Source organism: Camellia sinensis, chromosome 5 (genome assembly GCF_055761805.1).
Source record: "Camellia sinensis isolate YWXY chromosome 5, ASM5576180v1, whole genome shotgun sequence".
NCBI lineage: Eukaryota > Viridiplantae > Streptophyta > Magnoliopsida > Ericales > Theaceae > Camellia > Camellia sinensis.
In genome coordinates, this window is record NC_138965.1 from 126,773,188 (window position 1) to 126,845,276 (window position 72,089).

General features: G+C 35.6%; 1 protein-coding gene and 2 long non-coding RNA genes across 3 annotated transcripts; 1 reads left to right on the forward strand and 2 right to left on the reverse strand.

Moving 5' to 3' along the window:
- Window positions 1–2,003: 2,003 nt before the first annotated feature.
- On the reverse strand, window positions 2,004–11,179 carry LOC114294906 (putative recombination initiation defects 3). The gene is made up of 13 exons (XM_082869758.1): window positions 10,907–11,179; window positions 10,615–10,789; window positions 9,246–9,399; window positions 8,911–9,045; window positions 8,468–8,520; window positions 8,172–8,366; window positions 7,964–8,029; window positions 7,810–7,856; window positions 7,203–7,356; window positions 6,938–7,019; window positions 6,183–6,285; window positions 4,093–4,178; window positions 2,004–2,209 (listed from the first exon to the last, which is right to left on the reverse strand). Exons 1-11 carry the CDS (start codon window positions 10,969–10,971, stop codon window positions 6,185–6,187), a joined length of 1,227 nt encoding a protein of 408 aa, XP_082725884.1. The 5' UTR covers window positions 10,972–11,179; the 3' UTR covers window positions 2,004–2,209; window positions 4,093–4,178; window positions 6,183–6,184.
- An 11,594-nt stretch (window positions 11,180–22,773) lies between these two features.
- Window positions 22,774–34,515, forward strand: LOC114294931 (uncharacterized). The gene is made up of 2 exons (XR_003640662.2): window positions 22,774–23,062; window positions 34,166–34,515. It is a non-coding gene; the product is annotated as an uncharacterized LOC114294931 (long non-coding RNA).
- A 3,929-nt stretch (window positions 34,516–38,444) lies between these two features.
- LOC145790200 (uncharacterized) lies at window positions 38,445–40,625 on the reverse strand. Its single transcript, XR_014328864.1, has 3 exons — window positions 40,306–40,625; window positions 38,986–39,650; window positions 38,445–38,874 (listed from the first exon to the last, which is right to left on the reverse strand). It is a non-coding gene; the product is annotated as an uncharacterized LOC145790200 (long non-coding RNA).
- Window positions 40,626–72,089: the final 31,464 nt, after the last annotated feature.

A 72,089-nucleotide genomic window follows, 5' to 3' on the forward strand; every position in this document is an offset into this window, starting at 1 on the left:
TTTATGGTACGTTAAGTTTTGTATAATTTTTTATAAAGTCTTAAATTTTATTTAGATATGAATGTATTCTATAAGATTTTATATAAACGTAACGTGACGTGACACTTACATAAATGTAACGTAACATGACACCTACATAAACATAACGTAACGTGACACTAAACGTATAAAAAATATAAAAATATGTATAAAAAATAAGAAAAATATGTTATTTATATATTTAAATAATAGCTAAATTTATTTATATGTAAATAATAACTAACTATAGATAACACATTTACCAGTAAATATTATTATTTTGGTAAGATATTAATTTTTTTTAGTATGCTTATATGTATTATATATATATGGGTGTTTTGAGAGTTGGTTAAAAGTTGATTTTTTATCTTTTTGTGGATAAAAAATGTGAGAGGTGATATGATCCAAAATGAGTTAAAAGTTAAAAGCTAGTTCATACGCAAGTATGAATTTGTAATTTTTTTGGTTCATTAAAATTCGTAAACAAGTTTGAGCTCAAGTTAAGCCTAAGCTAACTTTTTAATAAATAAATCTAAACATACTAAAACTCAACTCGACTTGGTTCGTTTGTAACTCTAATTACTATATCACATACAAGAGATGGGCAATTTTATCCTCACTAGAGGAGAGAATTGGCATGGCTCATTTAGGGTTCGTTTGTGAAGTGGGTTGACTTTTTAATTTTTTTAGTTATTTTAGCCTAAGGTTAAAAAGCCTAATTTGAGAAGGATTTTTGATTTTTTTGAATTTTTTTTAAAGAAATAATGTAATAATTATAGGTTGGATGTGATATTTTATCTTATTAAATTAAAAAATTTATTATATTTTTTATAATTAAAATAACCAAAAAAAACCTGAGTTTTAACTTTTCAAACGAAGCCTAGTTTCTCTACGTAAAATCAGTCACTCGATGCAACTTTTTAGCGGCTCCCCTTCCCCACTTCTTGTGAGTATGTTAGATATATGCATATATTTGAATCCTCACAAAAATAACAATAAAAAATATACATATATAGTATGTTATATTTAAATACTAATGGAAGAGATATATCATATTGTGGTGGAAATTCGAATCTATCTGGCAATATAAAGTAATCCTATAATATATATATATATATATATGTATAGGTTTAAATTATTATTTTAGGATGTGATGTTTTCTAGGAGATGGTTTAGAATAAATTTAATGTTTTAAATCCTATTCTATATGGAGTTCAAAAAAAAAAAAAAAATCCTATTTTATTTATTATTTTCTATTCATAGTTTTAATTATTATTTTATTGAGTACAATACAAAAATACCCTTCTAGATTTGATGAAATACCCAAATAAATAAATAAATAACTTCTATAATTTCAAAATTTACAAAAATAAATAAATAAAAATTCCATGAGCTGATTTTTATATAATCAATTTTCAATATTTAAGTTCAAAAAATGTTATCATATGTAGTTAAAAGACTAAAATAGCCTTGAAAATACAGACAAAAAGGTTAGAAATCAAAATATAGTTGAACCTTAGCATCCATCCATCCATCCAAAGCTAAGAAATACTATAAACTCAAAAATCTCACTCCAAATTTTATTCAAGAATACAAATTTATGATTCATATTCATTCCATATTTGAACCCTACAGTACACTAATTCAATTTATACCACACAAATACATTATGCATAAAAATCTAGGTCAATTTTTCTAGGCCAATAGAATTTTTTATCCAAAGCTACATTAGCATTTTTAGTGACATTTTCTAAATTTTGACATTGAGTGCTATCGTTAAACTACTTTTATCCTAATTTTAACGAATGTTTAACGATATATGGTTAAATGTGATTTGACATCAAACCTTAGAATTTTTTTTCTTTTTGTATAATTTTTGAAATAAGGAAATTTTGTATTTTCATCAAAACGTGTGTTCTTTTTTTTCTTTTTTCTTTTTAATTTGCTTTATTTTATTCTTGCAAATATATATATGGACTTGAGGATGAAAACAAACTCAACTTTGGTAACTCATATGTGGCAAGTGGCAACTTTAACTTTTTCTTGACAATTAAAGGTGGGTGGGCTAATATCTCTAAGGGAAGGGGCATTGAATATTCCTTCCCACTTTGAACAACTCACTTTAAGCATTGGATGCTCACTCTTTTGGACACTCCATGCCTTGAAAAGACTCCCAAAGCCCACAACCAGCCTATAAGAAAGAAAGTAAAAGCATTGTAAGTTTACATCATACTCATTAAAGTAATGTAAGATTATGTTTGTGCAATCTCTACTTTAATGTATACTTGAATGAATTATTATTATTATGAGTTGGAAAACTTGGGCCAAAGCTTACCCCACAAATTAAAGAGAGATTGTACAAGTATGCTAATACTTGACATTTACTACCCTTTGATGTTTCAATCACAAATAACAAGGTAAATGAAAATGATATTTGGTTTTATTAGCTGTGTAAAGTAAGTTTAGATAATGAATATTATTTGAGTATGTAAGACCCACCACTTTACAAAATAATAGTGGGACTATTTATTTTCTAATTAGTATGGTGAATCGTGTATATATATATACATGATGTTGGGTCGTTGGTCTCTGTATTTTAATTTTTGTGTTATTTTTGTCCCTATAATTTAAATTAGCTCAATTTTGACCTTGAATTTATAATTTTGTCTTAGTTTAGTCCAATTAATAGCAATAGTTGGCATTTTCTAATGAAAAATGCACAAATAAGTGGCATGCATCATCATTTTAAGGGTAAAATTATAAATTTACACAACTAATGAGTTAACTTCATCTAACTCAATGATTATTTTTGTCAAAACTCTAAGTATTATCAATTGAACCAAATTGATACAAAATCTAAAATTAAAAGCCAATATTGAGTCAATTGAAAGTGTAGGAATCAAAATGATATAAGAGACAAAATGTAAGAACTACTAATATAATTTGTCCCATAATGTTTGTTGTATAATCCACACAGTAAGTCCAAAAAATACGACGATTATCTGGTCAATATATCAATCCTCAAAGGTAAAACATCTAGAAAATAGTGAGGACCATTACTGTATGGTTGGTCCTATATACATATACATATACATATAGTTTCTGTTGAGTGAATTTAATAGAAGGTGAAAAAACTGTTTGTATAGGATTCACTTGTACTGTTTTTGAATTTTGAATTTACAAATAGATTTATGTAGGAAAACAAAAAGAAGAAGAAAAATTTATTTCATTCGCTCTTCTTTTTTGCTTTACAAATTTAAGATTCAAAACACGATCTTAAACAGTAAAAAAATTAGAAAAATTCATCTAAGTGATATACAGCAAACTCGAAGGTACAAGAAATCAAATGGGTTCTCAATGATGGTAACAACCCCATGTAATCATTATTCCAGGACAAAGTTTTCTTGGTTTGATCATATAGAAGAAAATTAGATTAAGGAACAAGGCTAGGCATTGCTTGATGCTCACTTGTTTCACCTTTTATTTTCAAGTGAATTCATGTGATAAATGTCATGTATACATATATCTTCTACATTTAAATATAATTAATTCTACATGGAAATACTAATAAAATTTATAAACTTTTTTAACGTATAATAAAATTTTGAAATTTAAAATATGACCTATTAAAATAATTTGATTGGAACAAATCATGCTACAACCGCCAACAAGATTCTGTTTGGTTTTCAAACTCAACAAACTCTAAAATTGTTTTAAGTAATTATTTTTTCATATTTTTTTGTCGAGATTTTTTTTCCTTCATATTTTAGTCAATTTATGTTTTAAAACTTTTTAGATGTATTTATTCTAAATGCACCAAAAAATTAAAATATTTCCAATAACTTACTTCTGAAATGTATCTAAATAGTAAAAATATTTGACTAAAATATGAAAAATTCACTAAAGATGGAAAACACCAGAAAAAAAAATTGTAATGTAGTTATAGCAAAAGTGGGTTGTCCTACATGGTTGCAATCACATGTAATCATGTTGCAAGGCAAATAGATTTCTTGTTTGATCTTGTAATAAAATCAAGATTTAAGGAATAAAACTAGGGAATTGTTTGATGCTCACCTGTTGCAGATACATAATAGAAAAATGAGTTTGCTAATCATTGAAAATTCAGACCTCCCTTGGTGTCTTGATCTTTGATCTCCTTCCTAATAAGACAAGATATAGTTGTGGTTTTAGGGTAATAAACAACAGCACTATTAAATACAAGCAAAGTTCAACCAATGTGATCATTGGTCAGGGATCATATGATTATATTATCTAGCTGAATTTGGATATTGAACACACTTTGAAAAATCAGATTTAAAATTTTTAATGATATGATATTGCCTTGGGAACCAAGAAGGATAATTGTTGCTGGTGGATGGTATTAAAAGTTCAAAACCCTAGTGCAGAGAGGGCCCGAAATATTTAAACCATTCTTTGGATTAGTTTCTAAGATAACAATCATTTATAGAACAAAGTAAAGTATATTAAAGTGGTATGCCACTTCCCAAATTAAGTGCCGTTTGTTTTAATATTGTGTTTAAATTTTAGAATTGTCAATGATAATAAGAGAAATAAAAAAAATTTATACATATTCATTTTTTTATGAGTAACCAAACCAAGAAAATTTGGTTTCTTTTTGTGGTTTATTGGCGAAAAGTTCATTCTTATGGGGCCATAGGTTATTTAATCCAAGGTTTAATCTTTTTTTGGTGATAGGAACAACACGCGTTGAAAGTTGTTAGAAAATTGATAAAAAAAGTTGCCCGCAACGACTGGTGGCAATGAAGTGAACAAATTGATGACATGGAACAGTAGATAAGTGACATGCATATAGATAGATGGATATTTGAACAGATAGTTGGACAGAAAGGTAATACATGTACATATAGGTGACATTTCAACGGATAGACAAATAGTTAAACTTTAAACAGATAGTTGTTCTTTTGGACAAATAATATCCTTTCGGCCCAAAAAATACTTAAGCTTGGGCCTATTGTCCCTGACAATTTTAGAAATGAATGTCTCGATTAAGTACTCTATTTTTTTTTTTTAATAAAAACTATTTATTTTCTTAAGAACTTAGTTTTTTCATTTTATTTTCTTTCCATATCATTTACTTTTTCTTTTTATTTTCTTTTTCGAATTTTCCTTGGTATTTTCTACCAATACATGTACAAAAGTATTCTGTTGGGCCCTTGACCAACAAGTTGTAGTAAAGTGGAGACTTGGACTGAGCCCAACATGAATTATTTTTATTTTTATACATATAATTTTTTAAGAGCCCAACCCTGTCAGTTTCTTCCCAGATCTATTGTCAAGCAATTTGTAAGAGAATATTATACAAATATATAAGTCTCAAGCTTTATTTTATTTTATGCTTTTGTCGAGTAATGACTACATTCACAAAATTAAACACTGAAAAGTTTCAAAATGTACATCTTAGCATAACGAGGCCCACTTGAGATATTCTCATTTGCTAGTCTCAAATTTTTTACTGGAAATATAACTTTTGAGTGCTATTGGAAAATGACTCCAACAATGAATAACAAGTTATTTTAATTTAAGGTAATGATTTCAATACATTCAAAATTTATAGGGATTAATTATATCAAGACCCCTTCAACTATTAACGAATATCACTTTGATCCCTTAAAACCTATGTATTTTGACCCTCTTAACTATAAGCATATATCACTTTCACTTCTTCAGACCAATTTCAAAAGGGGTGTATTTATATGATTTTCATAGTTGAGGGGGTCAATATATAGGGGTTCATAGATGAGGAGGTCAAAGTAATATTTACTAATAGTTGAGGGATCTTGATATAATCAACCCGTCATAACATATACATAAATAAATATGTAAAAGTGAATTTTTTTAATGATAATTATATCTAATAGTTATTCTTTAGTAATTGTTTTGCCTGAATTACTAGTTTTAATTGCAGCTATGCTATCTGCACAGAAGGCATAGACGTGACTGATTCCTCATGTGTACATAGACTTTTTCTGTTGATTGCTATTTGAAACACAATTGAAAGATCTCACTTTAATTGGACATTCAAAAGCACCCAAAAAGTTTTCTTTTGTCACAAACATTAGGCAACAAGAAAACTTGGAGAAGAATTACTTATAGATTATTAAAGCATTAAAGTGGCAACATACCTTCAATCCAAAATTATGATGTTACTGTGTTTTCTCTTTCTCCTCCTTGCTTTCCTCAGAATCCTTTCACTCTCTTCCTTCGCATCCGCCATTGAATAGTTACCTATCTCTCCCAAAAAGAAATACAGGTTTAGACCCGTGATTGTAAACAAATACAAGGTGAATCCATTTCGAGAAATTACATTTCCACATGCAATAGAGTAGGAAAAGAATGAAACAACCCCTTGGAATAATTTTTTCTTTCATTTTCTTTACGTATCTAAAAAAGTTTTGCTAGTTCTCAATATAGCACATGCTTTTGTTTCTTGTACTTCCACGATCTAAAATAGGGAAAAAAATGTTACAGAAATGTTCATGAGTGTCTAAAGCGTGTATGTCACTAGGTGCAGGATTCACCTAATCCCCAAATCTATTCTTTAAAATAAATCAAATACCCCATGTAAATCTTGCCAACTAAACAAAAAAGGAGGGAAAAAGGCAGACATTTAAATATGCAGTTTCATCTCCTGTCCTCCCCCAACACTGGAGTTTGGACTGATCTCTACCTATTTAAAACACAAGCTATAACGATAATCTAACTATACAAATTACTTTCAAACATTAAACTGAGATCTAAATCACTTGATCCACACCGATCACATATCATTGAATACTAGAACAAGGAGAGCACACGACACATTGACACATATCAGGTACAAAAAAATAATAATTTAAGACTGCGATACATATATATATATATTTTAATAATTGGTTACCTGTTTCCTTTTCTTCAAGCAAACAAGAAAACCCGCCATCTATCTCCTCATCAGATTCAATAGGAATTCTCCATTCTCTCTCCTGCATCATCGACAATCTCAGTTTTAACATGGAAAACAAGATATATACTGATTGAAGTATCTATGGAGTTTTCAAAATGAGAAATCAACTAAGTCCATGTTTTTGTAATGTCAAAAAAAAAAAAAAAAAAATAGAAAGAAAGGAAGTAAGAGCAAAAAGAAAGAAAAATGAATTGAGATTTACCACTTCAATGGGAGTTGGTCTCTTCTGTTTATGCTCCTTACTATGGCCCACATATTTAAAAAAAGCTTGTTCTGTTTTGACAGAGGTCCACCTTCCCAATTCTATCTTTGGAAGCAGAGTTGCCTTCCCATAAACCTTTGGATGTACTTCGGGGCTGGAATGAAGAAGAATATTTTTAGCTACTTGAAAGGATTGAGGCAACAATAACTAAACCAGTACTAAAAAATAAATTCGAAAAGTGATGGTACTCACTCTAAAGGACTAAAAAGAAAGCTAGGCATCATTTGATCTTTGCAAAGGCAAATGGTTTGAAGGGTGTCCTATCATTAACTCAAAGGAAAATGACTAGAAGGGTATACTATCATTAACTCAAAGGCAAACAGCTTGAAGGTTATACTATCACTAACTCAAAGGCTATATAAAATTCCACTTGTAAAACATTGTTTCAAATTTACTCTAAATGAAAGAGAATAGTGTAATCTAGCAAATAGCAAATTGCCTTTGAACTTGCGAGGAGATTACCTCATGTAGAGAGTTGTGAGAATTGACAATAGTTCATTTGTTTAATCTAACAGAACAATATAACAAACAAGTGTTATGAACATACTTCTTGAGAGATGGTTTTTGCTGTGGAGTAGCTTGACAGCTTATGCCCTACAAAATTTGAAAATGAAAGGTAGATGAAGAACATTTTTTAAAGGATAGGTCTCTTAACAGGCTGATAAGTAGTTCTTCCAACAAACAAACAAAAAAAAAACCACCTTTGCTGGAAGAACGGTGGGAGTTCGATGGTTTTGGCTAGGAATCTTCAAGCTGCAAACCATTGCCTGCAAGGTGAAAGCTGCAATATTTAGCAGAGAAAAACATAATTCAACACTTTTCTACCTCATCTCAACGAAGGGAAAGGATACTAATCATGATTTCATGTTCACAATTGTTCCAGGGCTATGTATTTAATATGCTACATGCCTGCATTTCTTGGGTGACAGACTTGCAGAGCTCAGATTTCAATTTTTGTAAACACTCGTTAATCTGCTCTGGTAAAGCTGATATCACTGAAGAAATCTCCTGTAGCCTTGCTTGGTATATGTCCTGTCTGACTTGATCAGAGAGAGATTTTAATCCCCCTACTAGGTTAGTTTTGATATCTTCTTGTCCCTTGTTCTGTATATTGTTTCGCAATTGTGTTAGAAAATCTGCATCATCGACATCTAAAACAAAAGGAAGTTCAAAAGAAGTTATGGGGAAGGGTATGGTGCTCTTACTATTAGCTGCGCCAAGTTATCATTAGCAATCAACTTCTGCTGTAAGACTTCCACTGAAACAAAATTGAAAAAAGGATGATAACAGCTAATTGGGCACAATTTTTGAGTTGAATCAAGAAGTAATTTGTCAAATGTGAGTTTTAGACAATTGATTAATATTCACTTGGCAAGCCAAACCAAGGATATTTATTTGTTCATCATAAAAAAGTAAGCCTAAATTTCAGTTCTTAATACTTGAATAAAAAAGACTTGGAGCCACTTTGAAAACACAAAAGTAATCAAGGACTCAAATGTTTTTTAGAGATTTGATGTACCTGGTCACGGCCAACTAACAACTGATTGTAGATAAGTGTATATCAAACAATAATTAGCGAACCAAGTAATTGCCACTCTAACTCCTATATACCAATGTATTTTTGGCAATCGAGATTTGAGATACTTACTCTCCATTAATACTTCCTTCGTTCCCTTGTTTACTTGCATGATATCGCTCTGAACAGAATCCAAGATCATTCCAAACCTGTTCAATGAAGTTTCCATAATTCCAATTCTGCGTTCTAGTTCTTCACTTACCTGACCTGTGAAGGCACACCCATGTACAATGACACAAGATTAATTGGCCCATTAGTTTTGTAAAGACATAGAAAAAGGTAAAATACTTTACAATTTAAAATTTTCAATGTGAAATTAAACATACTGAGCTTCTTTCAGGTCTTGTTTGTGAGAATGAAATTCATAGATTTGAATAAAAAAATAGACTGATTTGGCTGTAACTTACTTCTGTGATCTGGAACAGCAGTAGAGTTCCATTTGCGCATCAGATTGTTGGAAGATCTTGAGATTGGCATTTGACTCTCTTCTCGCGTGTAGCTGATAGCAGGCAAGCAAGACATCTTCTTTGCTGAGTTCTCTCTTTCTTGAGAACCAATCCTCTACAAAAGCAGCATAGGATAAACAAATGTTCAAAGAGGAAAACCATGACCATTAAATGGCAAATACAATTTTCTTTTTCATTTCTTATTCAGCATTGGAAAACCAGGCACTCAACCAAAGACTTTTCTTTCGGCAACCTCTTTCATGAACAAGAACCAAAAACTATTAAAACAGTGAAACTCAATGGTGAGTGAGTTTCTTCTTTTCAGAACTAGAAGTACATAATGCATTTTCTTGAAGATGCTCTATGATGACAGATGCAAAGTTATGCAAAACAACTTCCAAGAATGAAAGCAGAGAAAAGAAATAGCGCAAAATATTTGAGAAATAGAGAACATATAAGAAAAAGGTTCACATAAATGTCATGCAAGTGACAAATGTGACAGCAACTACCATTCGAAGATCACAAAGAACACAAAGATTTTATATAACTCAAAGCAAAACAATGTGAACAGAAAGTAAGGCTGTGTATAATCCAATTTTATTCCCAAGTTTTTCTAACTTGAAGTTGCAAATTTTCCTAATTTGAGTTAATTTTAGTTGTCCTTAGCAGTATAGCATGGCCAGTGGCGGACACAGGGTTGGCTGGCAGGGGCCACAGCCACCCCAAAAACTTTTGGAAAATTGCACTTTTATCAAGCAATTTGAATATCTATAAAAGAACTTTGCATTTTGACCCCTTCAAAATTTATACAATTACTTCAACCCTTCCAAAATCTAAATAATTTTACTTTTGATGTCCTAAATTTTAAAAAATTTCATGATTTTCATGCAATTTTTAGTAATTATAAAATAAATTTGTATTTTAGCCACCCCAAACCTTTGAAAAATCTCATTACTTTCATGTATTTTAAGTATTTATAAATTTGATCCCAAAAATTTATGTAATCTCAGCCAAGCAAAAAATGAAGAGTTTCAGACTTCTAATAACAGTGAAACAGTAAGTCAGGAAACAACAAATTCAGAATAGTAGAAAAATCGAAGAAAACTCATACATAGCCATTTAAAGAAAAAAAAAAAAAAATCATTACAACAAAAACGAAATCAAATATCTTCTGCAATCAGTGTTCAAAATCTACTCCACAGCATCAGAAACGGATGTTTGTTTACTACACAAGCAAGCATGGTTAAAGACTCTTTGAATTGAGATCTTAACTACTAAATCATCACTAGCTTAAAGAGAGAGAGAGAGAGAGAGAGAGAGAGAGAGAGACCTGATCGTTTGTGACGAACTCGTCGAGAGAATTCTGCGAGAGCTGAGAAAACGTTCCATGTTGAGACGAAACTCCCTGCGAAAATGACTGTTGCGATGGCTGCGAACGAAGCTGAGACGCTTGGTTTTTTCCAAACACCAAGGACTCAGGACCACTCTGTACATTGCTCGATCTCCTTTCAAATCAAACGACACAAATTTAACTACAACACTGATATCATAAACATATACATACACACATATATGTGCATTAAAACGTAGTTTTTGAAAAGATTTTTGCGATGGAATTGAACCTTGCGTGAGGAGGAAGAACTGAAATGGAGCTAAGATCGCAGGCTTTGTTGATCTTCAACTTCATTGAATCGAACAACCAGTAGTTGAGATCTTCAAGATTTGATGCGAACCGTGGCTGATTTCGACGAAGAGATTGACAATGGAGATCGAATTGGTCGATTGAATCGTTTGAAGCTTCAAATTCTGACTCGGTTTTTGTATTCCAAGTGTTTGTGTTAAGCTCTGTTCGAGCTCGGCAAAGGACGAAGCGTGGATGGAGTGAGATCAGAGATTCTCGTTACCATATTCATGTACCAACTTCGTGTGAAAAATAAGCGGGAAATGGGCTTTGTGATGGGCTCAGTTCAGCGACTGGATGGCTCAACATCGTGGCCCAGTTGTTTGGCCCAACGGTTCATTTTACAAGTCACTTTGATGTATATCATCTAAAAAAAAAAAATAATAATAATAATAATAATAAATTAATCAATTCTGATTCGTAACTCGAAATTAGCGTGACTCGAATGGCCCGACATTAAAACGACGTCGTTTTGATGTTTTTTTTTTCTGCGTTTTTTTTGCAGATTTTTATGAAGAAGAAGAAAAGGAAGAACATTTTTCTGCAGATTTTTCTGATGATGAAGAAGAAGAAGAAGAAGAAGAAATGCAGAGAAAACAGAGTATCTTCATCAACACATCATCAACAACATCATCATCATCAACAAATTTTTTTTTTTTTTGATCAACTAATTTTCATATCCAAATCAAATCCAGATCAACTTAAAAAAAAAAAAATGTAGAGAAAACAGAGTATCTTCATCAACACATCATCAACAGCATCTTCATCAACATCATCACCATCAACAACATTTCCCCCCCCCCTCATCTTCAGATCCAAATCAACTAGAAAAAAAAAAAAAAAAAAGTAGAGTTTGAAAGAGGCGATACCCATCGGTGCCGCCACCGGTAGAGAGAGAGAGACGCCACCTTCTCTTCATCCTCTCTTCCTTCTCTCCCTCCTCTCTTCTCTCTTCCCTTCGCTCTCTCGCCTCTGTATGTGAAAGCAACTGAAGTAAGAAAATTATCCACCCAAAAAAACTGAAGCAAGAAAAAGAAAAAGAAAGAAAGAAAGAAAAAAAAGCCATTCTAGCCACTATCGAGCCGCATTTCTCGAGCTACAAAGTATTATTGTAAATTAATTACATTTTATCATCTTGTAATTTAATTCAAAAACACATTACCCTCTTAAAGTTCAAAAAAGGTAAATTTTACCTTCTTGTGTTTTGGACTAAAGTGAAAAAGTAACATAATTTGAAAAAATTCTATTTTCACATACCTAGTTAGCTCAGGGCACACACTTAATGAAATATTAATTTAATGACAATTATATCCTAAATAAAAATAATCATAATAGACATTCAGTAACATCTGTAATATTATATAAAAAAATTATCTGCACATATCTTTTAAGAACAATAAAATCTCAATATACACATTTTGAGTTTAAAAAAGTAAACCCTAGTTTTTCCATTATTGTCACATTGTTTGTTACACACTCTATACTCCTCTATTGCTTGCAAAACAATACTCTAAAAATATCTCTTATATTGTTTTAATCTCTAGATTTATACTCTATCATTTATATCGTTTTCGTATTATAATTCCACAATTTTTACTTTATTTTGATATGGAAGAGTTGCAAACTAATGGAAGTTAACACTCAAGCAAAAGATAAACAACTCAACATTTGGATTCAGAAAAATTATGAATGCACCCATTCGGATTTATCCATGTAAAATAAACACTCTAGACAGATTTCACAAAATAGAATAGAAATTCTCAAAGACAAAAAAAAAAAAAAAAAAAAAAGAGACAGAAATAATACTTGAAACTGTTTTGTATTTTTTTTTCTGTCTTTATTAACTAAATCCCTTCATCAATCTGCATTCTTCAAATTTTTTTTTTTTTACTCACTATTCTTTATTTTTTCTTCACCCCTCTATTTCTTTTTCCTTTTCTTTTCTTTTTTCCCTGTACTCTTCTCTTACTTTTTCTTTTCTTCTTTTAATTAAGCTTGAGTGGCCTCCGTTTTTTTTTTCTTTGGAATGCCCACAATGAATGCCTCTTTCCTCTTTTTATCATGCAAAGAAAGTGGGCAAGTGGGTGGTTTAAAATCTCTTTTTCTTGCAAACCATAAAATTATTTTTAGCAGATTTTCTTATTAATTGTGTGTCTTCCTCTCCAACATTTTCTTATTATGGAATGGAGGTCTTCAATAGAGAAGAGGTCTTCACTGTGGGTCTTCACTTTGATTGTGGAATGGAGGTCTTCAATAGAGAAGAGGTCTTCACTGTGGGTCTTCACTTTGATTGTTGTAGCATTGCGAGTCTACAAATTCCAAACCGTAGCAGTAGCAGTGTGTGTGGAAGGAAGGACAAGTGTGTGGAATGATGGTTGAAGGGGTGTGTGTACAATGGTATAAGTGAAGGGTATAATTGATACATTTAGTGTGTAAATTGAGAAAATTAATTAATAATTAAATTATAAAGTGTGTGTACTGAGAAATTATGTGGATTGAGATAATTACGTGTGTAGAAATAGAATTTTCCTAGAATTTGTTGAACTTAACAACATGTGTCATCCACGGCTATAGCGACCCCAGTTTAAATTCGACTCATTGATGTTTTGGATCCGGGTTCATTGCCTTTTATGGTTATTCATGTCTTGCTTCTCCTCTTTGCTTGTTAGGGCTAGTTCTTGAGGTGTCTTGGTTGCATCGAAAGCATATTGGTGGCTTGTTCCTCAAATTGTTGATGCCCAGAAATTTTCTTCGACGCTTGAGCGGAACTTTCTGCGCTCAAGCGGACATTTTGATCTTCCAGCACTTTTGTAGGATGGCAGAGTTCTGAGAGTTTTCAATCCACGTTCAAGCGGCCATTCTTGCGCTCGAGCAGTGCTCGAACAGTGTTCGCTCGAACGGCACTTCTTGTGCTCGAGCGGTAGTCGTCTATTTGTAAAACTTCTGTGAGTTTGCATTCCATGCTCGAGCGGTACTTCTTGCGCTCGAGCGGTAACATTTTTTTGTGTCTGGATGCTCGAGTGTCACTTCTTCCGCTCAAGCGGACCGTGTGTCTTTATAAGGTCGCAGCACGCTGAAAAAGTTACTTTTTGCTTTTCTCTCTCGTCTCTCTCTTTCTTTCCGCCATTGTTAGGGTTTCTTGGACCTAAAAGCTTGGGTTTCATCTAGTTACACCAATTTCCCACCCCTAGTCCTATAGAGCAAAACGTAGAGGGTCGCGAGGGCTTCTTTTTGATCTGAACGGATTGTGTTTTCGTCACCGGTGGATTTTCGACTTTTCTCCTCTTCACTTTAAGAGGTAGGGATTCTTGAGTTTCTCTTCAATACCTCTTTATAGATAGACTTGTGGTATTTTCATTACATTTAAAAGCATAGTTAGTGGTTGATTTTGTTAAAAATCACATGGGTGGATTTGGGTTTAAAATGGTGAGTTTGTGGGTTTGTGTATAATTGGTTGTGGGTTACAAATCTTGTATAGAATGTAAATGGGGAAGGTTTGGTTTATCGTTTATTGGTTTGGAATATCAAACAGAAGTTAATAATGAATAGAAATGGGGTTGTGATGTGGTAGTTTATGACAAGTTGAGTTATTTGGGTTATTGTTGGTGGTTGTCGCCATTGTGGTGTCTTGTTGGGATTTGGGGAAGTAAGGTTTGATTTTTAAAATAAAATGGAACAAATTATTTTTATAAACCTTGAGAGTTTATGATGAACAGGATAGTGGGATTTCCTATGGGTTTAATTATTGTTTCAGATTATGTGATTGACGTGTAGAGTTTGTCATTGGTCATCGGTGGAGGGTGGTATTGATTGTTGTTAGATATATTCTATGTGCACTATTGTAGGATGGACTTTGTGATTCGAGTTGATGTGCTTGTTGATTGTAAATGAACATTGCGAATGGATAATTCCATTGTTAAGTCATGGACTTGTGGTAAAGAGGTAGTTGCATCATTGTAATTGTTGTCTCTGTTAAGAGACTATTGTTGAATAGTTGTGGTCTTGATGTATAGTACCCCATGATGTGTTTTTGAGATGTCTGAAAGAAAGGAAAACCCGTTGGAACGGTAGTTCACGAAGTACTTTTAATATAGAAATGAGTTAATGTAATTAACTGAAAATGATTGTTATAACGATCATCGGACTAGGTGTATGTATTACGCCTCGTATTATTGATGTTGGTTAGCATGATTATATTTGATTGTGATGATGTTTAGGGGTCTGTTACCCGCCGTATCATACTCGGCAAAGCATGACGCCTTGACAGAGGTTTCCTTGTCCCTTTCGATTTGCGCCCGGTAAAGTGTGAAAAGGGGGTCCATTTCCCGTCGAATTATAGCTAGAAAAGCGTGGGACGTTATGATAGGTTCTTCGTTCCCTTCCTATTCGCACCCGGTAAAGTATTACCTGAGGAACACCTCTTTTTGGGTAAGGCTGGTAAAGTGTTATGTGTTACAAGTATTGTTGAATCTGCCAATTGTATATATATATGTATATGAGTGTTGTCGGTTTACCTATTGTGGATATGAGGTTGGTAGTATGTATTACATTAATTATCTCTTTTGAAGGTGTATATGTGTTAATGGTTTCATACAGGTCTTTTATCCTTGGGCCTATGGTCAGAGAAGGTTGTAGATATCTGTGTTAAGATGTAAAAAGGAGGTAAATGATTATGGAGTATTGAGAGATGGGATGAGAATCATGAATTGCATGTGGAATTATATTTTCAGAACGGTTGTTTAAGTGAGATTCCTTTTCTGTTAAAATGGGAAGTTTTATTAAAGAAAGAATGAGGTTTCAAAATATTTTCTTTTAGAAATAATGATGGGAATGTGAAATAAAATAATTGGTTTTCATGCTGAAATGTGTCAAGAGGAACGTTTTGAGAAACACACAGCTATATGTGTATACTTTTATATTAAATGTCACATTATGTATATGATATGTCTTAATGCATTATATCTATATGTTGTGATTGGTTAGGATCTTCGGGATCACTACTGGGCTTATTGCTTATCCCATATGTTGATAAACTTTTTCAGGTATAAGGTCAGAGGAATCGTTTATGACTTGAAGTCACTTATTTATTGGCCACGGGGCCCTTTATTTGTAGGTCGAGTGCCATGTATTGTATAAAGGTAAACCCCTTTTTGTTGTATTTATTACTATTCAATGTAAGCCTAAGGGCATTGTACCATGTCTTAATTGTATCATCATTGTTGTCTTGAGAGAATGATTTTATTTATTCTTGTTTATCCTCAACTAAATGGAATTATTATAATGGATTTGGTAATGATATTCGAGTAATAAAATGTAGGGCCTGACAGGTGCCTATATTTACACACCACCTTTTATCTCAAGGCACACCACCACTCAAGGCACACCTTTAGTAATTTGATAAATAAGAAATTTGCCTAATACACATCACGATCTTCCATCTTTACCCTTACTCACACACCCCACCCATGATCTTCCATCTTTACCTTTATACACTCACACACCCTACCCACAGTCTTCCATATTTCCTGTAGTACACACCTTCACTTCAAAAACACACACATTGTGAACGTCCCCCCTCCATTCTCTGTTTCATTGTCATCCTAGAGGTTTGGGAAGTAGTCTAAACCAGTCTAAATTGGTCTTCATTCGTGCTGAAGACGACTTCACTCCATTCTCCTCTGGTTCACGACCCTATCTATTATCTGTTTCATCAAAGACGCCGGTAGTGATCGTTGTTATCATCACAGTTGGAAACAACTCCAAAAAAAAAAAAATTGTTATAAGTGTTCGGAAATACAGAGTCGAGCTAAATTCAAAAGTTCGCCTATTGAAAACTGGACAAATGCTATAAGTTCGAAACTTATTAACCGAACATGTGGACTATGTTTGACACTAGAAAATTGAACAATTAGAACTTGTTCGGTTGTAGATAGTTGAACATGAGTACATTTTTCGAATCTAGGTATCCAAACGAATACAAACGGTTTGCCATTTAGCAAGTACACGAAAACGAAAAATAAAAAAATAAAAAACTCTTTTTCCTTGCTCCATTGTTCCAAACCAATATTGCCAGATGCATCCATCATTCAGTCCAATCAAAATCTTCAATAACACGTATATTTGTGGTTGTTTCTTTAAGGGATTTTGGGTTCTTGAGAGAGAAGATACATAAGTAACGTTTGAGAAGAGAAGTGTGTATTGTATGCATTATTGCCCTTTATGGTAATTTTACGTAAGGTGTATATCATAGCCCTTTGTCCTTTGTGGTCATTTTATATTAGGTTAATATTGTAATAAAAATTAAACTAATTAATAGTGTGCCTTGAGATGAAAAATGGTGTGTAAATAAAGGCACCCGTCATCCATGCATTGAATTGTGTGTGAGTAACATATAGAGAAACTAGGAAAAAGACACTTTTGCCCTCACTTATTTCCTTTCTTTTGTTTTCTTTCTTCTTCCTTACTCTCTCTCATCTCTCTCCTAGTGTAAATGGGTTTGGTTTTGGAAAGGGTTTGTCATGAGGAGGTGATGCTCAACTAATTCAATGTATTTGTAGACAAATTGATCCTACTGAGACGCCCTCTCTCTATCCTTATTCTCAGTTGCTGCAAAATTTTAAAAATTCATAGTAAGTAAAGTGAAATTATAGCAAAATTGGCCATGAATTTGAATGAAGAAAGTGAATGTTTAGGTTTATTGGTAGTTCAGGCATCGAGGTCGTCAGTGATGGAGAGGTTGAAACGAAAGGCAAACCATGAACCATATGCCCTTGATGAAGATGGGTTCGATATAATCTGGTTCAGATTTGTTAGTCTTCATTTGGGAAGAGCTAAAATAGCCTGGTTTTTTTGCTATTTTAGCCTGGCTTTTTTAGTCTCGTTTGGTTTTTGTTTTTGGCTTTCGTGAGAGAAAAAGTGTAATGATTATAGTTTGGATGTGACATTTTGTCTTATTGGCTTATATAACCAATTTTGTCTTTTGTGCTTTTTTAGCCAAAAAGCCAAAACTAAACATAGCTTTAGACTTGAAGTTTGAGGCACGTGTTTGATTACGTCCATGAATAAGGACGGTTTGTGTATACACTAGATATATACTTGTTTGGCAATGGTAACTGGTAATTAGGATGAGTTTGGCATTGGAAACTACTAATGGACTTGGATTTGGGTTTGAGAAAGTTTCTAATTTTTAGAGAAAGGATGGTGTGGTAGTGGCATGAAAAAGAAAATTAAAAAAATAAATAAGGATAATATAGACATTTTACAATTATGTTTAATAGAGTTACAAGTAACACTTGACTCCATATTGCAAGGAGGTTAAGTGCACATTTTTATGCTTCAAGGAGGTAATGCGTTTTTCCTTTAAACTACAGGAAGGTAAAGTGTAACTAACCCTAAAAAAAGATTAAATCTATTCAATAATCATAACATTATCATTTTATTACGTTTATAAAAAATGAAAATGTTACAGACTTAATTTTTTTGTGGATGACATAAATAGAGGGGTCTTACAAAATAATGATTTAGATCATCAAAATGGGATTTGTGATAGGCGCTACAAGCCTCTCAAGTTGTCTCAAATTCAAATTTAAATTTAAATTTAAGATAAAGACAAATTCTTTTCAAATAAAGTGATCGTGTAGCTTTATTATTTGGTAGATATTAAAAAGTTATAAAACCCATCAAATATTTGAGTTTGAGTTGTGTTCAATTTGCTAAAAAAATTTGTGGGGATGTATTTTCTGAATACCAACACGTGGCAAGGTGACGCCGACGTGTCAGCCGAGGTTCCATGTGTCCTGGTTGTGACGCCGAGGTTATCTCGGCAAGGCCGAGGTTATCTACGAAGATATCGGAATCTGAGATAAATGGATAAGGGGCAAGAGTCCTAGAGTAAAGAGGGAACTTTGCTAAGATAAGGATAAAGCTCTTAGGGAGTTTATCTTTATCTCTTGTGAAATTCAAAGTAAGCACTGAATGGGAGTCCATAGAAGTCAGGCTTCTAGTGTGATTAGGTTTATGTTGGCTATAAAAGAGACGCACCCCCATGGGTCAAAGGTATGCTTTTTATGCTTAAGCTTGTGAGTTTAGCACTTGATTATCTTTGAGAGATATACTGACTTGATCGTCGGAGTGCCCCTGGGTGGAAGAGCCACCGCCGGAGCCTTTTCTTTCTGTTACAGGTTAGCTGAAGCCATCTATTCTGCCAGTGCTTTTCCAGCTGATTATTAGGCGGGCAGTGTGGTCAGAAAATCACCCACACAAAATTAATTAATATTGACTTATTTAAAATTTAATTACGAACACATCATTTTCTATTACCATTTTTTTTTAATCTTTTAGGCACACTTCTAATCTTTCTCATTTATTATTAAGGAAACAATGATCTTAAATATTTTCACTTGTTTTTTAAGGTTTGATTGATAAGTTTACCCGTCTGTAGGCCTAATATACCTTTCCTAATAGGTCATATTTATTTGGACTGGATAAGAAAATACTGTAATTAATTGGATTATTAATCTTGGATGTATAGTCCATAAATTATTTGGTTAGAAATGATATACTCATGTTTGTTTTCTCGTGAGATTAGATATTTAGAAATGACTATTCTATTAAATCCAATGTTTGATTGAAATATTACAAAGAAGAATAAATACTTAATAGATTATTTTACTATTTTCAATTGTTTATTAAGTAATAATAATAATCTATCTTTAATATTTTAATTTTTTTTGACTAGATTAAATAAAAAATAATAAAATTTTAGGAAAAATTGCTCATAAATCCTATTTGGGAAAATGTTAGTCCATTTAGTCCTCTATGTTTTTTTATAAACCAAATAGTCCTTTTTATTTGTAGTATGTATTATTGATTTGATTTAGTAATATTTGAGTTTACTTGTTTACCCCTTATTGTGATTATGTTTTTGATGTTTTTTTGGGATTGAGTGTATGTGGATAAAGTATGGTTTAACATTTCTATTTTTTTTTTGGGGATTTCGTGGAGTGATTGTAGGGATTATTAATGTTACCTACTTGGTGTTACATTATTGATGTTAAATCATTTGCGTTTTCCTAGGGAGGTGTGGGTTGTAACGTTCACATTTACCTCCATAATATCAGCCTAGAGCCACATTGCCATACCATTAAGCCTCCCACTAACAACCTATAACATTAACACCAAACACCAATCACATAACATAACATTGACCCAGTCCGACAATCCCCGACAATTAACAGCCACTATCGCCTACTACCACCAAACCCCACCAACACTTTCAGATGTACATCCTCCCAGTAGCCCCCAACATTACAAAATACGCACCCAATCATACAAACATTAGTTACAACACCATACGTTTGTTACATTACATACATGCACAACATCACATTTGCAATCATTGGTAACCTCCAAACCCGTGAAAATATTATAACATTAACCAACAAAACCATGTGTCTGTCACGTTACAAACATACACAACATCACATTTGCAATCAATGGTGAACCTCGAACTTGCGACGCGAACAAGATAACTTAAAACCCCACATGATGCATCAATTAAACAAAAACCCATTTCGAGCATCGACCTTGATGTTGTATTGTTCCATAAACAACCAAATTAACATTAAAGACACCCATATTTGTTGTCATCGCACTAACACACGATCAACGATGCTGTCGATGGATTAATTTTAAATCGCCAACGTTACGTTCTCAATGTTAATCGCACTCCAAGATGTCCCAGTGCCCACACCACCTTGCATTTGTAAATTTGATAGAAGGGGTTTCCATGATTTTCTAGGTTTTTTTTTAGGGGTTTTGTAATGTTATTTGGGGAAGACGAATTCTGGGTGTAACGTTCCCAAATCCAGCGTTCAACTCACACAAACTGAGGATCAACACTGCAACATCGTCAATGATCGCAATGGAGGAAAAATGAAAAAAATGTTATAGTATACTTTTGAGCTTTTTGGTAACTACAACCTCACCTAAACACCCAATATATCCCTCCAAAGAGCCAACCCATGCGTTATATTCGCGGGCTTAAGTGTAATTAATATTGACATGGGACCAATCAATCTACAAAATAAATTGCAGGACTAAATGGTTCAAACAATCTAAGCTTGGGATTTATTGGTGTTTTTCCCAAAAATTTATGTTATTTTTAAAATAAAATTTTAAATAAATTTATTTTAAAAAATAATAAATATTAAATAATGTAATCAAATAAAAAATCTATAAAAATTAAGAATAATGACTTGGACCCCCTTTTTTTCCCACCCCTTGACCCCCTCTTCACTTGATTGGCTACTTTTTTTTTTTTTTTATTCCTTCTCCTCTAATCACCACCCGCCACGTGTCTGTTGGGGTCGTGGGGGTGGTGATTGGAGGGGGTCTCAATCATCACCCAAAAATTAAATAATGATTAAATAATGAAATTGAATAAAATATCAATCAAATAAAATATAAACAAATATTTAAAATAAAACATCAATAAAACATCTATAAAAAAATATTTAAATGATTAAATAAATAAACACAAATAAAAATTATTTTATTTTATTTTTTAATTGAGATTTTTATATTTTATTTTATTTTACTAAATACAATACAGTACAATCAAATATTTAGAGGGCAAATGTGTCATTTTATAACTCAATCTCATAGAATTTCAATCTCACCACTTTCTATCCCACATCCCCAAGGGCAAACTAGTCCAACATATATAAAATTTAGGGTAAATTACAAATATGCTCTCTAAGGTTTGCTTAAAATACAGATTATTTCCTGTGATTTGAAAAATTATAAATACCCCCTTATTAGAATTTTTTATTTAATAGAATTAATTAAAAAAATAAAATTCATAATTGTTATCCTATATAATAATAAAATTACCTAAATTATTAATTGAAACATATTTTTAATATCATTAAAAACTGTTAATTGACTTGATGATTTATTAATAAAAGTGGCGATTTGTTATGAAATTAAAAATTTCAAAAGGTGGAATGTAGTTTTGAAAACCACAAAGAGCGATTCGTATTTTAATCAAATATCAAGAAGTGCATTTATAATTTATCCTAAAATTCATAATTCGGTGAAACTTTCAATCCGATTTATAAACTTTTTAACCAAACAACAAACTCCATAATAAATTAAATATAGAGTTCAATCCCCCCTCCAATCTTTTCAAACAAAAACTCCCATATAGTGTGTGTGTTGATGGTGTGTTTTGCACCTTTTCTCTAAACTTGACATGTGTCTCATAACATGAACAGAAAAAATGGAGATGCCCATTCTAATAATTTGGACTTCAAGCTCAAGACGACTTTGTGAGCCACTTAAAAAAAAAAAAAAAAAAAAAAAAGAAAAAAAAAGGAAGAAGAAGAAGAAGAATGGTCCCTTTCATACTCTATCTTTTATACCACTTCATATTTTATTTTATAGATCTCATTTTAAATTCATAATAATAATTTTAGTCATTTATTTTGTAAAAGCGTCTCCAAGGAAGAGGCATATTAGTCCTGTTAGCTATTTTAACTAATATCACCTTAAATTCTCGAGAGCTTCTATTTGCACATCTCCATTATCTTCTTTGCACACACTTAATAATAATTATTTTTATTATAATTTTATTTTCAAGTGAAATTATTATTATAGACATTATACACAATTTTAATAAACACATTCGGTAATTGAATGTCGAAAAAATAAAAAAAATTTAAAATTCTGCTTCTACACAAGTTATTTGTTTTCGAAATACTCCTTCTGAACCAATTATTTATTTTCAAAAGGTTACTTTCAAACCCATTATTTACTAAAAAAAAATGTGTATGAAGTGTAATAAGTGCTTGCAAATAGAAGCTCCTAAAATTCTCATGAGCTGGTGAGCTGCTAAAGGGCTTCCTATTTTCCCTCGTCTCTTGTCCGCTGGCTTCAATTGGAGAGTGATTGAAGGCTATCCAAACTCGTCTCTCCCGCGAAACTGCCCCTTCCCCAAACACGTCTCTCCCGCGAAATCGATCTGCTCCTTCAGCGCGAAATCGATTTTCTCCTTCAACGTTGTCTGCAACTCCCTCCATCTGACCTCTTTCTCAAGGTATGGATCCTTCTATCTCTCTGTCTTCCCCTTCTATGCAACTCATAAACCTTCTCTCTCCGAGAAAAGCAATCTGCAACCCTAGAGGCATCCAATCTGATTAAAAATTCCATATTTAATCTCATATTTATGCCGTATGGAGTATAGACAACTTGAATGCAATGCACATCTTCCTCCATATAATGTAAAACATCAAAGTCCAGACCAAAATTATGCATCCGAATTTAAAACAGTGTCAATAGACTGTTTACACTCGTCTCAAAGACCAACTTATCAAAGGCATCTGATTTAATGAAAGTAAAAAAACTCCTCACAATGGTGACTGAATGCCTTTCCTTGATTATAGATGATGTTTAGTTTATGAATTTCAGTTTCAATGATCAGCAATCAGGACATAGGGATAAAATTAGTTTATGAATCAGGACCTGCAAATCATTGGTTGGTTTGGACTTTGGAAAGGCTTGATGAGAGAAGATATCTTTACAGCTATTGATTTGAAAGCAAAATGGAATGCTCTCAACAAATACAAATAGATTGAATGATTGATTGATATAAGGAAGGAAGGAGGGGAGGGGAGGGAGAGTGAGTGAGAAAACGAAAACAGTTATTATTGTTGTAAGGGATGGGTGTTTGGTGATAAACAAACATGGAAAGGTATGAGATCCTGAGAGACATAGGATCAGGTAACTTTAGTGTAGCCAAGCTTGTTAGAGACAAGAGGAAGAGAAAGATCATGGTCAACAGCCGGACTAAGCGAGTAATCACAGTGGGATAGTCAAATTAATTGAGTACTTATGGTGGGGTTAGATGTTAGGATGCAGTCACTATTGAACTTAGATAAAGACCCGCAGAGCTACAATTCACTGAAATTTCATGTCAAATGAACATGTTGGTTAGGTAGGTTTGTCTCTCCTATGAGAGAGAGAGAGAGAGAGAGAGAGAGAGAGAGAGAGAGAGTCTAATTGTATAGCTCAATGAGTTAGGAAAATGATTTTCTGCAAGGAATATTGATTTGGCTGTGATATTGCCTTGAAAATTAGACTCTAGTAATAATTGCAAGGAAACAATATGGACAATGCTTCACTCTCCCTCCCTATGTATCTACAAAATAGGTTTCTCTCTATAAAAATTGTATGCTCCATTTAATTTTTTTTCCCCATGCTTATGCCTTTCACATTTTCATTTTATTTTAGCTTAGCTAGTCCATTGGAGTTTTTCATGGAGCTGTTACATGGCCAACATTTTAACAAGAGTCCCATTTTAATTTTTGTGTATACTTTAACATATTTATTTTTTAACTTAGTACATAGATGGTCTTATGAAGTTTGAGGCCTCAGTTTTTAATGTACAAGCTTGGTGATACTATGAAATGGTGAGTTTAGTCAACATAATGGCAACATAGTTAATATATTAAGGTAAGTATGATTCTGGTTCATCATCAATGAATGGTATGTTTGCAGCTACAGCATTCATACAAATTTTATTTTTTATTATATTATTCATTTTTTTTTTCACTTTTAGAGGTAGTTATGGAATACTCTCAGAGCACTCATGTGGTATTAACAATTATACACCTTATAGATAGTCAAACATTAAAATGCACTAACAATTATATTTGTGGATCATTTTTATTTTGCTTTCTATTGGAAGCAAAAGGACATATTTTTTTTTGTTGCCATTCATACAAATTATTAATATAAAATGAAAGAGTTCGGGAAGAAATGAAAAGGGGAGAAACAAGGAAGGACGTGTGTTTTTGTTGGCATTCATACAAATTATAAATATAAAGTGAAAAAAGAGTTTGGGAATGGGAATGAAAGAGGGCGAGTAACATGGATAGTTCTTTAAAAACTCTACATGTTCTCATGGACCCACCTTGAAGAATATATATGACCCATGATTATTAGAACCAAGCTTTAAATACCCAGTAACTTGAGAACATTACCTCCTGTTTCATTTTTATCTATTATCAGTTTAGTTCAATAATATATTTCACTTCTTGATTTGGACACCTATATGTATATTAGTCACATAGATAGGGTGAGTAATCTTAACTTTGTAGATGAAGGCCTAGGTGCTTCAAGAATATAGTATACTTGGCTTTGAATAGTCTGGATCTTCAAAAATCTAAATTCTCCAAAGGCTTTGTTTAGTTTGAATCATTTGTGTTTTCTCTCTAATTGATATTTTTGTTCTTTTACAGCAGCACAATTGTTTATGAAAGTTGAAAAGGGATATTTTTGTTCTTTTACAGCAGCACAAGTATGACTGTTGAAAACGCTTTTTAATTTTATTCTAAATCATAGAGACACACATGGGTGTGGCTGTTGTGTTTAGAAATTAGATAAAATTTGGCTCATAGCTCAATTGTTTATAAAAGTTGAAACCATGAAGCATGTCTGTGTATCTGTCAGATTCAATTGAAAACTGATGCTTCACTTAACTCCAAAATAATATTTATTGTTTACATAATAATATTATCTGGAACCTTTCCTAACTGATATTGAACACAACTACCAATCTGACTTGCCCCCTATAAACATTAGTAGTAAAATAAAATAGAAGTTTGATTTTATTTATTTATTTGGAAAACAACTAGTGTTTTAATTTACATGATCAGCATTTATTAATTAATTTGCTTCCAACTGGGAGGCTTAGTCATTTCTCCAACCCAATATATGTTGCCATAATTTTCTTTACCTTGTCTATGGATGAATCATCAACAAAATGGTGCATATTACACCAACCTGATAAATGATGAGACTGACTATGAATTGATGGATGAACCTTTTGACCAAGGGGATCAATCTTCCCCAATTTCTCCTCAAATAGAAACCACCAAGAAATCACAATGAGGTGGCAACTTCACTACAGAAGAAGACAGTATGCTCATATCGGCATGGTTTAATTAGCTTAGATCCAGTGCAAGGGAATGAACAAAATCAAAGGCATATTGGCTAAGAGTGTGGGAGTATTTCCACCAGTTCAAAACCCTTTCATCAAATCGTAGTCAAACTTCTTTAATGAATCGTTGGTCAGCAATTCAACTTGCCATGAATAAGTTCAGTGGGTGCTTCGCCCAAATCCAAAGGTTGAATCAAAGTGGAAAGACTGAAAAAGACAAGGTATTAATGCCATCGAGAATTTTACACTTACTTTTGTTGGAATAGTCTGATCTCATGATAATTAGTGTTCTTTTATCTATTATTTAGATTCATGATGCAAATAAATTATACAAAGAGTTGTACAAATCGTCATTTCCATTTGAACATTATTGGCATGAGTTAAGAGATCAATCAAAATGGCGAGAGGAATATCGCATGAAAAAATAAAAACCAAAAAAAGTGGCAACTCCCGGCGTTTTTTCTCCTTGTACACCGGATTCAATCAATTTAGAGGACAATGATGGTTCACATAATGACAATGTAGACTTGGAAAGACCACCGGGTAGAAAGACTGAAAATGAACGTTTGAATAAAAGAAAGAATAAAGATCGTGGAAATGAAGGAGGGTTGCCTATTTTAATAATATTAGAGGATTTAAAGGAAGATAGAAAGAAAACGAATGACAAGAAAATAGAGATGTATGAAAGGTCGTATCTTCAAGAGCAAGAAAGGATTGATAATGAGAAAAAGAGGACACAAATGGAACAAGAAAAGGTTGATAATGAGAAAGAGAATGCGAATGGAACAATTGAATGAGGAAGAACGAATAATGTCAATAGATGCGAGTGGTCTGCCTTCATTGCAAGCAGAATACGTTCATCGCTGCCAAATGAAAATTCTCCAAAAAAAGATTTAGTTGTTGGAACTACCCAAAAAAGATTTAGTTATTGGAACTATGTTTTTAACTTTATTTATTGTTGGATTTGATTTTCCATTGTAGGCAGAACTATGTTTTTTATGTAGTTTGTGTTGGAACTACTTATTATATGTTAAAACTATTTTGGAACTATCTATTGTTGAATGGTTGAACTAGTAGTAATTTAATTACTGAGTGGAATTCCTGTTGAATGCTTGCTAAAGTACTCCATGGCTAAATATAATTGCTTGTTGTATGTTGGATTGAAGTGCTATTTATTTACAGGACATTTCTATTAGTTGATGAATTAAATACAGATTGTGTAAGTTGGTGGTGTTTTGATTTTGGAAGTTGTCTGATATGTTTTATAAATTTTATTTTGCAGAAAATTGAAGTTGTTAGGCAGGAACTTGCAAAGCTTAAGAAGCATAACACAACCTCATAGTTATTTTTAGTAGTTTATCTCTCACCTTTATTCCTCTTTTAATTTCCATGGCTCGCAATAGTGTAATGAATATGATTATTGATGACTCTGATTCTGATTCATTATCAGAATTAGAATCATTATCAGAATTAGAGTCATTATCAGAATCCATGGTTATTGCAAATATCTCCGATTCATTATCAGAATCAGAGTCATCAATAATCATATTCATTACCCTATTGTGAGCCATGAAAATTAAAAGAGGAATGAAGGTGAGAGATAAACTACTAAAAATAACTATGAGGTTGTGTTATGCTTCTTAAGCTTTGCAAGTTCCTGCCTAACAACTTCAACTTTCTGCAAAATAAATTTATAAAACATATCAGACAACTTCCAAAATCAAAGCACCAGCAACTTACACAATCTGTATTTAATTCATCAACTAATAGAAATGTCCTGTAAATAAGTAGCACTTCAATCCAACATACAAAAAGCAATTATATTTAGCCATGGAGTACTTTAGCAAGCATTCAACAAGAATTCCACTCAGTAATTAAATTACTACTAGTTCAATCATTCAACAATAGATAGTTCCAAAATAGTTTTAACATATAATAACTAGTTCCAATACAAACTACATAAAAAACATAGTTCTGCCTACAATGGAGAATCAAATCCAACAATAAATGAAGTCAAAAACATAGTTCCAATAACTAAATCTTTTTTGGGCAGTTCCAACAACTAAATCTTTTTTTGGGGAATTTCCATTTGGCGGCGATGAACGTATTCTGCTTGCAATGAAGGCAGAACACTCGTATTTATTGACATTATTCGTTCTTCCTCCTTCAATTGTTCCATTCACATTCTCTTTCTCATTATCAACCTTTTCTTGTTCCGTTTGCGTCCTCTTTTTCTCATTATCAATCTTTTCTTACTCTTGAAGATAAGACCTTTCATACATCTCTATTTTCTTGTCATTCATTTTCTTTCTATCTTCCGTTAAATCCTCTAATAATATTAAAATAGGCGACCCTCCTTCATTTCCACAGTTTTTATTCTTTCTTTTATTCAAACGTTCCTTTTCAGCCTTCCTACCCGGTGGTCTTTCCGAGTCTACATTGTCATTATGTGAAACATCATTGTCCTCTAAATTTATTGAATCCGGTGTACTAGGAGAACAAATGCTAGGAGTAGCCACTTTTTTTGGTTTTTGTTTCTTCACGCTATATTCCTCTCGCCATTTTGGTTGATCTCTTAACTCATGCCAACAATGTTCAAATGGAAGTGACGATTTGTACAACTCTTCGTATAATTTCTTCACATCATGAATCTGAATAATAGATAAAAGAACACTAATTATCATGAGATCAAACAATTCCAACGATAATAAGTATAAAAATCTCAATGGCATTAATACTTTGTCTTTTTCAGTCTTTCCACTTTGATTCAACCTTTAGATTTAGGCAAAGAACCCACTGAACGTATTCGTGGCAAGTTGAATCGCTGACCAACGATTCATTAAAGAAGTTTGCCTATGATTAGATGAAAACGTTTTGCACCGGTGTAAATACTCCCACACTCTTAGCCAATATGCCTTTGATTTTGTTCATTCCCTTGCACTGGATCTAAGGTAATGTTAAGCCATGCCGATATGAGTCAACTGTCTTCTTCTGTAGTGAAGTTGCCACCTCGTTGTGATTTCTTGGTGGTTTCTATTTGAGGAGAAATTGGGGAAGACTGATCCCCTTGGTCAAGAGGTTCATCCATAAATTCATGGTCAGTCCCATCATTTATCAAGTTGGTGAAATATTCACCATTTTGTTGCTGATTCATCTATAGACAAGGTAAAGAAAATTATGGCAACATATATTGGGTTGGAGAAATGACTAAGATTTCCAGTTGGAAGCAAATTAATTAATAAATAGAGATCATGTAAATTAAAATACAAGTTGTTTTGTTAAAAATGATTCAATGATAATTTTAGATAAACAAATGGAGATCATGTAAAAACTGAGTAAAAGGATTCAATGATAGTTGCACCAACTCTCTAATGATATATAACAAGAGCTAACATTTTGCTTCCAATGAAGAATTTTGCTACAATTAAAGCTAGAATCCCAAGTCTGCAACCAACTCTCTAATGATATATAACAAGAGCTCTAATTCTGCTAACATTCTATCAAGCCATATATTATAAAACTAATATACACTCCATGCTTATTCCCACATTGTTTGGGATCTTCAATGTAGATCAGTTGAATGTTATCATCACAAGAAAACTAAACCTTAGCTTAATTTTTGATTGATGAAATTCCAAAGGCTAATGTATTTGATCAGTTTTTTCTTGAGGACACCTTACAATGACTGTTCTTCTCATACTTGATTTTGTGAATGTGTTTTGTTTTTAATCGACCATGCAATGAATTTGTCAAACTCTATTTGATTTTTGGGTTTTTTTTCAGCGTATGTTAGCAAAGCTAAGAGGTTTTGCTAAAGAGAGAAAACACTTCAGAAAAAAGTTTTATGTTTCTCTACACACAGAAATATTAATTTATTAGCAAAGCCTGCAACAACAAATGCAAACTTCCAAAGAGAACCAAATCTAATCTTGGTAATGACAAAAATTGGTTCAACAGAATTTGGCATGGGGGGACCTTAGGCCTATCACAAACAAAATTCACTTGGCTGACAGCCTCATCATCATCATCATTCACCCCATTTCAACTTTGTTCACAGAGACATGATTTGTGGTATTCCTGAAGGGAGTATCTTCTCCATCCATATTCAATATAACCTTTTGTCAGGTTGAACCTCCCATTACAGTTCCCAGCATGGGTCATATATATTATTCAAGGTGGGTCCATGAGAACATGGGGTGTGTTTTTAGAGAACTATCCATGTTTCTCCCCCACTTTCATTCCCATTCCCAAACTCTTTTTTCACTTTATATTTATAATTTGTATGAATGCCAACAAAAACACGTCCTTCCATCTTTCTCCCCTGTTCATTTCATTCCCAAACTATTTCACTTTATATTAATAATTTGTATGAATGGCAACCAAAAAAACAATATGTCCTTTTGCTTCTGTTAAAATTCAATGTATAAAGAGAATTGTATAGAGAATGAATGATGTATTATTGATTGATGTATAGATATGCTACAATGATTCCTATATATAGAAGAGTAGGTGGTAGTAGGTGGTAGGTGGAGTAGGTGAAGTGGAGGTAGTAGTGGTGTAGTGGGTTAGGTTTAGTGGAGTAGGTGAAGTGGAGGTGATAGTGGTGTAGTGGGTTAGGTTTAGTGGAATAGGTGAGGTGGTAGTGGTGTAGTGGGTGGATTTTAATAGCCCCCCGCAAACGCAAGGGGGATAGGAACTAACCAACTTGAGTTTGGAGAGAGTAACAAAACAAGAAAATACATAAAAATAAAAGAGGATAGGAGACACTGTATGGTCGTGTCAGACCATTGGTGAAGACACTGGATGGTGGTGTCATAACGTTGTAGAGGACACTGTATGGTGGTGTCATAACGGTGTAGAGGACACTGGATGGCGGTGTCAGACCGATGTAGAAGACAGTTTATGGGGTCATGTCGGACCGTTGTAGCAGACAATGTTGTGACAGTTTACGGAGTCTTGCTGGACCCTTGTAGAAACTAACCGGAATCAATGTCGGGACAGTTTACAGAGTCTTGTCGGACCCATGAAGGAGCTAACCGGAATCAATGTCGGGACAGTTTACTGAGTCTTGTCGGACCCATGAAGGAGCTAACCGGAATCAATGTCGGGACAGTTTACAGAGTCTTGTCGGACCCTTGAAGGAGCTAACCGGAATCAATGTCGGGACAGTTTATAGAGTCTTGTCGGACCCCTAAAAAGTCGCACCCTCAAAAGGTGTGCCCAATCTTTCAAAAGGCGTGCCATCAAAAAGCGTGCTCAATCCATAAAAAGACGTGCTATCAAAATGCGTGCCCAATCCATAAAAAGGCGTGCCATCAAAAGTTGCGCCGTCAAAAGGCGCACCCACTTCATCAAAAGTCGTGCCCGACAGAAAGCGTCGAGCCATCAAAAGGTGAGCCGGAGACGCGGCGAGGCACGTGAGCGACAGAGCGGCGTGTCGGCCGCGTCGTCAGTGTCAATATAAACCAATGCGGAGGCGGAGGAAACCAAACCAGACTGAAACCTCTGAACTTGTTATTCTGAAACAATCTGTAAATACTCTGTATCCAACCCTTCTCGGAAACACTCAGCAACCCAAAAAACATGGCCTCTTCTTCCCGTTCAGCTACCCAGAATATGGCCTCTTCATCCCGTGGTCTACTCACTCTCTTTCCCGACCTCAATGAGTCAACAAGAGAGAGAACTGGTGCGGTGGCCAGTGAACCTCAACCAAACACCTCTGTGTTTGCTCCGTTGAACTTTCCGATGCGGTCGGTGGAGCAAAAAATGGCGGTGCAAACTGATATTGAGGCCAATCAGTATACTCTGAAGTCATGTGTGGAAACCATGACTGCGGTCACAAACTTGTCGCACCGGCTGCAGAGCAGGACAAATGAGGTGTAACAGTTAAACTCCCAGCTGGCTCTGCTCCAACGCATGTATAAGGATGCGCGAGCAGAGATAAGTGTGCTAAAGGCAGAAAACAAGGAGCTGAAGCGGAAGGCCACCGTGATGTTCCGATTCGGAGGTCCGCCATATGCTGCAGTGGAGGAGCAGGGAATAGTGATCGTGCCCAGTGGAGTGGGAAACACGGAGGCAACACCGTCAAGGGCCGCCCAAGACGGAGGCAAGAAGAAAAGACCGGCGGAATAGGCGAAGAGAAGAAAAATCCCGCCTGTGGATGTGGTTGTTTGCAGAAAAGAAAACAAAGCCGTTGTTTTTTTTTTTTTTTTTTTTTTTGGGTGTAAAATGGTGATCGGGGTGAGCCCCGACATGAATAAAATGAGTTTGTGGAATGATGAATGTTTTTTTTTTTTTTTTTGAAAAAGTAAGGGAATCGAATAATAAAAAAATATGGAGATAGTGATGAAATGATAAGCATGGTGATGATGAATATATAATAAGGAATAAAAATAGACCACCAATTAAGTTTTATAATAAAAAAATAAAATTTGGGCGGTGGAAAATGTGATAATGATTTTGGGTGGAGAATATTTTAGAATGAAAAAATGTATATATAATAATAAGAAAAGTGAATTGGGTGGCCCGAGGAGGGTTCAATTCATTTGCTTATTTATTTAGTTATTTTATTTGTTTGTGGAAAAAGAGTGGATCACATCAGTTTATTTATTATAATAACAAGAAAGTGGGGTGGTGTGTCAAGCAGGGGCTATGAGGAATTTTATTTTATTTGTTTGTGGTAGTGTGTTGAGTGTGTGCCCATGTGCATAGGTCTGCCGAGAGGGAGAGAGTAAATGCATGGGTTGGTATGTCAAAAAGTAGAATAAAAAGAAAAGTGCACATGGGAAAGAGAGATAGACAACCCTAAGCTTGCATTCTTGTATTGTCCTTCCACTGTCTTTATTAAAGGTATCTTGTGGAAGCTCATCGACATCAGCATCTGAAGCCACAATTGTGTTTTGTAGGAGAAATTTATCTTTGCATTGCATATCTGGAGGGTATTCTGTTTGAGCTTGAAGGGTGACAGTTCCTGCTGCAGTTGCCGTGTTTGTCGCATAGCTGTATCCCTTTCATCCTTCAGATGTTGCAAACCCGGAATATCATCATAGCTTGAGGAGCTGCGCATAGAGTTGTTATTAAAACTTCGATCATCTGGGTTTCCAAGGGCTGCTTGAGGAGACATATTTCCTTCTGGGCCAAATTTAAACGGCAGTGCCATTTCTGTATGATATGTGGAAAGGGATTCAAGAGAGAGCAGCAAGAAATTTGACAGCGGAGTGAAGGTATGTGTAGAGGTCCGGCGGACGGCCAAGGCGAGGCTGCCGCCCGCCGGTGAAGCGGAATCACTAAGTTCTTAACCTTGCTCTGATACCATGTTAAAATTCAATGTATAAAGAGAATTGTATAGAGAATGAATGATGTATTATTGATTGATGTATAGATATGTTACAATGATTCCTATATATAGAAGAGTAGGTGGTAGTAGGTGGTAGGTGGAGTAGGTGAAGTGGAGGTGGTAGTGGTGTAGTGGGTTAGGTTTAGTGGAGTAGGTGAAGTGGAGGTGATAGTGGTGTAGTGGGTTAGGTTTAGTGGAGTAGGTGAGCTGGTAGTGGGGTAGTGGGTGGATTTTAACAGCTTCTTATAGAAAGAAAAATAAAAATGATGCACAAATATAATTGTTAGTGCATTTTAATGTTTGACGGCCTATAAGGTGTATAATTGTTAATACCACATGAGTGCTATGAGAGCTATGAGAGTATTCTATAACTACCTCCAAAAGTGGAAAAAAAAAAGAAAAAGAAAAACAGTCTCTGAATTTTTCTTAATTTATATAATAATAAATTGTGTAGGAGAACCCAACATTACATGGGAAAGGATAACAACATGGTATATGCATAGAAATAATAATAAATTGTGCTTGAGACAGCTTTACAGTCACATTGCCATTAAAGGGACTAAGAAGTTCACCAATGGATAAATTATTAAAGAAAAGAAAAGAAAAAAAGAGAGGATAAATCAGTTTAGAGATAGTGCTTCTGTGTCTCACTTACAGATTGCATTTGATACATTACTTTTCTTGTCTGACGATGAGGATAAAATTCATTATGTGCTTTCAATTCATAGAGTATTTGAGTTAGTTTTGGAGTTTCAAGTGAACATGAATAAAAGTAATTTGGTGGGGATAAAAGTAATTTGGTATGAATAATGAGCATCTGTGTTTCTGCTGCTGCTGATAATGATATTGTTATCTGGGCACAGGATCTAGATCTGCAGCAAACATAAGATGAACATACATGTGGCGTTCATGAAGCTGTTTGCTATTTTGATGTTAATAACCTTTTCCCCTCAGTGACACTCCAGTTTGGCTCACTGATTTTGCTCAGTTTTGGGGTTAGGTGGTACTTTTGTAGTGTTATGCGGGATGCATGAGCCATGAATGTAATCTCTTGGGACAAACTAAGATGGGTGTGGGAATGTATGTATAAGCACCCTCTTTATTTTTATTTTTTTCCTTTTGCAGGTATTATTGTGTTTTGAGGAGGGTGTCCCTCTTGAAACCTATATTATTAAAAATGTTCCTAGTAGGCCTTTGGAGTTGAAAGCTTCAATCGGTTTCTCTTAGATATTTTTATTTTGTTCCAGATTTTTTGAATTTATTTCCCTTGATTGGAACACAGGCTTGATTTGTCATAAGAATACACGTGTACGAGTCTGATTGTTTCTACCTTGCACACCTGAATATTATTTACGTTTTTTTTCTTTTGGTTTGTTTGAACTGTGAGGCGTTTTAACATGATCCGAAATGTTCTATCTAAAAAAAATCAAAAAACATGATTCGAAATGTTTAAAAAAAGGAAAGAGGGAAGAGTATTGTATCTATTTTGTCTATGTTAGTGTGGTACCAACAAATACACAAAAAACACACAAACACCAAAGCTGACAAAACCAGCAGCAGAGGAACAGCAGCAGCAGCAGTTGTCCTTGCAACAACAGATACAAAGACAGCAGGGAAACCTTATGCTAATAAGACCCATTCACCAGTGTAACCCATTCACCACCAATGTACCAGATCATCCCAGGTCACCTAAAATTCACCCAAAACACCAAAACAGCAGCCACTGCAAACCAGAACACATCAGACACAGACCAAAAATAGCCCTCAGATTATAGCAGACCCAAAAACAGCCCTCAGATTAAAGCAGGCCATACACACCAGATGAAACAGTCCAGGAACCACACCAACAGGCAGCCTTCAACTACATGGAACAAGACTTTTCCCAAAGAGAGAAAAATCTTATTTTTGGCCAACTTTCAGAGCTCCAACAGCAAGTAAAAAGATGTGGAACAAGGCATATGAAGATTGGAATGAAAATTAGACCATAAGGTGAATCTAACTACGCAAAAATGAGGCAAAACAGAGTTACGACGAGGGAGATATAAGTGTTTAAACATGTGAGTTTGAATCTGAAAATTTTGTCAAAATAAAGAAAAATCTTATTTTTTGCCAATTTTCAAAACTTTGACGGCAAGTAAAAAGATGTGGAACAAGGTTTATGAAGAGTGGAATGAAAATTAGGTCATGAGGCGAATTCAACGACTCAAAAATTATGCGAAACGAAGTTACGACGAGGGAGATACAAGTGTTTGAACATGTGAGTTTGAATTTGAAATTCTACCTAGATTTTCGTTAGTTTAATATGACGGAGATGGATAGAGGGGCCAGATTGAAACACGGATGAAACTCTAGGGTTTAAATTGAAAAATACACAAAACCTTAGGTTTTTTTTTTTGTAATTAACCCAAAAATTAAATATAAATTAATATTAAGGCTTCAATAAAATAGAAAAAAAAATATAAAACATAAAAGAAAATTAAATTGATCCGTGCGATACACATAATTAAATAAATTCTGTCATATTTATTTATTTAGTTATTTGTATATTGAGATTATTATTTTTTCAAATATTATAATAATTAAATTAAAATATCAACCATACAAAAGAATCTCAGAGACAAAAATAAATACAAGATGAAAAATATATGAAAAATAACTATTTATACATATAAAATTAATTATTATAATTAAAATTGAGTATGCCTATAACACTTATATAATGGAAAAAGTATATTGATGTGGCTTTAATATGCCACATAAAAATAAATAATTAAATAAATAACTACTTTTAAATATATATATTTAAATATATATGTATATATATAAATATGTATGTATATATATATATATATGATAATGTAAGCCTGCACTATATGCTTGCACCTGATGGTTTAAACAACGGTTACTCGTTTTTTTTCTTTTTTTTTTTTTCTTTTGGGTAAATTACAATCACCTCCCTTAAGGTTCCTAACAATTACACTAGATTCCCCTCATTTTTCTAAAATTACACTGATTTCCCTTGTGATTAACTGTGTTAATGGAAGGGTTAGTTTCATAATTTTAACATTAGAGATATTTCTGTTGATAACCATTAAATGTGCAATTATTATTTTGATTATAACTCATTTTTTTTTAGTTATGGTTGAAAAAAATTAGTTATGATATGTGTGGTAATCAACACCACAAATGTTATAACTTGTATATGGTACACATAAAACGGTGTGTATTCTAGACTAACTTGTTATGACAAAAGTGATGATGAAACAAATTAAAAAATTAATTACATAAATATAAGAGAAGTTATTTAGTGGTTTTTAATTAATACTTGACATCATACAGTTCAATTGTCTAAAACAAAAAGATGATAAAATTGATGAGTCTCACTGTCTAAATTAATAAAAATCAAATTGGGACACTGCATGTATTTATTTGAATAGTATCAAACAATATTTCTAAATACTCACATGGTTTGACTATATATACATGTATATATAAAATTTATTGCATTACATATATACAAGTTCTTGTATTGCTCATTTGGCTTCAATAATTGATACTAATTTGTTTACCTAAAAAATGATTAATTGTTTTTATTTTTATTTTTAATTTTCAGATAATAACTTCAAATTTTATACAAATCAAACTAAAATTCCCCCATGTGCTAAAACTAATCACTGATTTTCGCAGAAAAAAAAAAAGAAGCCTAAATACTTCGAAATTTCAATACTTCGCAAAAAAGCCTAATTTTAGAAAAATGAGGAAGGCCAGTGTAATTGTTAGAAATTTCAAGAGGCATGAGTGTAATTTATCCCTTTTTTAAATTATATAAATGGATTATTTATTCATTTTTTAAATCACAAAATACAAGATAACAAGTCTAAATACTTCGAAAAAGTGTCAAATTTTGCCAAAGCTTTCGTTTGGGATGTGGGTTAGTTTTTTGACTATTTTAACCTGGAATTAAAAAGTCTCGTTTGAGATAATTTTTTTGATTTTTTTGACTTTTATGAGATAAAAAAAGAAATAATTAGGGTTTAAATGTGACATTTTGTCTTATTAACTTTTTAACCTATTTTATCTTTTTGTGACTATTTTAACCCAAAACCAACATGCCAAACATAGCCTTAAAAATGCATAAAATAAATTTTGACCATTGATTGATAATTCTGAATAAAAAATATGAGTTTGTAATCTTACTAAAGGGAAAATTCCGTAATGTGCAATACATGTCGAATTTAATTTAATTATAAAATTATACAAGTCTTTATAAATTTGTATAAGTGATTTTATAAAAATATGGAAATTAAACACAAATTAACATTAGCTTTAAATTTTTACAAACTTACAAAATTTATATTTAACTTATATAATTTTATAATCGAATTATATACCATAGATATTATACACCGGAATATTTTCCTTAAGAAAAATGGTTGGAAGTATTAAAATAGGAACACTAATGATGTGGCAATGGGCGGCCCACTGCCTGCACTTTTTTTTTTTGATATTTCCAATACATTAATACTATTAGTGATGTTTTTTTTTAATGGTATGAATCAGGGCCACGCTGTCACAGCAAAGTGCCGTAACAAGCCACAACACTGTTTAGCTTCTTTTTTTTCCCTTAAAGTTTTTGCAATATGGTTTCATTTTCCTTTTTTTAATTTTCAAAATTCATTTTCAAATCAAGATGAGCCCCTCCTTAAAAATTAAGCTTTTGTTACAAAAATAAAAAATCATGTCTACTCAAAAATTAAAGGGTAAATTATATTGAATTTGCCTAAGATTTGGAAAAAAATATAAAATAAGTTTGATATAATAATACTTTACGTTCTTAATTTTAATTCATATATTGATCTATTTTTCATCATAAATTTGTAAATTGTACAAATAAAAAAATGATATTGGCATCTTTTTTATATTGAAATGTTTATTTTATTTTGTATTTTTATATCATATGTATTAATTTTTTTTTTAACTTTATTAAAAGATATGTTAACGTAATAAAATATGGAACATATATATATGAACCTATAGTAACCAAATTATGCCACCAAAAAATATAAATAAATAAATAAAGGGGTATTTTTTTTAAGGTCCTTGATATTATGATTTTATAGTATAAAGGACATCAACTATTTTCATGATGTCTAAGGTCCCTCAACATCAATCCAGAGAAATTTCAGTCCAGAGAAAATTCGATCCAGAGAAAATTCAACCAGAGAAAATTCAATCCAGAGAAAATTCAACCAGAGAAAATTCAATCCAGAGAAATTCTCTTCCTCTCTTCAGTGCAATATTTTCATCTTAGACACCATCAAACCTGTGAAAACTCAATGAAACCTGTGAACTCAACGTTCTGACCTTTATGTTTTGTGTACTGCAACAAGAAAGGATAGTTATATTTATAGATTGGCGGCGTCGGTAGCATTTACAACTATTAATTCACGGATGAATGAAGAAGAAATTAAAAAACAAAACCAGCCAAGAAAATCAAGCCCAAACAATTGAAAAGAAGATCAATTAATTCAAAAAACACTGGGACACCAACTCAAAGAAGCTTCAACATCACCTGAAAAACCAAAAATTTCATGTTAGATATACCAAGCAACAGCATAAGAGAGAGAGTAATCAGAAAAATTGCCACTCTAGCCTAATTTTTATATGTATAATAGACAACAACCTTGCAGCTTCGGTAGAGTTGGATCAACAAGAGGCAATTTAGAGTTGTCAAAATGAACCCAGAGAAATTTGAATTTTCTCTGGGTTGAATCCAAAGAAAATTCAAATTTCTCTAGGTTGAATCCAGAGAAATTTGAGCAATTCTTGGGGCGTGAGCTCCAAAACAGACCACAACCTTGCAGCTTCGATACAGTTGGATCCCAATTTGGATGTTGAAGCTTCGTTGCAGTCTGCCAAGTACTTTCCAGAAACGTTTTCAAGCCTCAGTTGACCTTCCCTAAACCTCCCACTGTAAATTTCTCTGCCCTCCTGGACTCAACACTCTAGAGAAATTTGCAAATTTCTCTGACTTCACTGGCCTTCCCACAAAATTACCTCTCCAGAGAAATTTAAAATTTCTCTGGCCTCCTTGGCCTTTCATGGACTCTCCAGAGAAATTTCAAATTTCTCTCCCTTCCATATGCTTCCACCGACACATTTTCTGCAACAATATCATAGCTCATAACATTCAATATGAAATTTCATGAAACACATTAATACACACCAGTGGAAAAACCATTTTGCCACCCTAAACATTTCCAAGCAATGTAAGGCATGGAACCTTCCCAGAACCCCATCAAGCTTTGAAAGTTGAGCATAGACCACAACACTAGCACTCACACTTGCCTATAGCAAATATACATGACATTAGTACATAGAAAACCAGAAAAAACAACAGCAAGCCACCAATTCAATAGACAAAAAGTGTTTTAAATTATGTAATTTTTTAAAAGCTTCATACCACCAGAGAACTTTGGTAAGTGGCAAATATGACCAGAGAATTTTCTGTCCAGAGAAACCTCCCAGAGAATTTCTCAGAGAAAATTTACACAGTGGCCAAAATCTCAGAGAATTTCTCTGGACAGAAATTCTCTACAAAGAAAATGGGTTGGCTCTCTCTCTCTCATGATTTAATGAGAGATTGTTCAGGCCAAGTTCTATGTAATAGATTGAGTAGATGTAGGAGTTGATTCAATACACTGCACTTTTCGTTGCTTTTTATCTGAAATTTCCTAATCATGAATATATATTTCAGTCAACCTTTTTAATTCATAAATATATATTTCAGATAAACATCATGAATATAAAGCCTTTGCAAGCATTTGCTGGTAAAGTTCTTCAAAATGGGAAATATAGTAATTGAGCTTGATGAAGAACTATACAAGATATGGAATGAACCAGTTAATAGAGGAAGATGGAGATTGAGGATGAAGATATATATATATATATATATATATATATAGAAAGAGAGAGAGAGAGAGATTGCAATCTTCCCCAAAACCTGCGTAGCATCTGTGTGTAGCTGAACATTCAATTCCTTGCAAATTTTCCCAATCTCGGTTGTAGATGGATTGAGAACTTTGTCCGTCGGTGACTGTGATTGTGCCGTGGAGCTTCTCTCCGTCGATCAAGCTCCGCGAGAACCTCCCTAAGCCTCTCCACCGACACATCTTCTGGCGACATGGCTCTCTCTCTCTCTCTCTCTGTGCGTGTTTGATCGTGGTGACGAGTGAGAGTAGACAAAAGGAAGGGGACTGAATTTCTCTGTGATAGATGGGAGGACCTTAGACATCAAAAAATAATTTTGTGGATCTCTTCCCTTACGAAAAGTGGGAGAGGGACCTTAGACCAATTTTTCCATAAATAAATTGAAGCCAAACTGTAATTGTATAATTGGCCGGTTTACAATTTAGCTTCAAATTTTTATTTTTGGTATAATTTGGTTGCTAAAATTTTATATATATATATATATATATATTTGATAATTAGTTGTATTTTTTTAGTATTATACGATTGCTAAATGTTGTATAATTAAATTTTCATTTATTTCAAGTATTTTAATTTGAACATTGGTTTACTTTTAAATTTTGTTTTTAGCGATTTTGAGACATACAAATCTTGTAGAATTCAATTTCATACAAATTTTTATTTTTATTTTTCCCTACTAATAATCAAATTCATTCAATTTTTGAGTAGATATGAATTTTTTCAAACAAAATTAATTTTTGAAAGAGGCTCACCATCTTGATTTAAAAATAAATTTTGAATTTGAAAAAAGGGAAATGAAACCATATTGCACAAACTTTTTTTTTTTAAAAAAAAAAAAAAACCAATAAAAGGGCTAAACGTTGTTGTTGCTTGTCATAGCACGGCAATCGTGATTCAATGATAATATTTTATTTTAAAATAAAATATTCATAAAAATGTATTTTATTTATAAAATGATATTGTAATTTTTTTGCAAATTTTTTTTATAAAAATAGACTTTTCTTGAATATAATACATGCATTACATTTGTATTTATTGGTAAAAAAAATCTAGTAAAATATAACATTACTCTATTTTTATGTTTTAATTTTTCGTTTTCATAAACAAAATAATTAAAACTGTGTTAAGAATGAGCTGGCATAGGCAATGACTTGACGTTGTTTAAGGGAAGGAACCATCGGAGTGTCACGTATCCCTCCAGAGAATCTTTTAGAATTATTCGAGCTTGGCTTTCAACTTGTCTTTGAGCATTAAATGAAATGTGAATAACCTGACTCTCTCTTTCAGATAAGAACCTCTTCTCATTTTGTCGGCAGCGGTGCTAAAGGCCTCGAATTTGCCACGACAATATTATTATTATTTTTTTTATATCTTTTTTAGGAGTGGTTTATGTGTACGAATGCGTTAAAAAATTACACGTTTCACATTAATTCATCGCATAAAATTAACAAAATTTAACTAACAGTCTAACTGATCAGTCAATTTTATCACTCAATCAGTTCAACCTAATTGACTGATCAGTTAAGCAGTTGGTTAAATTTTATTAATTTCATATAATTTTGTACGATGAGTTGGTGCAGAATGTTTAGTTTTTTGGCACACCCCTATACATAACCACATTTTAAAAAAAAAAAATACCAAACCAACATAACCTAACAAATAAAATAAAATTAAAAAAACCAACATAGTCCAACAAATAGAAGAAAAAAAAAAAAAACTCTACCTATGTAGTTTGATAAGGTGAGTGAGCTGGATTAGACTTTATCAAACTATACAGACTAAGTTAATACGAGATGTATTATACACATAACCACCCTTGTAAAAAAAATTAAAAAAAAAAATCCGAACACACAGCAAAAAAAAAAAAAAAAAAAAAAATTGGAGGCAATTCCAGGCCTCAAGCATTAATCTTTTGCAGGTGTTTGAAATAATTTTGTCTTTTTCCACTCATTATTTTATTTGTGTGCAAAAATAATTTGCTAGGGAGAGATTAGGGGCGTAACTTTCTTACGAGCTAATGGCCTTGTTTGCGAAGATATATTTTTTTATTTTTTAATTAAAATATGATATAAAAAAATTAATATATTTAGAATAGTTTTTTAATTTTTTACAAAAAGATGTATAAAAAATAGAGAAAAAATAAAATTTTTGACTTTTTAATTTTTTTAATAACTTTTTAACTTGGTTAAAAAAGTCACTTGTTGAACGAGACCTTTACTACTAACAATTGATAAATTTGAAAATAATTAATTAAATAAATTATTTTAAGCTTGTAACTCCAAGAATCAGAGAAAGAACATGAGAAAATTATAAATACATTTCAGTTTTCTAAAAGTTTTTCGTTTTTCGTATTTTTTTATTTTTAGTGAGTATTTTTTAAATTTTAAGTAATTTTTTTTTTATTTTTTTAGATACATCTTACTTAAATGTATCTAACTAGTAAAATATTTGTAAAAAATATTTTTAAAATCTAATAAATACACAAAAATATAAAAAATATATTGAATTTTCGTATTTTTTGTTATTTTGGGTATTTTTTAAAGATTTTTTTTTCACAAATACTATACTTTTTAAATGTATTTATATTAGCTGTGTCTAAAAATTAAAAACAATTGCTTAAAATATTTAAAAAATTTATTGAAAGCATTAAAATATGAAAAATAAAAAAATAAAATTTTCTAAAAATTATTTTTTGAAAACTAGAACCAAATACGGAAAGAGTTGCACTAAGCACAAAAATGAATTTGAATTATATATACAGAAGAGTTGTACCATCATGAAAATAGATATTTTTTTTTCCACTGTTTTACTGAAATGTAATTTGCCCAAAGAACATTCTTCTTGATTTGGAAGATGACTTGAGTTTTGAATATATTTATAAAGAAAATGCTATTTGGTTCATAAGAATAAGATGGAATGAAATAAAATTGTCATTTTTTAATATTTCCAACAAATGATTGAGAAGTGAATAAAATTTTCATTTGTAATGTATTTTTATTACTCTGTTTTGGTCAACCAAATAATAGAATAAAAGTTTTGAAGATTATTTTGTTCTTTTTAATTGCACTCTTCAATTTTCACTAATTAAAATATAAAAATATATCAAACACAAATAAGAGTAACTCTAATCACACTCTTCAATTTTCACTAATTAAAATATAAAAATATATATTTTTTATTTTACCTAATTTCTTTTTTATTTACTCCAACACTTTATTTTACCTATCTTTATACAAACTTTTTAAAGACTCTTTAAATGTGGTTAGTCTTGAATAATTTTGTTAAAATAGTTCATAACTAGCCTGTTATAGCAACTTCAACCCAACTGGACAAAATGTCTAGTAAGGTCAAGTTTGACAAGTTGAAAAAAAATTAAAAAGTTAAAAAGTTAAAAAATTACTCAAAAAGTTAAAAAGTTATAATTATTTATCAAAATTCAAAAATTACGGCTGCACAACTCCCAATCATAATTTTTCCCTACACACTAATTTATACAATTTTTTAATACACATTTTTTCATAAAAAGTCAAAAAGTTAACCCAAACAACCATATTTTTTTCCTCAACTTTTTATTCTAAAAAGTCAAAAAGTGCACTTATTTAGGACATCCCAAACAACCCCTAAATGCATACATAAAAGTATTTTTTTTTTATTTTGCCTGACTAGTTTAGCTAGCATGTATTCAAACAATACTATATTATTTTATAGGGGTGAGAACGGCCTGGATTGATTCAATAGACTCGGTTTGAGATAAAATTGACATCAATCTATTGCCTACGGTTCCAAAAAAATTAGAACCAAACCAATCCATTTAGATTATGGAACCAATCTGAACCAAACAATTTAAACACAGTTTGGCTCGGTTTGGAATCATGATTTCACATAATGTATATGTTTGATTGGATGGACTGATAAGAGGGATTAGAATCCATCGGACTTAAATCCTAGAACTGTAAATCCCCCGGACTATTTAGTTAGATTGAATGTGTATCCCGTATTTGTTTTCTCATGAGATTTAGATGTCTGGAAATGACTATTTTTAGTGAATCCAATGTTTGGTTGGACGGACTGGATAAAGATAAATGAGCAAAAAACTATTTTACCATTTTTCAATTGTTTACTAAGTAATAGCAATATTAACATATCTTTAATATTTTAATTATTTTTAACTAGATCAATAAAAATTTATTTTACTTTTTTTTACACAATTAAATAAATTTATTTTTAATAAATAAATAAATAAAATATCAATAAAAATATATGTTATTTTTTTAATTAAAATTTTAAATAAATTTATTTTAAAAAATAATAATAATTAAATAAAACATCTATTAAAATTTAAATAATGAAATTAAATAAAATATAAACAAAATTTTTATAAAAAATATCAATAAAATATCTATAAAAAATTATTAAAAAAAATTAAATAAATAAAACATCAATAAAAAGTCAAATAAAATTATTTTATTTTTAAATTGAGACATTCAAATTTTATTGAATTTTACTAAATATAATACATAATTAAATAGTAGAGGGTCAAAATGGTCATTTCACAACCTAATCCCAACAGTAAATAATCCCATGAAAATTGTCTCACACCCCCACAGACGGTGTAATCCCACGTATGGGGGATAAGGTGTCTGGCCAGACTCCATGTCTGCAGGACTAAAAAAAAACAAACGTTAGACTATTTGGTTCTAATGGATTACAATTCAAATAGTAAATAATCCCCCCTAATCCCCCCAATCAAACGCACCATGTTCACAAGAAAAATCATATAACATTTTCAAAAAAATTTAACCTATCGTAAATTGTATTTTCATATCACATGTATTAGTTTTGCTTTTTTTTAACCTTATTAAAAGAGATGTTATTGTAATAAAATATATAACTACCAAACATATATATATGAACCTATAGTAACCAAATTATACAACCACAAAAAAAAATTAAAAAAAAATAAAAATAAAATAATAATAATAATAATAATAATAATAATAATAATAATAATAATAATAATAATGAAGTCAAACTGTGATTGTGTAATTGGTCGGTTTACAATCTAGCTTCAAATTTTATTTTTGGTATGATTTGGTTGCTAAAATCTCATATATATATTTGATAGTTACCTGTATTTTATAGGATTGCTAGATGTTGTATAACTAAATTTTCATTTATTTCAAGTATTTTAATTTGAACATTTGTTTCCTTTTAAAATTTGTTTTTAATGATTTTGAGACATAGAAATATTGTGGAATTAAATTTTGGAAAAGTTACCCATAAATCCTAATTGTTGAACTTGTGTTCCATTTAGTCCCAAAATTTTTCTTCTGATCCATTTGGTCCTTTGTGTTGGAAAAAGACGGAATTGCCGCTGGTTTTTGTTAATTAGTATTACAGCTGTGATTTATGTGATATTTCAGCCCCAGGTTTGATGAGAATGTGTAGCGGTATGCGCGTGGGTTTGTGACACACAGTGTGAAAGTACACTAAGGGCTTTTATGCTTTTTTATTGTTTTTGTTTTAGTGGGCTAGTGAAAAGCGCGTGATACATAGAGCAATGAACCACGTTTTACTCGGATTCGACCCGTAACACACGCAAAAAAACGGGTACGCGTATATGAGCCGTTCTCACTTTGAATGTGTGTTGTTGTTTGAAACCCTATTTTGTTGGGATTTACGTTATCGAATCCCCCCAAATCTGCGAAAAATACCAAATTGAGCTTGGTTGTCATCTTCGACTGGAGGTTTATATGTGAGTCAGTGACAGGAGGATCGTGTGACTACCATACGGTGGGGCATTTTGATTTTGGTTTTCGGAGAAGGTGCTGCAAGGGGACCACACCGTAAGAGGGATTTGTTGCGTGTCGTTAGTAGTGGTCATTGCTGGAACGATGAAGACGACAGGTTCTGTATCACCCATCCCTGTATATTGTTCATATGTTTTTGTGTGTTAGGGTAAAAGATTTGGCGGTTTTTACGATTAGGATGTGTGTATATGATCGTCGTGACACATTTATTTGTTTTACCATGTTTGGTCATGTTATGCGTCATGTATGTTCATCGTGATTAGGGTTTGTGTGTTGGTTGTTTGCTTGTGGTTGTGTGACAGTCATTTGTTTGTTGTATTGTGAGGAATCGTGGGTGTAAGCCATAATGTTCTAATTTGATTTTTGTTTTCTTGTGTTGGGGTGCAGTAGTTGTTTTTGGACTGTACATTGGGGGAAAATGGAAATTGTGGTCCTTGTTTTGGTGTGTGTGTCCTTGGTGGGTGTGTGTTTTGTTGTGTGTGTGTTGACCAATTTGGTTTGTAATGTGTGTGAAGAACTGTTCTGTGATTGGCTGTTATGCGCCTTGTTTGTTTGTCATGATTAGGGTTTGTCTGTAGGTTCGTATCTGTGGTTGTGTGACAGTCATTGGGTTGTTGGATTGCGCGCAATTGTGGGTGTAAGCCTTAATTTTTTTAATTTGATGTTGTTTTCTTGCGTTGGGGTGCAGTAGTTGTTGTTGGACCGCGTAGTGTGGTAATGTGTGTGTTTTACGTTTGGGTGACGTGTGCTGTGTTTTGTTGAGTAGGTTTTTAATTTTTGTTTGTTTGTGTTACAGGTAGTGACATTCAACAAAGCCCGTGGACACGTTCATGTGAGCGAAAAAGAATTGATGGGGCAGGGGAGCGAAGATGAACAACATGGGGGTGAACAAGATGCAGGGTCGCATATTGCTTAAGCAGACGAAGGTCATTAATAATGCAGGCAGCGAAGGGAATGGTAAAGCTGCAGTTGTTGTGCCATGCACTGCGACAACACGGATTAATTTTTGTTCGAATATTGCGGGGATTGTGAAGATTGTGACAATGTCCCCGTTGAGGGCGGGTCATTTCGAACAGTTGAGAAGAACCCCTTTTTGGATAATGATCGAGGAAATCCGTATTAACAAGCTCAATCACAATGGTTTTAGAAAGTACGATGAGCTTGTATCGAAGATTATTTAGACATATGATGAAGAGTGTAACGCATTCAAGGTTGGTGGGAAGCATGTGAAAATTGGTAGAGGTGACATAAGGCTGTTATTTGGAATACAATGCGGGATTAAGCGCCTTGATTTGTCTCCTTGGCAAAGGCCGGTATCGGATTTTGTACAACGTAGATGCCACAACGCCGTTCGTATATCCTTGAAGTTGGTTAAAACGTTGTTTGAAGAAGCTGTGTGTGGTCGGAGTCAGGTGGACGAAGAGGACACGGTGAAATTGCTGGTGTTGTATGTGTGTGGGAAATTATTTTTTTCCAATTCAGGTGAGACGATAAGTTGGGCCTTTGCGCGATACATTGATGACTTGCATCATATACGGACATATGATTGGACCGGGGCAATATTGCAAACACTGATGGGTTCGATCAAAGATTTCTACCGTACACCAGAGAAGGTGACCGGATGTGTGGTCGCATTGTTGGTATGTCAGTCATCCCTATATGTATGCATAAATTATTTTATCATGTTGTGGGTTGTTGTATGTAGGTAACTGTTCTGTTAAATTGGTTGTTTGCCATGCAGTATTGGTTTTGTGAACATTCGACAATATGTAAACCCGAAACGAAGAATATGTTCCCTCGGTTCCTGAAATGGGATATAGGGAATTTGCTATCCAGGTCACGGGGTTTTGATTTTGCTGCACCAGGCAAATTCGAGGTATGTAATACGTAGTTGAAACGTCGATTGGTTATTAGTGGGGTGTTGGGGGGCATATGTATGGATGAGAGCATTTGCAGTTGTTGCTTGTTGATTGTGTATCTGTACATGTATTGGGTTGTATATTTTTATTTTTGGTTGTAAGTTATATTAATGTGTGGTATGATCTGGTCAGGTACGTGTCGACCGGTTGAGGTCGTTGGAGTTTGAGCGTGACATGTTGGCAACAGACATTGAAGTACAGTCTGAGGATGAAGAAGAAATAGATGACGCTACTTTAAACAATGGTCCTGTTTGTGGTGAAGCTGAAGCAGTGAAAAGTGGGAAAAATGAGGGCTTGAGGGAGGGAAATATAGGGTTGTCGGAGGATATTGTTTGTGGTAGTAGTGGGGTTGGCTTGAGGTGTGCAGTAGGGACTGTAATGTGGGGGCAGGATGGTGATACGCATGGCGAATTACATTCGTTGAAGGGAGGTGTTGGTTGTGCAACAACGTTGGAGGAAGCGTTGAATGCAAATGCAGCACTTGAAATGCAAAATAAAAACAAAAACAAAGGCGTTGCAATAGCAAAACTGGAGGAGGAAGTTGAAAATTTGAGGAAAAAATTGGAGATACAAGCTGTCAACATTGTTGGTGAGTTCGGGTGTGTGTTGAAGGTGAATGATGATGAAATACATAAGTTGACAACTGAAAATAAAGAATTGAGAGAGACAATATCAGTACTTGAAGATCAGTTGGCTGATCAATAGGTTCACTGTGTTACCCAAGCGTACCGTAACGTTAACGCTGGTGATGATTATGGGGTTACCTTTTTTGGTGGAGGTGGGGTTGATGGGACGGTGGTTCACGATGTCACGCCGATTGCAGCTGCTACAACTAAAAAGAATCTGTTTTCGTGCACACGTTGTCAGATTCTAGCCCGGTAAATGTTTATGGACCAACTGCTGTAGATGTGTCAGATACTGAAATGAAAGTTGTACCGTACATGGTGGAAGGCATCCGAGGTATGTGTATACATAATTCGTTCGTTCGCAACATCAAGAACAAAGTTAGAAAAGAATGAAAATTGTCAAATTATGACAATCCTTTGGCTTGTGGGCGTGAGAGAAAGTCTGGTTCACACGTGGATGCTGTTGGGGTCAGTGACAAATGCAGTGTGAATGATGTCGTCGTTGATATGGAAATCGTTGTCCTTCCTGAGAAGAAGTGGTCTGGTTTTGACATGAACAACCGGTTTGGGGCTTGGAAAATGATGACGGCAGGCGAAAAAACAAAAAAAACCAAAGCGTACGAACAGGATAGTGACGGGTATGCATTTGTGTGTAGCCATGTTTTTGTGTTTAATTTTTTTTAATGTCATTATGTTGATTTGTTGTGTGGTTTGTGTGTAGGGCTGTAATGTGGGCTGGCAAGGCGAGTGGTGTTGTTGTTTACTTTATTGATGTTAAAGATCTTGAACGGGGGGGACAGCCTACGTGGCAATGTAAGTTGGGTTCGATGTTTTGTTTTGTTTTTTTTATTTATTTTACTTATTGTTGTTGTATGAATATAACCTATAGTTGTGGTATTAAAATCCCGTGATATTGTGGTCAATGTGTATTGAACATGGTGAGATGTTATGGCAGGTGATTGATGCGTATGCAGAAATGTTGTTTATGAACCAGTCAAAGGTTGATGGGGGGGAAGATGTGGTTGACAAATCGTATTTTTTTTCAGCAGTGTGTGCATGGTTAGTTATTTTGTCTTGTTGGTAAACAGCGTAGTATTGTACGAAGTCGTAAATGCATATGCATTGGCTGTGTTGCAGGATATGTTGAGGAACAGCAACATGAAGTCAGTTGAGAAGTATGTGCTGAAAAATTTTTCAGTATCGAAGGAGTGTCGGTACATACATTTCCCTGTGTACCATAACACGCACTGGACTCTTGTGGTGTATGACACGGAGGATGGAAGTTGGCAACATTTTAATCCAATGAGACAACATTCATCTGGTCGAACAGATGTGCATTACAATGAATCACTTGTTTTGGTAATGTCAACGTTGCATTTGATTGTGAATTTTGTTGGTTGGGAATGAGTGATGAAGAAAAATAATTATGTATGTAATTTGTTTGGTTAATTTGTTGTGTGATAGAAAGAGCGTGTGTCAAATGTCATGTAGAGATTGTTACGTAAGGACGAGATGAGCATTGCGGAAACTTTCAACCACCCTTTGGAGGCTGTTGCAAACTGTCCCCAATAGAAAGCGGACTCGTACATATATTTAAATTTGTTACAGTAACCAGACAGTTTGTTTTTTTTTTTTTTGGGGGGGGGAAGATTGATGGTTGTCACACTGACATTATATTATTTGCTTTCCCCCTCCACCCACCCCCTGCACAAGCTAGATTGTGCAGTCATTGTTTGTGCTATTATGAGGCAGTACGTGTACCATGCGGATGTGGGCCGTTCTCTGCAAGGTAATAATGATTGTGTTTTACGAGCGGATATGGTTAAGGGGTTCGTCAATGATCCGGTCATGGGGCTAAAATATTGAAGATGTGAAGCTACTATAACGATGTCTTTTTGAAAATAGGAAGTTAGTATTAATATCGAAAAATTTATTTTTAGTTTTAGAAGTTTGATTATGCATTTTGTTTTTGTTATGTGCACAAGATGTGCCAACTTATAGTTTAGTGTTATTTATGACGTTGATACGCGGTTGGCATGCTTAGTTATTTTTGGGTTAATGTGTGGCTGCTGTGTGTCAGTAAATGTGGCTTTGGGGAAGTCTAATAAGAATTATTTTTTTGGATGCACATTATGTTTGTTGTGTGTTTCGGTGTGGGTTACGGGTGTGTTTATGTTGGTGTGCGTAATGTTGTTTTATTTGTGGATGACTTATGTGAATATGCGAACATGGTTTTTGTGGTTGTGTGATGTGTTAACAATCAATGTATTGGCCATTGATGTGGCTTCCTGGCAGGATTTGGGTGTAGTTGTTGTGGAGACTGTTATTGTTTGTTAATGGCCCAATAATATGGGCATATATGCTTTTCATTGTTGTGTAATTAAACATGTCGTAATGACGAAGTAGTGGAGGGACGTTTGCATTTTATGACAAACAATTAGCGAGGCGAAGTACGTTTGGAAATGAAATGGGAAGCATTAAAAAACACACAGACACGAAGCGTAATGCAGTTAAAGTAAGCATTGCGATTGGAAAGAGCTACAATCAGCGTTTTGGATGTAATTGTTACGTTAACAAATGAGAGTTGGTTGTAATTTACAACGAGGAATTATTGAGAAGAACAATACATTAGTGTTGATAGGTAAATGGACGGGTATGATATGTGTTACACAGTGTTGTTTGCAAAATTCGCACAAAAATTAAACATGTAAACGGACAAACAAACACATGTTGATATGGTTTTCATTGTTGTGTAAGAAAACGTTTGGCAATGACGAAGTACTCTACAAAATTTTGCCTTGTATGCCATAAAAGTGACGAGGTAAAATGCGTTCTTAAATAAAGTAGGAAACATAAAAAAACGCACAACAACAAAATGAAATGACCTGTAATAAGCATTTGGATTGAAAGGATCTGAAATAAGCATTTTGATGTAAAAATGTTATGTGAAAATTGGGAAATGATTGTAATATAGAACAAGACATTATTGCAAGTGACAGGAGAAGAAGGCTGTGTGATGCACACAGTATTTGGAAAATGTTCGTAAAGTAGAGGACAGGTAGGTATGTGTGACATACCTTTATTTGCAAATGTTCATAAAAATCAAACATGTAAACGGGAAAACAAACACATAACGATATGGTAGGTGTTGTGAAGGTGGCACAACATTATTAATGGTGCAAAAGTTTAGACCACGATAAGTATTTATAACTTCCAAAACTTAGAAGATGCGTCAATATTCGGTATGCTAAATTGGTTCTTTGCATGTCTTCCTGTTGTGGTTCCTCATGCGTTGACAACGTCCGCAATGAATTAACTACATTTTTCCCCCCTGGAAAGCATACATTTTTTCTTTGGCCTCCCTAGCGGTCGTTTTATAACTGGTGGATGTATGACAAAGTCGTCCAGTTGGAATGATGGTTTTTCAACAGTAGGAATAGGGGTTATGTTTGAAGCGTATGACAGTCGGTATGTAGCTGCATGGTAAAATGGCTCAACCAAATCATATAAATCTCTACCGTTGTTACGTATTACAACCATTACGTGTGCACATGGTAACTGATTAATTTGCCACTGAAAACACGAGCACGTACGCTTGTCAACATCAACCAACACTGATGGATACGAATGGACCTCGTACACATTATCATTTGATTGACTTACAATTCATGCCTTTCCTTTGTTGTATGCTTTCACCAATCGAGCCTCCATCTTGGGACATAGAACTCCAGGCTATGCTGCTGACTTGCATCTGCCCTTCGACATTTGGTTCATGATTTTTGTCCGAATACTATCAACCATTTGGGTGATAGGAAGATGTCGTGCTTCGCGGATCCATGAGTTGAATGACTCAGCAGCGTTAGAACACATCTCACCGTAACATGCACCCCTGTTACATAGTTCAAATAATGTTACTTACCAATACATATGTTGTTTGTTAGAATGTAAAACCGTTATGTTGTAACAGCTTTGCTGTGTGTAACTGTTTATGTATAAAGAGAGTGTGCGTACATGAAATAAGCATTTGCCCAATACTGTGGGGGTATAGTTTTCAGAAAAGATGTTGCCACATTCCTTCCAGACTTGATGAATGTCTCGATGTTGGCATTGAATCCTGTTACAGCACGTGCATATGCGCATGCCCGAAATTTACTTAGCAATCCCGCTCGGTATGAACTGTTTACGTACCTTATCTTGTCCTGCAGATTTCGTTGCAAATATTGTAAGCAAAACGTGTGGTGTGTTGTAGACACCCCATTTTTGACCAGCCTTAAGACTCAGACGTCACCGGTTGAGCGCTCGGTGATGATGCATATTGTGCTCGTTCTGAGGTTGCGGAATCTCGGTTGAAAGCCTTGCTTCCGGACTTCGGGGCTCTTTTGTGCTTTGCCTCGATTTGCGAACCAGGTCCTGTTTTCACTTTCTGAAGGGAGAGAGAGGTCTTGTAGACCATCTCTCTGTGGCCGTAGGCTACATTTCGTGGTCGTAGGCCATTTTTCCCGTTTGGAGACTAGTTTCCGGTTTTCGGAGCCGTCGGCCGTGTGCCTCGATTCGGGACCGCTTAACTACATCCGTTTGCTCCAATTTTTGGCACACACCTTGTTTCCTCTCTTTTGAGGGACACTGTGGCCCGAGAGACCACCTTCGTGGTCGCACACCACTTCCGATACCTAACAGCTTGTTTTCGGGGCCCTAGGCTGCGTGTTTTGGCCCCCGAACCCTCGTTTTGCATCGGTTAGGATTCATTTTTGGTATGGACCCTATTTTCATTGTTTGGAAGGTGGTAGGATGGTGGGAGACCAGCAATTCTTTTGAAAACCATTTTCTCTCTCCTCCAGCCGGTTTTCTTAACAGAAAGCTGGTTTTTCTCACTTTTGGACCTTAATTTCTGGTCTCCCATACCACCATTGTGTTATACTCATCTGGGAGGCCACCAATATGGGTAGGCCGACCAATTTTTCTTCCTGGCCCTTTTGAACCTTGCTAGAAAACTGGTTTTTCTCTCTCTTGGGTCACATTTTCTGGTTTCCCACCATACAGCTGTATTCTACTCATCTGGGAGGCCACCTTTCTGGTATGGCCGACCAGCATTTCAGCTTGACCCTTTTGAACCCTGGTCGGCCGACCAGGGTAAGTGGTCGGCCGACCACTTGAGCTGGTCGGCCTACCTTCTACTTTTTGGCCTTCCGGAGTGCAACACAGCTGTGCCAGCTGTGAAGCATTTGACCCTCTCTCGGAGATTTCACCCTCTTGTTTGCCTTCTTAAGGAAGCTTTGGTCCATTTGCTTAGCTTCTAGGAGAAGCTTGACCCTTTTGGTTAAGCTTCTTTGAGAAGCTTTGACCCTCTCTTGAGGCTTCTCCAAGAAGTCTTGGCTCTTCTCCTCTATAAAACCAACACTTCCCCTCCATTTGCAAAGGTTAGAAAAACCAGCCAAGGCATATACACTCCAACCTCCATATCTCTCTCATCCAAGCTCAAATACCCAATTGTTCTTGGCCATTACACCACACCTCATAGCCTACCACCTACACCATCCATTCAATCATCTTGGAGCTATTTTTCAAAGGTTGAAGACTCACCTTCTTGGTCCAGAACTTGCTGCATTGCTGTGCTACAAGGGTAAGTCCTCATTTTTCCCATTTTTTGCATTATTTTGCTTCATAACTTAGCCCTATTTGCAAGCATTTCTAGGTTTTGGTATAAACTAAAAAGTGTCTTATTTTGAGCTCTTCTTGAAGTTTAATTAAGGACACTTTTCTGTTTGAGGTTATATACCTCCTTGTATGCTCTATCCCTCTTTGTAGGCTTATCTTGCTTCATATCTTAGCCCTACTTATGAGCATTTTTGAGATTTGTCATAAACTGAAAAAAGTCTTATTTCGAGCCCCTCTTGATGTTTGATTAAGGGTATTTTTCTGTTTGAGATCATTTACTTCCTTGTATGCTTGTTTGCCTCTTGTTTTGAGCTTTGCATCTAGGCCTTTGTTGCATGCTTTGTTTGGCCTTCTAGCCACTGAAGTCCAGTGGATTTTCAGTGGCTAACACACTATTTTGAGAGCCAAAATCAGAGGGGGGTGACCCCCTCTCTCCTTGTCTTATTTGTTGGCCCTTTTGGCCTTCCAGAGGGGCTCCATCTTGCATGCTTTGAAGTCTTCTTTCAGGCCCTATTATGTGAGTTTTGAGGTCTGCCTTAGCTCTGTTCGGAGCCCTTTTGGCCATATTTTGTGTCCCTCATGCATGTGTGGAGCAATCCTCCTCGAGGCCTTTCAAGGGGACCTTTCATTGCATGTTTCATTGACCTATTTTAGGACCTTTTTGGTGAGTTTTAGGGCTGTCATAACTGATTTCCAGAGTTAGTTTTGCCATTCTACATGTCTATCTTGTATGTGTTGAGTGATCCACCTCATGGCCCTCCAAAGGAGCCCATCATTTTTGCATGCATTGGATACATTTCAATGGTTATTTGGGCATATCTTAGCATACCATGTTCCTATTTGTGGTTGGTTTGGCGACCTCTCTTGTGCTTCACATACATGCCATGTAAACCATGCTTACTAGCCTATGTCGCATGTTGTTTTAGCCCTTCATGTTAGCACCTTTTGGCCATGCTTAGAACTGATTTGGTGCATGTTTAGGACTGCCTTGGCTCTGTTTTCATGCCTCATGGTCAAATAATGCTTGCTTTTCATACTTGTGGTTCAATGCATTTGTCTAGTTTTGAGTTTCGGGGCTTATTCCGTGCATTGGGTGACATGTTTCCATGATTTGGGACCATTGAGCATCTTATTTCAGAGTTGGAAATTGCATGTTTGTATGTCATCTTTCATCCCTTGCCATGCTTTGGTAGAGTGGCATTTGATGCCTTAGGATCGGTCCTTTGCATCGTGCATGTTTGCATGTGTTTCGGTTGTCTCATTTCCATCATATGGCCACTGATGTGGGTGTGGCTGAGGTCCACTCATATTGGTGTAAGTCCATCTTGCATTGAGCATGCCAGTTAGTTCATGTTATTGCATGTTTGGCCTTTGCATTGCGTATGCTAGGTTGTTAGGTGCATTGTGCATGCCATGTCATTCCTCGCATCGTGTATGCTAGGTTGTTAGTTGCATTGAGTATGCCTTAGTTCATGAGTGTTGTGCATGTCATGTAGTTCATAGCATTTGTGCATGCTAGTCGCGTTTGCATCACTTAGTCGCATCGCATTAGGGTTGCATGATAGTTTTGCATTGGTGCATGCCATCTCATTGCATTGTGTTTGGGATAAGAGTTAGCCCAAACACGGGAAACGAGGGACGTTTCGTACTCAAAGTGACGAAACGTGTCTCAATTTTCGGTCGTCGACACTCCGGATTAACCATGATGAAGTCTAAGCCTTGTTGTGTTTATACTTGCATTCATTCTATTGAGTCGTGCAATTCGACTTCTCGGCCATCATGCATTGAGATACGTGATTGGTGGCACGAGGATCGAGGCTACACTCCCTTGAGCTTGTGCAAGGACGGGGAGAGTGGTCTTGCACACATATGATTGAAAATACCTTGCTTTCTCTCCCTCTTGCCTTTGTTGCAGAAAAGCCAGGATCCAGGGGAAAAAAGTGGTCGGCCGACCAGGTTTTCGGGCAAGCCGACCACCTTTTTTGGTTTCCACCACAAAAGGTGGTCGGCAGGTGTCTCCCAAGCCAATACCTGGTCGGCAGCCTTGCCAAGGTGGAGTTTCAGCCTTCCGGAGCTTTGTGTAAGTTTCTAAAATCAGTTGCAAATAAAGGTGAGGCGAGGCATCGCGATGGAATTTTGCCGACGAGGCGACTCAAGCATGCATGCATCCATTGTCATCCAAAACAGAGCCGAGGCAGTCCATTCTACATAGTTTGTATGCTAGTTTATTGCTTACTTAGTTGATTTGTTAATTAGCTAGAATTGTGTAATAATTAGCTGTGAGTTATTATCCATCTTGGTTGTGTAATATTTATTCGGACCCCTCGAGGGGGGGCAATGTTGTAATAAGTGTGCGTGTATGTGATGTATGTCTTCCAACCCCACGTCGTTCTCCCTTTTATTTATCAGCTTATGATGGTTAGATTAAGGCATGTTTTAATTAGCATACTTATGCTCGCATGTTTGCATTCATTCATCTGTCTTGCATGCACCGGGCTCGGCGCATCATACTAACTGCATTGTATTTCAATTCTGAGTTGAATACGTGTTAGTTGTAGCATTTCACATGCCATTGTAGAATAGCCGAGCCTATTTTAGTTGCATTTTGCATGTGTTGCATTAGATATTCCAGCATAGTTAGGATTCATGCATGATTTCTAATCAGCTTCTGTTTTGGCTTGGAGTACTCGGTAAGTTTTATGCTTTAGCATCCTTGCATACGTGTGAGTGACTGCCATGATAGCATGCTTACCATGAGGCTATACACGCTTCTGCGGAACAGCCTCTGCACCATCATTGTCATCTGAATCAGGGCTGTCATCCTCAGAACCCTCCTCGACCTCATCTCCACTACCGAAGCCGGAACCAGAGCCACCCTCTCTGTCAGCGGATGTCTCTGATTGGGGATATGCAGGCTCTTCCTCCTCGCTGGACTCCTCCTCCACAACAAGTGCTCTGCGTCTGCCTCGACCGCGAGTCGAACCCCCTCTCCCAACTCCCCGGGAAGGCCTAGATGGCCCGGCCTGCGACTCAGTATATAGCGGAGGCATCTGAAAAGAAAGAGTGCAATTCGAATACATCAGCCAAAATATGTATATCAGATGCACAGACAAGAAATCTACATAGAGTGGATGTATGCAGATATAGTACATGAATATAGTGTGTGTCAAATGTGCTTTACGCATACAGTCAATCAATGCAGTGAAATGTTCAAGTTCAACATGTCATCAGAAGTATGATAAATGCAAGAAAACGAAAGAGTACCGGGACACCGAGGATGGACAACTGTGCCTCCCTCCGCAAGACCATGCCCTCAAGAGAGGCCACCAATCCGAGCATCCCCTCCATGTACTCTCTGGGTGGCTGCAGATACAAGCTCAAAATCATCAATAAATAAACGAGTGCCTAAGTATCCGAGTGATAAATGAAAAGCAGTGGAGCATACCGGTGGTGAGTCAGGATCACTGACGTATCGGTGATCAGGCATAGGAGGCTCTATCAGAATCGGATAAGAAGTCCCGTATCGCCATCCTGTCAACTCGGTCGGGATATCTGGCCATCCGGCATGATGATAAGTCGGGGGAATCAGGGAAACCAGTCCAGTCCCACCTCTTGATGTGCCGGCCCTACTGGTCGAAGGAATATCTGCAACCCGGGGTCGCCTCGATGATGGCATGCCAGTAGGCCTCCTCGTAAGAGTACGAACACCTGTAAACGGGGGCATCAAGTATGTATGACGGTAGGTCGCATAGTCCCCCTCCTCTAAATGTAGCAATACGTCTGTATCTAACATGGCACTAACGACATCCTGGGGAGTGAGCCCCTCAGTAGACCGCATATCAACCGGAGGTGCTGAGGGGATATCCTGATGAGGGTAGCCCATCGCCTGGTGCATGAAGCATTCCCTCAGGAACCAGGCCCTACCAGCTGGCCCCTCAAATAAGATCCTGTACCGGGAAGCGGCCTATCCCCCGGCATACTGAAATCGGGTGTTTCCACCCAAGGGCACCCAGGGCTGCCATGTGATCTGCGGAGAACCAATGCATAAGCTGATTAGAAATCGTAAGTGTGCAAGATGAATCAAAGATGAAAACATAGAGGACTGAGAGTTCTGAATTACCTCTGTCAGCTGCACTGTGTTGAAAAACTGCCGTAGGTAGGGCAGAGTCTCCCGAGCTCTCGGACGATACTGGCCCTCAAACACGAGCGAGTAAGGGATCATAAGAGGCACCTCCACCTCAAGTTTCGGGGCTAGTGTGGGAAAGTATGCGAAAACCCATAGCTGTGGAAAACAGGGCAATAGCCATCAGAATACAGAATGCTAAGTGCAGAATGTACAGAGAATGCAGAATGCTGAAAGCAGAATGCAAAGTACAGAATGTGAAGTATGTCGTGTGTGCAATGTACAGATAATGAAAAGTAGAAATGTAAATCAAGAGGGCAAAAAATACCTCCCAGGCTCTCCAGTAGCCACCGACTATGTTCCCCCCTCCGTGGGAGGTCGCGCTCATGTAGTAATAAAGGGTAGCTAAGTCGGCGCCACCCCAATCATACTGACTGACCCGTGCGAGGTTTACCAGAGCACTCAGCAGATAAAGCCCGACAGTGTTCCCCCTATCGGAGAACAGAGTGGTCCCGAAGAGGAATATCAAAAAACCTCGAGTGTACTGCGCTGTCTCCTCGGGAGTCTCGGGCTCAGTCCCCCTGAAATGTGTGGAGAACCAAGTGTACCGGACCCTGCCCGATGCTCTATCAACCGGTGGGCGAGCTCCCAATAGATAGATCCAGGCGGCCTCCCACTCGCCCATATCCTCACTATAAGGGATCGCCCAGCCTCCCACGTCAAGACCTGTTAATACAGCAAAGTCGAATGGGGTCATAGTCATGACCCCAGTGGCCGAGAAATGGAAGGAGTTGGTGGTGTCCCACTATCTCTCTACAAGAGCCCCCATCAATGTCCTGCTAGCAGGATAGCGAGATATCCCCGTGCAAAAGGGTCCGAACCCTGCCTGGTCAACCCAATCGCAGACGGCCTCCGAGAGCTCTGTGTACCACTCCCTCGCAATGATGGAGCCATATCCTCGTGTAACACGGGAGGACACCTGTATTCATAATGAACACATGTATTTAGTTTCAGAATGAAAGGAATAAGCTACGTGCAAATGAAATGTATGAGCTGTGTGCAAACCAAATCAGATACAATGCTATGAACTGTGTACAAATACAAGTGTGTGCTGTGCGTTCACCTCAAATTTGGGCTGCGTGTTCAGAAACTCAGAGTTTGGGCTGTGTGTTCGACTTTCAACAAGTGTAGGTGTGTGTTCATCTAAAAGAATAGGCTGTGTGTTCAGATTTCAAGGTTCGAGCCATGTGTTCAACGTCAAGTATTTGAGCTGTGTGTTCAGATTTCAAAATCAGTGGACTGTGTGTTCATCTCAAAGTTTAAGTCGTGTGTTCAACGTCAAGTATTTGAGCTGTGTGTTCAGATTTCAAAATCAGTGGGCTGTGTGTTCATCTCAAGGTTCGAGCCGTGTGTTCAACGTCAAGTATTTGAGCTGTGTGTTCAAATTTCAAAATCAGTGAGCTGTGTGTTCATCTCAAAGTTCGAGCTGTGTGTTCAACGTCAAGTGTTTGAGTTATGTGTTCAGATTTCAAAATTGGGCTGTGTGTTCATGTCAAAGTTTGAGCTGTGTGTTCAACATCAAGTGTTTGGGCTGTGTGTTCAGACTTCAGAAATTCAAAGTTTGGGTTGTGTGTTCAACTCTCAACAAGTGTGTGCTGTGTGTTCACAATCAATATGTGGGCTGCACGTTCAGAAATTCAAGTGATTAGGCTGTGTGTTCAACATGCAAACGGAATACTGTGTTATAGACTAAGTGTTCAGAACAAGCTGTGTGCTAGAATGAGCAGATAAACATAGCGAAAGCATGAAATGAATAGAAAATGCATAATACATTGCGGAAAACGTAAAAGTGAGGTGCATACCTCTCGTGCCTGATGAGAGAGGTGGGACTCCAGCTCCCGCAATAGCAGATCCACGGGTGCTCGATCATCAAAATCGGTAAAATGGTAAAAAAATAGCCTGGGGAAGGATATGCTCCCGAGGGTGATACCTCTCGGGATCGAAGGGCCGAATCCTCGGGGGTAAGGACATGATGTCTGGATCACCTCCGGCACCGGGAGGACCTCCGCCATAGGGGAAATGACCCGCAATCTCAAGAAATCTGCAAAAAGGAGCAAAATGAGCCAAAATTGAAAAAAGTCAACAAAAGTCAACTCCCGGGAAATGAAAAGGTCAACAAAAGTCAACTCCTGAGAAAATCTTCCAAATATTGAGACAAACTTACCTCAAGTGGTGAAAATGGAGAAAGAAGCACCGAAATCAAAATTTAATCAGTTCAAAGTGAAGAGAACTGAAAGTTTTTCGCGAAACAACTTTGCGTGGGGCATTGGAAAACGCATATAGGGCGCAGATCTGAGGGAGAAAATGGTCTAGGGAGGAGGAGAAGATGATTTCGGACTTGAAGTTGTGAAGAAAAGAGCTTTGGCCGAGTATACTTAAAGATCCGAGTGTGAAAGTACCAAACTGCCCTGGATTTTGGCTAGGTGGTCGGCCGACCACCTTTTCTGGTAGGCCGACTACCCCTCTTCACCAAACCTTGTCGGTGACCTCCAATAGCCTCCAAACCTGGTCGGTGGTGTTCCCAAGGGGGTCTCCAAGGTCTCTTTGAACTCTCTGCAAATTTTGGTAGTGATCGGAGCCTCCAGCATTCAAGAAAGTATAAGGAAAGTGCACTTTTCGTCACGAAATCCCTCCGCGGGAACTTCAACTCCAACTTTCGATGCGTGTTTCATCGTTACTCGTCAAGAGCGAGATATATCCTTTTTGAATATGTTGTGACCCTTCTGGGAGGTAAACCGGAGACCGTGATTGAGTCGCCCTCGTCGAAACTTGCATTTCTTTGCCCGTTGTTTTGTGTCAAATGTGCATTCGAAGTTGTACTTATCCTGCATTGTTATGCATGTCACTTGCATTCTCATGCACACCACTTGCATTGTTGTGCACGTTTCATTGGTATTGTCATGCCTCCATGCTTAACTTGCGTTGTCACGCACATTTCATCTTGCATTGCGATGCACTCTCTCATCGGCAACATGTTCATTTGCGTTCGACATAGTGTTGAACATATGTTGCTAACTATGTTGTGCTTGTTAAGTTTCTCTCTTTTATAGGCACGATATTGTATGTACGGATCATTTGAGGCTGGTGCGACCAGATGAGCCACGCAGGTATTGTATCTTCTCCGTGTGAGACGTAGTGAGAATTGAATAATTCTTCGCATTCTTAAACTGCATGAAATGTAGTTGTTGCTTTGCATTCTTGCTTAAAACTGTTGCATCTATTGTGAATACTTGCCTCATTACAGCTTGCTGCTTTGCATGATCATGAGTTGCGTCCGGCTTGGTGCATTTCATTCTGCATCTTGCCCCCTACCTGCGGGCACATCTTTGTTTATCTCGTCTGTTTGTCTAAGTCTTCGACCTTGTCAAAAATGGGTCGTCTCTGGGCTTTAACATTCACTCCCGTCACTTATGACTTCCGAGTTCTGTCAAAGAGGAGCAACTGTAGACACCTCATTTTTTACTGGCCTTAAGACTCAGACGTCATCGGTTGAGTGCTCGGTGATGATGCATATTGTGCTCGTTCTGAGGTTGCGGAGTCTTGGCTGAGAGCCTTGCCTCCAGACTTCGGGGCTCTTTTGTGCTTTGTCTCGATTTGCGAACCAGGTCCTGTTTTCTCTGTTCTCTTCCTAAAGGGAGGGAGAGGTCTCGTAGACCATCTCTCAGTGCCCGTAGGCTACGTTTCGTGGTCGTAGGCCATTTTTCCCGTTCGGAGACCAGTTTTCGATTTTCGGAGCTGTCAGCCATGTGCCTCGATTCGGGACCGCTTAACTACATCCGTTTACTCCGGTTTTTGGCACACACCTTGTTTCCTCTCTTTTGAGGGACACTGTGGCCCGAGAGACCACCTTTGTGGTCGCAAACCACTTCCGGTACCTAACAGCCTGTTTTCGGGACCCTAGGCCGCGTGTTTTGGCCCCCGAACCCTCGTTTTGCATCGGTTAGGATTCATTTTTGGTATGGACCCTATTTTCATTGTTTGGAAGGTGGTATGATGGTAGGAGACCAACAATTCTTTTGAAAACCATTTTCTCTCTCCTCCAGTCAATTTTCTTGACAGAAAGCTGGTTTTTCTCACTTTTGGACCTTAATTTCTGGTCTCCCATACCACTATTGTGTTGTATTCATCTGGGAGGCCACCAATATGGGTAGGCTGACCAGCTTTTCTTCCTGACCCTTTTGAACCTTGCTAGAAAGCTGGTTTTTCTCTCTCCTGGGTCACAGTTTCTGGTCTCCTACCATACAGCTGTATTCTACTCATCTGGGAGGCCACCTTTCTGGTATGGCCGACCAGCATTTCAGCTTGACCCTTTTGAACCCTGGTCGGCCGACCAAGGTAAGTGGTTGGCCAACCACTTGAACTGGTCGACCTACCTTCTGCTTTTTGGCCTTCCTGAGTGCAACACAACTGTGCCAGTTATGAAGCATTTGACCCTCTCTCCGAGATTTCACCATCTTGTTTGTCTTCTTAAGGAAGCTTTGGTCCATTTGCTTAGCTTCTAGGAGAAGCTTGACCTTTTTGGTTAAGCTTCTTTGAGAAGCTTTGACCCTCTCTTGAGGCTTCTCCAAGAAGTCTTGGCTCTTCTCCTCTATAAAACCAAAACTCTCCCTCCATTTGCAAGAGTTAGAAAAACCAGCCAAGGCATATACACTCCAACCTCCATATCTCTCTCATCCAAGCTCAAATACCCCATTGTTCTTGGCCATTACACCACACCTCATAGCCTACCACCTCCACCATCCATTCAATCATTTTGGAACTGTTTTTTAGAGGTTGAAGACTTACCTTCTTGGTCCAGAACTTGCTGCATTGCTGTGCTACAAGGGTAAGTCCTCATTTCCCCTTTTTTTTTGCATTATTTTGCTTCATAAATTATCCCTATTTGCAAGCATTTCTGGGTTTTGGTATAAACTAAAAAGTGTCTTATTTTGAGCTCCTCTTGAAGTTTGATTAAGGACACTTTTCTGTTTGAGGTCATATGCCTCCTTGTATGCTCTATCCCTCTTTGTAGGCTTATCTTGCTTCATATCTTAGCCCTACTTATGAGCATTTTCGAGATTTGTCATAAACTGAAAAGAGTCTTATTTTGAGCCCCTCTTGATGTTTGATTAAGGACATTTTTCTGTTTGAGGTCATTTACTTCCTTGTATGCTTGTTTGCCTCTTATTTTGAGCCTTGCACCTTGGCCTTTGTTGCATGCTTTGCTTGGCCTTCTAGCCACTGAAGTCTAGTGGATTTTCAGTGGCTAACACACTGTTTTGAGAGCCAAAATCAGAGGGGGATGACCCCCTCTCTCCTTGTCTTGTTTGTTGGCCCTTTTGGCCTTCCAAAGGGGCTCCATCTTGCATGCTTTGAAGTCTTGTTTCAGGCCCTATTATGTGAGTTTTGAGGTCTTCCTTAGCTCTGTCCAGAACCCTTTTGGCCATATTTTGTGTCCCTCATGCATGTGTGGAGCAATCCTCCTCGAGGCCTTTCAAGGGGACCTTTCATTGCATGTTTCATTGACCCATTTCAGGGCCTTTTGGTTAGTTTTAGGGCTGTCATAATTGATTTCTAGAGTTGGTTTTGCCATTTTACATGTCTATCTTGTATGTGTTGAGTAATCCACCTCATGGCCCTCTAAAGGAGCCCATCATTTTTGCATGCATTGGATGCATTTCAGTGGTTATTTGGGCATATCTTAGCATACCATGTTCCTATTTGTGGCTGGTTTGGTGACCTCTCTTGTGCTTCACATACATGCCATGTAAACCATGCTTACTAGCCTATGTCGCATGTTGTTTTAGCCCTTCATGTTAGCACCTTTTGGCCATACTTAGAACTGATTTGGTGCATGTTTAGGACTGTCTTGGCTCTATTTTCATGCCTCATGGTCAAATAATGCTTGCTTTGCATACTTATGGTTCAATGCATTTGCCTAGTTTTGAGTTTCGGGGCTTATTCTGTGCATTGGGTGACATGTTTCCATGATTTTGGACCATTGAGCATCTTATTTCAGAGTTGGAAATTGCATGTTTGTATGTCATCTTTCATCCCTTGCCATGCTTTGGTAGAGTGGCATTTGATGCCTTAGGATCGGTCCTTTGCATCGTGCATGTTTGCATGTGTTTCAGTTTTCTCATTTCCATCATATGGCCACTGATGTGGGTGTGGCTGAGGTCCACTCATATTGGTGTAAGTCCATCTTGCATTGAGCATGCCAGTTAGTTCATGTTGTTGCATGTTTGGCCTTTGCATTGCGTATGCTAGGTTGTTAGGTGCATTGTGCATGCCATGTCATTCCTCGCATCGTGTATGCTAGGTTGTTAGTTGCATTGAGTATGCCTTAGTTCATGAGCGTTGTGCATGTCATGTAGTTCATAGCATTTGTGCATGCTAGTCGCGTTTGCATCACTTAGTCGCATCGCATTAGGGTTGCATGATAGTTTTGCATTGGTGCATGCCATCTCATTGCATTATGTTTGGGATAAGAGTTAGCCCAAACACGGGAAACGAGGGACGTTTCATACTCAAAGTGACGAAACGTGTCTCAATTTCCGGTCGCTGACACTTCGGATTAACCATGATGGAGTCTAAGCCTTGTTGTGTTTATACTTGCATTCATTCCATTGAGTCGTGCAATTCGACTTCTCGGCCATCATGCATCGAGATGCGTGATTGGTGGCACGAGGATCAAGGTCTACACTCCCTTGAGCTTGTGCAAGGATGGGGAGAGTGGTCTTGCACACATATGATTGAAAATACCTTGCTTTCTCTCCCCCTTGCCTTTGTTGCAGAAAAACTAGGATCCAGGGGTAGAAAGTGGTCGGCCGACTAGGTTTTCTGGCAAGCCGACCACCTTTTTTGGTTTCCACCACAAAAGGTGGTCGGCAGGTGTCTCCCAAGCCAATACCTGGTCGGCAGCCTTCCCAAGGTGGAGTTTTAACCTTCTGGACCTTTGTGCAAGTTTCTAAAATCAGTTGCAAACAAAGGCGAGGCGAGGCATCGCAATGGAATTTCCCGACGAGGCGACTCGAGCATACATGCATCCATTGTCATCCAAAACAGAGCTGAGGCAGTCCATTCTACATAGTTTGTATGTTAGTTTATTGCTTACTTAGTTGATTTGTTAATTAGCTAGAATTGTGTAATAATTAGCTGTGAGTTATTATCCATCTTGGTTGTGTAAATATTTATTCGGACCCCTCGAGGGGGGGCAATGTTGTAATAAGTGTGCGTGTGTGTGATGTATATCTTCCAACCCCACGTCTTTCTCCCTTTTATTTATCAGCTTATGATGGTTAGATTAGGGCATGTTTCAATTAGCATACTTATGCTCGCATGTTTGCATTCATTCATTTGTCTTGCATGCACCGGGCTCGGCGCATCATACTAACTGCATTGTATTTCAATTCCGAGTTAAATACGTGTTAGTTGTAGCATTTCACATGCCATTGTAGAATAGCCGAGCCTATTTTAGTTACATTTTGCATGTGTTGCATTAGGCATTCCAGCATAGTTAGGATTCATGCATGATTTCTAATCAGCTTCTGTTTTGGCTTGGAGTACTTGGTAAGTTTTATGCTTTAGCATCCTTACATACGTGTGAGTGACTGCCATGATAGCATGCTTACCATGAGGCTATTTGCTTATGTGATATACCTGCTTGAATGCCTGTGGGTGAAGGTTGGATTATCTGAGTTAGAATAATGCATTGACAATGAGTTTTAAGCCCACTAGATAATGGCAAAACCATGTTTTCTAAGCCCACCCGAGGGTGGCAAAATCTGCATTTTAGCCTACTTGCGAGTAGCAAACCATTTTCAAAACAAACATGCGGTGTTTTGTTCCAATTCAGGCGATCCAATCTATACTTGTATGCTATGTGCATCACGTAGTAAATCTAGGCTAATAACCAGAATAAGAGCACATAATGTTTTCAAAACTCGATATCATGGTTAGTAGAGGCCGATCTTTGATCGGACGAGCGGGGGTGCTCACGAAGTGACCTTTCCCAATCGTACCCAAGTTCCCGAGCCGAGGCAACTTTGGTGATAACGGACACGTGGCCTTAGGCAAACGAGTCAGGGTTTCCTAAATTCCCCAAAATAAAATATTTAGGTGGCGGCTCTATATCTGGCAAAGCAGTCCATGTTTGGCACTTTTTTCAAAAAAATCTGTTTTCAAAAACGATTTGCCAGATTTGGATTCTTTGATGATTCATCGGTCTTGCATTGCACTCTGTGAGATTAGATACAGGACTGTGACATTTGAGTCCTGAACTGTAGTGAGCTCATATGAACAAAACGGGGGATTCATCCTCCCGGGACGTTCGGGGACGTCTACATGTGTTGATGAGAATATTTTGGGTATTGAGTCGATGAGGCTAGTGTGACGGTCAAACAAGAATGTAAGTGTCCTGCCATTGTTAACAACGTTGGCAAGGTATTGCAAGAACTAGAACCAGTTTGCAGTGTTTTCAAAATCCACAATTGCTAGTGCCAATGAAAACAAACCTATGTACAAAGCTGTTAGTTGGCAAGCATGACGAACATGACAAAATTATGCGACTAACCCATATAACACTCATACAAGCATGACATTATTATGCCACAAACCCATACAACTTGTGTCAAACCGAAAAAAAAATGTATTACGTGTGCAGAACTAAAAATGAACCTTGGTTGCCATCCTTCGCACTGGCAGCTAGCAAGTTGCCCTTAAATTTACCCTTCAAAAAAGTACCATCCAAAAATAACAAAGGGCGACAATGGTTGAATCCATCAATACATGCTTTGAATGATATGAAAAACCATTCAAACTGGTGATTTTGTTCATCGTAGTCAGTGTTTATGTAGCTGCCTGGATTGTTGACCATAACGGCATTACTACACCACCGCAACTGGTCGAATGAAATGGAATGTGCACCAAACATTTCGCCACGCACTTTCTCAACGCCCAACCATGCGACCCGGTAGCTAATTTCAAATCCATAATCTTTCTTCAAGTCGTACATTACATCGGTCGGACGTGTGAGCGGTCTGTCACGTACCCGTTCGGATATAACATCAAACACTAATTCAGACCCAGCCCCTGGGTTTTTTGCTGTCCGGACGGCAACACCGCAACTGTGCTCCCTATTCCACTTGTGAATGTTGAAAAACTCATTAGCACGTAATATTCGTGCACGTATAGACCACATGCAGCTTTTCGATTCCCTCATCATGCAAACCGCTGTGATCCGTACAAAGTCATTCTTTAGAAATTTAAAGTGAAATCCACACTCAACCGCATATTTGCGAAGGACAGAACGAAATTCATTGGCTCCTCCCTCGAAACTTTGTTCGACATATGTGATACCATGAACCCATTGGGCAGACAGGAAAACCTTATCGACATGGGGACAAAATTTGGAAAGCAAATCTTGTTGGTCATCATCAATGTCTGACTCATCTGCAAGCACAGGCAAGTTACTCGTATCGGCTCGTGGGATTGGAGTTATGTCACCAATGTCAACTGCACCTTGCGTTATCCGAGATTGAATGATGGCATCAATGTGGTCTAATCGGAAAGACCGTGCAGGGCAAACCATGTTGTCTATATCGATGTCATTTTGTAATGTGAAGTTATTGTATCCCGGCATCTTGAAAAACATGGACACATTAGCTTCTATTAAACCATCAAATTTCCCGCACACACAATTGAGAAGATCGTCAAATCGATACAGGAAATACAACTTGATCGCAGCGTTCATGTTGCGATAACAACACACCAACAAAATATGTGTGTCCATACCTGTGAAAAAATGACTATGTTACGCCGGAAATCTAAGATTACCACCAATACCAACCTTAATGTATGAACACGATACATGACTGAAAATGCGAATTCGGTTATACCCATGGAATTGGAATGTGCTTAACGTGACATTGTGGCGTCGGAAACTTGGTTGTGGTTACCCGTGTTTTACATTATAACATCACCATTACAAAACAATACAAGAAATCACCAACCACAGTAATGTAACCAGAGAAACATATTGACAGGAAAATACAGTGACACACAACAGTTCGTTACATTGATTACAAAGAAAAATGATTAACAGACACACACCAAACCACATACCAAGATACAGACACCAAACTGAAGACCACAATTCCATTTTGCCCAATGTATATTTCTGAAACTTGGTTGTGGTTACCGTGTTTTACATTATAACATCGCCATTACATAAGAAAACAAGAAATCACCAACCACACAAACACACAACAACAGAAACACACAAACATACCTTGGCAACTCGGCATTACTGACGACATACTTCTGAAGAGCCGTCCGTGTGTCACACTAAGAAAACAAACACACAACCTCCCACGCCTCCCCCAAAACCCTAACGTAACACCCCGAATGTCCAACCAATAGAAATATACGAAATACCAAAATCTGTGCAAGTAATCCCTACAAAATCGGTAATGCGCGAAAGAAAAGGCTGCGTGAAAGGAAGGGTATAATTGTCCCACTAAATGAATCAAAACAAATGAATAGGATCAAAAATGAATATATTTCCTTACTGATAGGACTAATGAGAACAATAGAATAAAAATGGGACCAATTGGTAAAACTGTTTGTAGGATGGGATTTATCGGTAAATATCCCTTAAATTTTCATACAATTTTTTTTTTTATTTATTTTTTTCCAACTAATCAAATTCATTCAATTTTTGAGTAGTTATGATTTTTTTTCTAAACAAAATCTTAATTTTTGAGAGGGGCTCACCATCTTGATTTGAAATAAATTTTGAAATTTTAAAAATGAAACCATATTGCACAAACTTGCAAAAAAAAAAAAAAAATTTAAACGGTGACGTTGCTTGTCACAGCACTGTCTGTGATAGCACAGCCCCAGACTCCTATGTCATTTCGGAATTGTTTGGAATGTTCTAAATAAGTGAATTTTTTTACTTTTTATGAAATATGGATTAGGTATGAGTTGGCTTTCAAGTGATGTAATAGAAAGGTGATGTGATTTAAATAGAACAGTGACTTTTTAACTTTTTAAAGTTATGACAAACAAGACCTTAATATTAACATTTTATTTACAAAAATGATATTGTCGTATTTTTTATATAAAATTTCTATAAAAATAGACTTTTCTTGAATATAGTACGTTCATTACATTTGTATTTTTATTGGTAAAAAAATCTAGTAAAATATAAAGTTACTCTATTTTTATGTTTTAATTTTTCCTTTTCATAAACAAAAATAATTTAAAAAATTTAAAACTATGCATAAGGCTAGCAGCTGTTAAGAATGAGCTGGCATAGGGAATGACTTGACTTGGTTAAGGGAAGGAACCATCAGGTAGGAGACATCTCTATTTCCCTCCGCAGAATCTTTAGCCTGTGTTTGGCAGGTGGGTTTGTAGGTTTTTTTAGTTATTTTAGCCACAAAAAACAAAATAGACTATTTTAGCCATAACAAACAAAACATCACATCCAACCCATAATCATTACATTCTTCTCTCACAAAAAAACTCAAAAAAGCCAAAAAGCCAAAAAGTCCTTCCCAAACCAAGCTTTTAAGCCTAGGCTAAAATAGCCAAAAAATTTAAAAAGTCAAAAAGCCAACCCACTTCCCACACGGTTAGAATTATTCGTGCTTATCTTTCAACTCGTCTTTAAGCATCAAATAAAATGTGAATAACCTGACTTTCTTTTTGAAACAAGAACCTCTTCTCATTTTGTTGGTGCTTGAAAAATAATTTTGTCTTTTTCCACTCATCATTTTATTTGTGTCCAAAAATAATTTGAAAGGGAGAGAGAGATTAGGGGGTAACTTTCTTAGAAGCTAATTTAATAACTTAACAATTAATAATTGATAAATCTGAAAATAATTAGCTAAATAAGTTATTTTAAGTTTGTAAGTATGAGAACTGGAGAAAGAACATGGGGAAATTGCAAATACATGGTATAATAAAAAAATAATTGTATTATAGATGAAATATTTTTTTTGGTACAATTTTGACACACGGAAAGAATTGCACCAAGCGCAAAATTAAATTTGCATTATGTATACATGAGAGTTGCATAGTCATTAAAAAAAAAAAAAAAAATCACTGTTTCACTGAAATGCAATTTGCCCAAAGGACATTCTTCTTGATTTAGAGGATGACCTGAGTTTTGAATATGTTTATAAAGAAAATTATATTTGATTCATTAAGAAAAATAAAATTAAATAAAATGATCATTTTTTAATATTTCCAACAGATGATTAAGAAGTGAATAATATTTTCATTTACAATGTATTTTTATGACTATGTTTTTAGTCAACCAAATAATAGAATAAAAGTTTTAAAGATTATTTTATTATTTTTAATTCCAGGAAATCAAACACTAAGGCCAAGTTTGGCATGTCTTGAAAAAGACAAAAAGTCAAAAAGTCACTATCCTATTTAAGTCACATCATCTTATTTAAGTCACATCACCTCTCTAACACATCACTTCAAACCCAACCCAAATCCAACCCATATTTCATAAAAAGTCAAAAAGTGTACTTATTTAGATCATCCCAAACAACCCCTAAGTAAGAGTAACTCTAATCATACTTTTCAATTTTCACTAATTAAAATATAAAAATATATATTCTTTATTTTGCCTAATTTCTTTTTTATTTAGTCCAACACTTTATTTTACCTATCTTTATACAAAAATTTTTAAAGCTCTTTAAATGTGGTTAGCCTTGAATATATAATTTTATTAAAATAGTTATTGTAATAATTAGGGATTGTCTGTGATGACCTAAATAAGTGCACTTTTTGTCTTTTTACGAAAAGATGTGCAGAAAAGTAGAGAGGAGATGTGATGGGAAAAAAATAAAAAGATAAAAAGATGGATTATTTTACAATTGCCAAACTTGGCCTTAGCCTGTTAAAGCAACTCCAACCCAACTGGACAAAATGTCTAGTAAATGTATACATAAAAGTATTTTCTTTACATTGCCTAACTAGTTTAGCTAGTATGTATTCAAACAATACTATTTAATTTATAAGGGTGAGTATGGTCTGGATTGATTTGGCAGACTCAATTTGAGGTAAAATCAAGATCATTCCATTGTCTACAGTTCCATAAAAATTAGAATCAAATCAATCTATTTAAATCATGAAACCAACCTAAATCAAACCATTTAAATACGGTTTGGCTCGGTTTGGAACTATGGTTTCACGTAATATGTTCACAAGAAAAGTCATATAACATTTTCATAAAAATTTAACCTATCATAAGTTATTCAACATTAATCTATTTATGATTTTTCGAAACATAATTTAAACAAACATAATATCTAGTAAAAAAAATATTGTTCAACATGTAGCAAGTATAAAACACCCATTAAACAAATATTTTGTCATGGCAACAACAATAACAGCAATAGCAACAATAACAACAATAATAACAGCAACCTATCATATATAAGAGGATAGGATTGTATGCATCATGGTATATGCTATTATACGTTTGAAGTTACATATGTTTCGGTTCTGTTCTAATTTGGAACCGTGAACTCAAATCCAAAATTGATCCGCAAAAATCAATTCCCTAATTTTTTAAACCAAAATTAAACCATAGATTT

What these genes read in the sequence shown, in the direction of transcription:
- LOC114294906 (XM_082869758.1), bottom strand. Translation starts at nt 10,971, where the DNA reads ATGAAGTTGAAGATCAACAAAGCCTGCGATCTTAGCTCCATTTCAGTT. An exon ending in AGTTCGTCACAAACGATCAG is followed by an intron (nt 9,400 to 10,614) that starts GTCTCTCTCTCT and finishes CTGCTTTTGTAG; the next exon opens with AGGATTGGTTCTCAAGAAAG. An exon ending in TGCTGTTCCAGATCACAGAA is followed by an intron (nt 9,046 to 9,245) that starts GTAAGTTACAGC and finishes GTGCCTTCACAG; the next exon opens with GTCAGGTAAGTGAAGAACTA.